Genomic DNA, 72089 nt, shown 5'->3' with positions numbered 1-72089 from the left:
TAAATATATTATTATAATAATAACTCATTAAATTTCTATATCTCTTTATGGCTTTCAAAGTTGCTTTCATAAACATCATTTTACCAAACTCTAAAACTAACCCTATGAGCCAGCTGTTGTGTTATCTTCATTTTAAGGTATTTTCTTTGCAACATCCTGTAAATATGCACTCATGATTGTCAGATTTGTCTACTGTTCAAATAAAATGATAAAAACTCTACTTATTACAATAATAATATTAACACCTACCATATATTAATTACCTCAGTTTTATCATATGTAAAATAAGGTCAATAATTCTACCTCTTTCAGAGGGTTGATAAGAAATATAATGTGTACTTAAAAAATAATATTTATATGTCTGGTTTATTTTTCAGACAGAGGCTCAAATAATGGACTGTCCATTTCAAAACCAGACTTAACAATCTTAACAAAAGATAATCAACAATCAGGGCATCTGGGTAGCTCAGTCAGGTAAATGTCTGCCTTTGGCTCAGGTCATGATCCCAGTGTCCTGGGATCAAGCCCCTGCATTGGGCTCCCTGCTCAGTGTGGGGCCTGCTTCTCCCTCTGCCTGCCACTCCCCCTGCTTAGGCTCTCAATCTCTCTCTCTCTGTCAAATAAATAAATAAAATACTAAAAAAAAAAAAAAGATAATCAACAATGAAGGTCTTAGCACCTGGCCCAGTCTTAAAGTAGTCCCACCTCTCTAGGCATCGCATATGTGAAGAAATGATTCATTTATTCAAGAAATAGTCATCAGGCACAGTTCTAGGAGCTGGAGAGACATGGTGACGAGGACATAACTCTGCCCCCATGGATCTTATACTATAGCTGGGGAAAGACAGGAAGGAAAACATGAAGGGAGAAGAGGGAGGAGAGAGAGAAGGGAAGGAAATAAAAAGTACAGATAGTGGAAACTGTGACAATAAAAATAAAACAAGACACTCTAATAAAATGATGGGGGGGTGTATGTTTGGCTTCTTTGGATTGGGAGATCAGGGATGACCTTTCTGAGGAGGTGACATTTGCATTGAAACTAGAATCATAAAGAGGAAGAACCAAGCATAAAATAATATGGCAGAAAAATGTTCAAAGCAGAGTGTACAGTAAATGCAGAGAACCAAAAGCAGGAATGGGCTTTGTTTTTAAAGGAATAGATAGGCCATAATGGCTGGGGAGCAAGTGACATGGCGTGTTACCTGAGGAGGTTGGAGGGCCTGCAGGAGAGGAAATGACAGAAGGACTTGCAGTTCATGGTAAGAAGTATGGATTTTGGGGCGCCTGGGTGGCTCAGTCATTAAGCGTCTGCCTTTGGCTCTGGTCATGATCCCGGGGTCCTGGGATCGAGCCCCACATCGGGCTCCCTGCTCCGCGGGAGGCCTGCTTCTCCCTCCCCCACTCCCCCTGCTTGTGTTCTCACTCCTGATGTGTCTCTCTCTGTCAAATCAATAAATAAAATCTTAAAAAAAGAAAGTGTGGATTTTATTCCTGGTGCAGTGGCAGCAGTAGGATAGTCAATGGGCTGTTTCTAAGTAGAGCGAACAGAAGCAATGCTTAAGACATGCATCAAATGAGAAAGCTGGGCAGCCAATAAGGCCCTAGAGCTCTATGAGAAACAGACCTACTTATTGCCCATATGACCATCTGAACTCATTTACTGAGTGCCAATTATAAGCCAAGCACTGTGAATACAAAATAACCAAGTTATGTTGAATTGCAGAAAGAGTTGGAAATGAAGAAATGATAGACTTCTGAAGAGAACACCAACGTGCAGTGGTCTTGAGAAAAGTTATAGAAGGCTCAAAACAAACAAACAAACAAACTCTACCAAATTAGTGTATACCAGGGTTTCTCAACTCTGGTCTTACTGTCATTTTGGACTAGATAATTCTCTGTTGTGGGGGGCTGTCCTGTGCATTGTAGGATGTTTAGCGGCATCCCTGGTCTCTGCCCATAGATAACAACAGCACCACACCCCTAGACATGACAACGCAAAATGCCCTCAGATATGGCCAATATCCCTCATGGGGCAAAGTTACTGCTGCTCAAGAATTCATTGGTATAACTGACAGCTTTAAACCCTATACAACCTTGAGATATATGTTCTAAGACAGGTTGGGGTATTTTAATTTCCAAGTGAAGAAACTGTAGTAAGTAGTGGGTAAAAACATTGTGAAATTGCTAGTTTCATTTACCTTTGAGGACTGACACAATTCTATGGTTATTAAGTTACAAATCTCTCTTAAGCCCATTCTATGTGCCAAGCATTGCTTTGGGACTGGATATATAAGTGGTCAGGTAGATGAAAAAATCTTCCCTTGGGGTGCCTGGGTGGCTCAGTTGGTTAAGTGACTGACTCTTGGTTTCAGCTCAGGTCATGATCTCAGGGTGGTGACATCAAGCTCCACAACAGCTCTGTGCTCAGCATGGAGTCTGCTTGGGATTCTCTCCCTTTCCCTCTCCCTCCCACTCTGCACCACTTCCCCACCCCATCCACACACACACCCCCCCCCGGGGGGCTTGGGGGAAGCTCTCTCCCTCTCTCTCTCTCTCCAATAAAAATAAATAAATAAAATCTTAAAGAAAAAATTTTTTTTCCCTTATAGACCTGATACTCTCATGAGGAAAGGGAGGGCAAACAAAGAGATAGGAATGACATTTAGAATGTTGGAAAGTGCTAAGTGCAAGAGGACAGTTAGGAAGAGGGATAGAGAATGCAAAGGTGGGACAGGGTAGAAATTTGAAATAGCAAAATCAAGAAAATCTCATCAAATTGGTGATATTTAAGTAAAGACTTAAAAGGAACAGGAAGTAAACAACACAGAAAGCAGAGGGAACATCTAGGACAAACTCCCTAAAGCAAGAGTGGGGCTGGGTTTGTTGTGGAATAACCAAAAAAAAAAAAAAAAAACAAACCAGGGTGACTGGTCAGATAGGACCAATTATGCTTCCATTAACCACTCATCTGGCTAAAATAAAGTTCTCTGATTGGCTTCATGGTCGGCTTTGAAATGGAAAATTCCTTGATATAGTTTGTTGAGGATTGGGGAACAGGGTAGGGAAGCACTGGTCCTTAGCACCTTATAACTCTTTGAAAATGTAAAGTAACCCCAGCAACTGAAGAGTAATCCCAAATATTTTACCTATAATTAGCTGCCGAGGTGTGTCTCAAATAGAGGAAATGGCCTTCACACTCTCTCTTTTCCCATTTTTTTCTTTTTGGTTTCATCTAAAATGAAAGAAAATTTTCTGATTAAAAAACAGAGAAAAGGGGGCGCCTGGGTGGCTCAGTCGTTAAGCGTCTGCCTTCGGCTCAGGTCATGATCCCAGGGTCCCGGGATCGAGCCCCGCATCAGGCTCCCTGCTCCGCGGGAAGCCTGCTTCTCCCTCTCCCATTCCCCCTGCTTGTATTCCCTCTCTCGCTGTGTCTCTCTGTGTCAAATAAATAAATAAAATCTTAAAAAAAAAAAAAACAGAGAAAAATACTGGTCCAAAGTGAATTATTTTTAGAAAAGTAACTATAGGGGCACCTGGGTGGCTCAGTCGGTTAAACGGCTGCCTTCAGCTCAGGTCATGATCTCTGGGTGCTGGGATCAAGCCCCACTTAGGGCTTCCTGCTCAGCAAGGAGTCTGCTTCTCTCTCTCTCTCCCTCGGCCTCTCTCCTTCTGCCCCTCCCCACTGCTCATTCTCTCTCTCAAATAAATAAATAAAATCTTTAAAAAGAGAGAGAGAGAAGTAAACTATAATTTGATAAGACTGAGCTATATTATTACCTGATCAAAGAAATAGGTGGGCCCAATTTCCAAAGATTTAGCTTCAGTCAAGTCTCCCATTCTGCCAAGAGACCTAAGAAAGAGAAATTAGAACTCTGAAGACAAGTTATCATGTTTGTAGGTGATATTTCAAAGCACTTCATAGTTTTAAAGTTTTATTTTCAATGAAATATAAAAAATTTTGGTGTGGGGGAATGCAACTGTTCCTTTATCTGTAGCTTCACTTCATGGGCTATCAACTCAGCATAGATGCAATCAGAAGGATCACATGCTGTGGGCAAACAAAGCAATAGCATGTCACTGCCGAGTTTCTCAACCTTGGCATCACTGACATTTTGAACCAGATAATTCTTTGTGGTCAGAAGCTACCTTGTGCCTTGTAGGATGTTTAGCAGCATCTCTGGCCTCTACTTACCAGATACCAGTAGCATACCTTCTTACCCAGTGCTGACAACAAAACATGTCTTCTGACATTGCCAAATATCTCTTGGGGATCAAAACTGCCCCCAGTTGAGAATGACTATGCCAGTGCAATGGCCAAGAAAAAAGGTTTGATGTGGAAGGAACTAGTGAAGATAAGTAACACTGCTGATGACAGGGCCATTTACAGCAATGCCACTCAAAATGTGGTCCCTGGACAAGTGGCCTCAGCATCTCCTGGGACCTTGTTAGAAATGCAAATCCTCACTCAGACTTAATGTGTACTGTGGCAGAATTTCCAGGGGTGGCATCCAAGAATCTGTGGTTGAACAAGCCCTCCAGGTGATTCTGAAAAATGCCCAGGTTTGGGAAGCACTGACCAAGAGGACACATTTTACCAAGCAGGTTGTGAAAACCACCCTCGTGACTGGAGGAGAAAGTCTGGGGCTGGCTAACCCAAAGCTAACCGGCCTACTGGATTTGCAGTGGAAAGATGGATGAGCACACAGTGGAGGACTGGGTAGCAATAACAGCATCAATGGACTGGGGATCGTTAGCTATTACTCTTATTAATAAAGAAAGTATTCAGAGGCCCAGGTTGGACTAGCCCTTTTTTAAAGAGAAGTCAGAGAATCCCTTTAAAATGAATATTGGAGGCACAGCAAAACTCCTATTTACCTAAACACCTCCATCTCACTGTCCTGCCACAGTAGCTGAGCTGAAGATTCTGCTTTGAGTAAATTCAATATCTCAAAAATCCTTGGTTAAAATGTAAAAATATAGGCATTTACATTGTAACATGTTACATACATTCATGAAAAACCTCATGTCCTGCAATATTGTGCACTAAAAATAATAGGGCTTATGGGAAAAATAGGGTAGGGCACACCACTTAAAATCTACGCTACTTTGGAACCAGAGCACAAAAAAACCCCACATGCCAATAATTGGCACCTCAGGAGAAACTTAAACAGCTCAGGCAGGCACTCACAGCCAGAAGCTGCTTCAGGGGATATTTAAAAAAAAAAAAAAAACCACACACACAAGAGTAGGGGCGCCTGGGTGGCTCAGATGGTTAAGTGTCTGCCTTTGGCTCAGGTCATGATCCCAGGATCCTGGGATCAAGCCCCACATCAGGCTCCCAGCTCAGCAGGGAGTCTGCTTCTTCCTCTCCCTCTGCCTCTCCCCCTGCTTGAGCTCTCTCTCTCTTAAATGAATAAATAAAATCTTTAAACAAAACAAAACCAAAAAACAAACAAACAAAACCTGTAAGAGTAGAAGTGCAAACTTACAGGTACTGAGATAATGTGGATGAAGTAGAGCTCCTTGCCAGTGGGGTTGCATTAAGGTGGGCACAGAAATAAGTGAAACTTAATATTGTTAAGATGGCAATACTCCCCAGATGATCTATAGATTCAGTGCAATCTCTATCAAAGTTCCAATGGTCCTTTTCACAGGATTGACATGCTAACATTTCTAAAATTCATATGGAAATTCAAGAATCTAGAATAGCCAAAATCATCTTGAAAAAAGAACAAAACTGGAGGACTCACACCTCCCAGTTTCAAAACTTAAAAAAGCTACAGTAATCAAAAGTGGTACTGGCATGAGTATAGATATATAGATCAATGAATTAGAATTGAGTCTAGAAATGAACCCTCATATTTATGGTTAATTAATTTTTGACAAGGGTGCCACACAATTTGATGAAAGAAAAAATAGTCTTTTCAATACATGGTAATGAGACAACTGGATATCTACATGCAAAAGAATAAAATCAGACCCCTACTTCACAGTGTAGAATCAATTCAAAATGGATCACAGAATGGGAAAAAATATTTGCAAATCATCTATGTAATAAGAGTCTAGTATCCAGAATATATAAAGAACTCTTAAATTCAACAATAAAAAGATAAAAGGTTACTGACTCAATTTAAAAATAGACAAAAGATTTGGACAGACATTTCTCCAAAGAATATATGCAAATGGCCAATAACACATGAAAAGATGCTCAACATCATTAGTAATTAGCTAACTGCCAATCAAAAATAAATGAGATACCACTTTATACCTATTAGGATGGCTATAATTTAAAAAAGACAATAATAAGTGATGGCAAGGATATGGAAAAATTAGAAACCTCATACATTGCGGGTAGGACTGTACAATGGGGCAGTTGCCTTTGAAAACAGTCTGGTAGTTCACTGAAATGTTAAACATAGAATTATCCCATAAGTCTCAGCAATTGTACTCCTAGATATATATCCAAGAGAAATGAAAACATTTATGTCCACATCAAAACTTGTACAGTAATGTTCATAGTAGCATTATTCACAATAGCCAAAAAATAGAAAAAACCTAAATGTCTATCAATTGATACATGAAAAATATTCTATAATTAGATAGTGGCAGTGATTATACAGGTGAAATATACAAAAACCTCAGAATTGTACCCTTAAAATGGTGAATTTTATGACATGTAAATTACCTTTTCTTTAAAAAGGAGTACCCAAGAGCCCCAGCCAGTTCCAGCTTCCACCCATAACAACCTAGAGATGTCAAATTCCAAAGATCTGGTCCTCAAAAATATCCGAGTGCCTTAAAAAGTATCAAACTTTTGTCCAACCAGCTTCTGCAATTTTCAGACCCAAAGAATATTAGAGATCTGTTGGTTCTGACTCCAAAATAACCTTATATGAGAGTTCCATTCAGAACTTCAAGACCAGCTGATTCCATTCATGCCTTTTATCTCAGTCATCCTCAGTCACTGGAAATGTAAGCTTGAAATTTCTGGATTAAGAGAGCCAACTGAGCACCAAGTCCTCTACATTCTGGAATTTGTGTAAGTTAGGATGTCTTTATTTTTAATTACCAGAAATTTAACAACACAGAAATATAATATCTTACATATTTGGAGGTAGAGTAACTAGTCTAGGGTTTTCCAATAGAGTAGCTGAATAACATCACCAAGGGCTCAGGATCATCCCATCTTTCTGTTCTATGTTTTTCAGATTTCATCCTCAAGGATCATTTTCAGACTTGAAAACCCCTAAAAGAAGAAAAGGGATTATATTTTCTTTTGTCTTTTTGTGTTTAAAACTCAGGAAATTTTTCCAGAAGTTTTCAATTGCTTATCTTTTTTTAAATTTTTATTTATTTACTATATAATTCTATTAAAAAAATTTTGAGTATAGCTGGCACACGTTACATTAGTTCTAGGTGTACAACATAGTGATTCAACATCTCTATATGTTATGCTATGCTTACCACAAGTGTAGCTACCATCTGCCACCATACAATGCTATTACAATATCATTGACTATATTCCCTATGCCATACTTTTTATTTTAAAAAAATGTTTTTTAAGATTTAATCATTAAATAATCTTTACACCCAATGTGGGGCTTGAACATACAACCCCAAAATCAAGATTTGCATGCTCCAGCAACTGAGCCAGCCAGGTGCCCCTGTACCTTTTATACCCATGACTTACTCATTCCATAACTGGAAGCCTGTAGGAGATATCTCCTACTCCTCTTCACCCACTTTGGCCATTCCTTCCAGCCTCCTTCCCTCTGGCAACCTTCAGTTTGTTCTCTTTGTTTATTCATTTGTTTTGTTTTTTAGAGTCTACATATGAGTGAAATCATATGGTATTTCTTTTTCTCAGTCTGATTTATTTCACTTAGTATTATATCTTCTAGGTCCATCCATGTTATTGCATATGGTAAGATCTCACACTTTTTATGGTTGCATGCCATTCTACTGTGTGCATGTGTGTGTGTACATATACATATATGTCAATGGACATTTAGATTGCTTCTGTATCTTGGCTATTTTAAATAATACTGTAATAAACATAAGGGTGAATATATCTTTTTGAATTAGTATTTTCATTTTCTCTGGGTAAATACCCAGTAGTGGAATTATTGGATCATATGGTATTTCTATTTGTAATTTTTTGACAAACCTCTATACTGTTTTCCACAGTGGCTGTATCAATTTACATTCCCATTGGTAGTGCAGGAGAGTTCCTTTTTCTCCACATCCTCATCAACACTTGTTATTTCTTGTGCTTTTTATTTTAGCCATTCTGATAGGTATAAGGTGACATTTCACTGTGGTCTTGATTTGCATTTGCCTGATGATTAGTCATGTTAAGCATCTTTCTATGTGTCTGTTGATCATCTGTATGTCTCCTTTGGAAAAATGTCTATGCAGGTCCTCTGCACATTTCTAAATTGGATTGATTGTTCTTTAGATGTTGAATTCTATAAGTTCTTCATATATTTTGGATATTAACCCCTTATTGAATATATCATTTGCAAATATCTTCTACCACTCAATGATTTTTCTTCATGTCTCATTGACCAAAATTGCCAACAAATGTCTTTGCTAAACAAATCACTGGGAATGATTGGAATTGTTGTGTATTAGCCTAGCCCAATCAGGATGTACCCTTGAGGATACATTCATCTGGTGAGGCACATGGTTAGGCAGAGAAGCGTGGACAACTGAACTAAGGCAGGATTAAGTTAGCAAGGGAAAAACTAAAATGAATTCTAAGGAGGCTGCCAACAGTGTCCATTACAGGCATCTAATGTCTACTGACTTTTCATCCATTCACATTAAAGCAAAACTTCCCAGTGGACAAAGCCCTCCCCACCAACACAGACATCACAGTTCTTCCACTGCATCATTGTAAAATATTAACAGGCAAGCAACACCCATCAGACATTTAAGGAAAAAGTACAACATGGAAGTGAAAGATCATAAGAATTCTACTTTCAATCATGATAGAGTAACTGATACTGGACACAAGATTTTCCACCATAATCAACTATCAAACTGGGCAAAATAAATAACTGTTTTTAGATATTCATCAGTAGGAAACATAGAACTGTTATCCCGAACCCAAGAGGAATAAATGAAGAAGCTTCATGATTACAATGGCTTTGTGCCCCCCAATGGCTTTTTGCCTGGGGGCACTTTCCACTGGGAAAGGCCAAATAAAGCATAGTGGTGTATCTGAACCATGGAGATGGAGATCAGGTATCAGTGAGAAGGAAGCTGCACAGAGAAATCTGCACAGGAAAAGACTCCACAAGACAAAGAACAACTGTTAGGAAGAGAACAACTACAGAGAAGCTATGGGCTGAACAATGATCAGAGATTGAACAGGGATGGGAGATGTTGGTGTTCCACCTAACCACAGTGGAAAGATTTAATTAACTACCCCAGAAATTTAGCAGATATCCCAGAAAGTCCAGGTTTTATGAACAGGGTTAATCTAGCAATACAATAGCCCTATTCAAGAGAAAATAATGACACAAATGTTATTTAAAATTTTCTAGTAACCTCTTGGGAAAAAAAGTAAAACTAAACAGACAACATTAATATTAATAAAATATTTTATTTTACCCAAAATATCTAAAAAGTTATCCTTTCAACATGTAACCAACATAGGAGATTATTTTTTTCCAACAAAGAAGATTTTTTTTAAAGATTTTATTTTTTAAGTAATCTCTACACCCAACGTGGGGCTCGAACTCAGAACCCAAGATCAAGAGTCACACTCTACCAATTGAGCCAGCCAGGCACCCCATCAACTTGGAAGATTATTAATGAGATAGTTTACAGTCTCTTTTTCACACTAAGTCTTTGAAATTCAGTGTTCATTTTTTATTTACAGCACACTTCAATTTGGACTAGTCACATTCCAATTATTTAATAGTCATACATGGTTAGCAGATTTCATATTAAAGAGTGGTACTCTAGGGGCACCTGGGTGGCTCAGTTGGTTAAGCGGCTGCCTTCAGCTTGGGCCATGATCTGAGCATCTTGGGATCGAGTCCCACATCAGGCTCCTTGCTTCCCCCTCTCCCTCTGCCTGCCACTCCCCCTGTTTGTACTCTCTCTCTCTGTCAAATAAATAAATAAAATCTTAAAAAAAAAAAAAAAAAGAGTGTACCCTAGAGTAAGGTACTGTAGCTCTGTCTTAAAAAAGTTTAAAAACAAACCTTGAAAGTATCACACCGAGATGCAAGTAAATTTTTCTAAAGATTTTATTTATTTGAGAGAGAGACATCGAGAGAGAGAGAAAGAGAATGAGGGGGGTTGAGGGCAGAGGGAGAAGCCTCCCTCCCTGAGCAGGGGGCCCGATGTGGGTCTTGATCCCAGGACCCTGGGATCATGACCTGAGCCCAAGGCAGATATTTAATCGACTGAGCCACCCAGGTGCCCCGAGATGCAACTAAATTAACCATTTTAATAATATTCAATACTCTATTATGAAAGAGAATAAAAGTCACTCAGAGTAGTGTCTGTAGTGGCCAGCATAAGACAACAAATTACTAGACATGAGAAGAATTGGAAAATGTGACTCTTAATGAGGAGAAAAAGTTGTAAACTCAGAAATGAGAGAGATGATGAAAATAGGGGATGAGAACCTTAAAGCAGCTATTATGTGTTTAAATATTTAAAGGAATACATAAATGTAATAAGATAACAAATACAAAATCTTTTATTTTTTTAAAGATTTTATTTATTTATTTGTCAAAGAGAGACACAGCGGGAGAGGGAACACAAGCAGGGGGAGTGGGAGAGGGAGAAGCAGGCTTCCCGCTGAGCAGGGAGCCTGATCCCAGAACCCTGGGATCATGACCTGAGCCTAAGGCAGACACTTAACGACTAAGCCACCCAGGTGCCCCAACAAATAGAAAATCTTAATAGAGAAATCGACACTATAAAAAAGGGCAAAATGGAAATTCTAGAATTGAAAAATATGATATCCGAAATGAAAAATTAACTGGATAGTTTTGACAGGAATTAGACACTGTAAAAGAAATGATAAGTGGCCTTGAACCATCCAAACTGAAGCAAAAGAGAAAAAATAAAAACAAAAAAACAAAGCCAAAGTCAACCAAACCTCAGGAACTGTAAGACAATATCAAGTTGTCTGATGCATTGTCTGGTGAGGTCCAGCTTCCTGGTTCATAGATGCCTGAATCGTCATATGTGGAAGGGACAAGGGATCTCTGTGGAGCCTCTTTTATAAGAATACTAATCCTAATCATAAGGGCTCTCTTCTCATGACCTAATCACCTCCCAGAAGCTCCACCTTCAAATACCATCACATTGGAGTTAGTTTTCAACATATGAATTTCATCATATAAACAAAAAATCTGTCGGGTCCTCCATAATTTTTCAAGTGTGAAAGTTTCCTGGGGAGACCAAAAGTTTCAGAACCTGTCTAATCCTTCTCCATATTACAACCTCATTCACAATATATTACGAGTTCAACTCAGCACCTCATTCCCAATTTATTCCCAGTTCAACTCAGCCTACTCAACCTTTAACACCAAAAATAACCCTCATCTTTTTTTTTTTTTAAAGTAGGCTCCATGCAGGGCTTGAACTCATGACCCCGAAATCAAGACCTGAGCTAAGATCAAGAGGCAGATGCTCAACCAACTAAGCCACCTAGGCACCCCAACCCTCATTCTTTAATAAACAGTGGGGAACCACTATCAGGAGAGATGGGAAGAGGGAGCCTATGAATGGTACTGTCATTTGTCTCAAGTATTTCATGTTGTTCTTATCTTTCTTTTAGGAACTCTTAATATTGATTCCTATGTATCCCTGACTAATAAACACTTGAAACTTCCATGTGGGTAATGATACTCCTGACATGTCGGCCATAGGAATATTGCTTGCAACCATATATGTTTTTCCCAAAGTCCAGCCTTAATACATGGATGCTACCAAGAGAGTATGGGGAAAGTAAAGAAGTTCTATTATTAAGTATCTAACTATTCTCTAGTTACAAAAAGAAGTAATAACATATTGAAAAATAAAAGGTAACTTAGGATGTTGTTGGACAGGACTAAAGTAGGGAAAGGATTATAGAAAAGCATGTGGCAAAAGGGCCACATTTAGGGGTGCCTGGGTGGCTCAGTCTGTTAAGCATCTGACTTGATTTTGGCTCAGGTCATTCAGGGTCGTGAGACTGAGCCCCACACTGGGCTCTGCACTGGGCATGGAGCTTGCTTAAGATTCTCTCTCTCCCTCTCCTTCTGCCCCTCCCCCTGCTGCTCTCTCTCCTCTCTCTCCCTTTCTTTAAAAAAAAAAAAAAAAAGAGCCATATTTAATTTCAAAGAAAGGCTCTCTCCAGGTGAACAAAAGAGGGTAGCACTGCAAGAGTCATTGATAAAATAGATTTGAGATAGTGCATCCCAACCTCTTGTGAGGATCCCTTTTTGGTGCTTTTTTTTTTTTTATTTTAAAGAACTTATTTATTTATTTGACAGAGAAAGACAGAACATAAGCAGGGGGAGTGGGAGAGGGAGAAGCAGGCTTCCCACCGAGCAGGGAGCCTGATGTGGGACTCAATCCCAGGACCCTGGGAATCATGACCTGAGCCGAAGGCAGACGCTTAACAACTGAGCCACCCAGGCACCCCTTGGTGCTAACAAAATTGCTCTCAAAGTTACCATTAGCCTCCTGATGGCTAAAATCAATGGCTTAGTTTGAGGCTTCATTCTACCTGATCTTTCTTCAGCAGATGATAGAACTGACCAAACTTTTGTTCTGTAAAACTTTCTTCTCTCCTTACTTCCATGTGATTATTCTCTAAAGCATTTTCTCCTTCTTGTCCTATTATTCCTCTGTAGTTTTCTTAACAGAATTTTCCACTCTCATTGTAAGCAAACAAAATCCCCAAATGTTAGTGTCCTTCTGGGTTGTGTTGTTTGGGGCCCTTTTCTCTTCTCCCTGAACTACCATATTCACAAGCCTTCTACCATACCCAAGCCCTAATAACTCACATGTCTATATCTTTGGACCCATATTTCTAACTGACTACTAGATATCTTGCCTGGATGCCCTGCAGGCATCTCAAACTTAAAATGCCCAAACCTTATCTTCCCCTCAAACTCCTACAAAACCTACTCCTCCTCCTTTATTCCCTATCTCAGGGAGTGGTACCACTATGCACCCAGGAACCGAAGCCAGAAACCTGGGTGTCATCCTCAACTCCTACCTCTCCACATTTAATAGACCATTAAGTTCTCTTACTATGTTAAAAATGTTTCTGCACTCCAACCTCTCCTCTCTAGCCCCCCAACAGCCTTCATATAAGTTCTGATCATTACTGTTATGAACAATAACATCTTAGCAAGTCTCCCCTACTATGAGGCTCTGTCATTTCCAATTCTTTCTTTAGAATAGAGGCCATCAGACAGGGATTTCACTGTTCAGAAAAGTTTATAAAATGGTTTTGATAATTGACATAGTATGACTTTTTAAAAAAAATTTTGTCAGGCCCCATAACCCAACATCATCTACTTTCACTATCATTTCATAATAATTTTAAAAGAATTTTCGACTTCAAAAAATAGAAAGTACCATACTCTCATAGAAAACAGTTCTTTGGGCGCCTGGGTGGCTCAGTCGGTTAAGCGTCTGCCTTCGGCTCAGGTCATGATCCCAGGTCCTGGGATCGAGACCCACATCGGGCTCCCTGCTCTGCATGGAGCCTGCTTCTCCCTCTCCCACTCCCCCTGCTTGTGTTCCCTCTCTCGCTGTGTCTCTCTCTGTCAAATAAATAAATAAAATCTTTAAAAAAAGAAAAAAAGAAAACAGTTCTTTAAATATATTTGACGTTTTAAATGAAACAGTGTACTGGGGTGGGGGGATGGGTTAGCCTGGTGATGGGTATTAAAGAGGGCACGTTCTGCACGGAGCACTGGGTGTTATACGCAAACAATGAATCACGGAACGCTACATCAAAAACTAATGATGTAATGTATGGTGATTAACATAACATAATAAAAAAAATTTTTACTTAAAAAAAAAAGAGAAACAGTGTACTGGATGGGAACCACTGCTCTAGAATTTAGACTGCCATCACAGTAATCTTTAGCTAGCTTGAAAATCTCTGTATTATATAAACATTTAAATTTATCCATATAATCTACATGCATATCCTTTTACTGGCTTTTAATGGCTACATAGTATTCATTGTGTTGACATGTTATTGGCATGTCTATTATAGTCTTCTATTTTAGGCATTTTTAAAAATAATAACCTTTAAACATTCCTGTCACATATCACCTCCAGGCCTTATAATAAAAACCATCCTCTTTAAGGTAACATAAAAAGCCCTTTATAATCTGGTCTCAATTTGCTCCTCAGAAAGTACTTACTCTAAACACGTCATATCTTTTCTCGCCTTTATGCCAGTTGTTCTCAACTGGGACTAATTCTCTGCCCCCTTCTACAGGGGACATTTGGCAATGTCTGTATTACTATCTGAATTTTGTTACTCCCAAAATTCACACGTTGAAGCCCTAACCCCTATGTGACTGTGTATGGAGATTTTATACATACACACACACACATAATATGGCATATACATGTATATGCCATACCATCTATACATTTTAAAGAGTTATACAGCATTTTAAAAAAAGATTTTATTTATTTATTTGAGAGACAGAGAGCACACAGTGGGGAGAAGCAGACGGAAAGGGACAAAAAGACTCCCTACTGAGCAGGGAGCCAACCCGGTGCTAAATCCCAGGACCCCAGCATCACTTAACTGATTGGGCCACTCCGGCCCCTTATAGCATTTTTTAAACCATAAAAATATGAAAAAAATATCCTTATCCTTAACATTAAGCAATCAAGCTTTCCCAATTTTTTTTTTTAATACATTTCTTGCTAACTCATTGCCAAAGGTCAGTAATACATAAGTGTGCCTTAGGATATCTAGGCCATCAAATGATCCACACGAATGTAAAATTTTCAAGAGTATGACTTACTAACAGTAATGTTAGCTAAAACTTATCACTATTTTGTAAGATACTGTGCTATCATAAGTGCTTTCTCTCCATACTGAAATTTAATTTCCATATCCTATGTGGTATTATTATTATACTCATTTTAGAAATAAGGAAACTTACTAACAGTAATGTTAGTTAACACATATAAAGAAACAGAAATTGGGAGAAATTACTTGACTTGTCCAAAGTCATACCACTAGCAAGTACTTCAAAACAAAAAATAAGGCTGGGACTAAAAATGTTGAGAATCAAGATTTTCTCAGCAAAAAATAAAATTTCTGGACATTATAATAAATGTCTTATTATATCAGGGCACCTGATGGCTTAGTCAGTAGAGCACGTGACTCTTGATCTTGGGGTTGTGAGTTCAAGCCCCACATTGGGTATAGAGATTACTTAAAAATAAAATCTTAAAAAATGTTTTATTATAATTCATTGACTTTATAATTGGAAAAGTACTTCCCTAAGGAAAACAATGTCTTTGTCTGCTTATCTAGTTAACCATCTGAGACAAAATTACTTCATGTAGTTTGCTAGAAAAAATATTCTGGCCTATCCTTGTATTTATATATTTTACTTAGATTCTTAGTTCTTTTAGATTCTTAGGTTTTCAACATTTTTCATTCCTTTGTCCTATTCAATTTCCTCTTGTAGAGAAAACCAAATGAAGAAAAATGATGAAAATAAGGAGTGTCATGGGCTATTATTTTAAGTACTTACTTAGTTACCTCAAACTCTGGAGTGTCCTGGAAAATAATCATCCAGTAAATATCCATTACCATAGTTAAGATATGTATTGTTTTTATACTACCTTAAAGTTTTTTTTTTTTAAGATTTTATTTATTTAGTTGACAGAGAGACAGTGAGAGAGGGAACACAAGCAGGGGGAGTGGGAGAAGCAGGCTTCCTGCAGAGCAGGGAGCCAGATGCGGGGGGACCCGGCAGCCGCTTAATGACTGAGCCACCCAGGCGCCCCTAAAGTTTTATTTTTTTGCCTCTTTTCAAGAAAGAAAGGGGAAGTAGAGTACAATCTCTTTGCAACAAAGAAACTGTTTTATCATTGCATTTTAGTATTTTTTTTACTGAACAAATTTTATTTTGACATTGATAATTCTGTAGATCAACCTATATCTCCAGCACCCCTTTGTGAAAACTCATTTATCAACCCTACCGTTCTGTTTCCGTCCTCCAGGACCCTGTGTCTCCTGGAAAGGGTCTGAGATAGCAGCCATAGTCCAAGTGTTCCCAGAATTTAGAGAGGAACTGGGAAGATTTACAACAAACTTTGAAGGCATTTTTGATGTGGCAGATCTTAACTTTTAAAGATGTTCAAAAACTTCTGGCAGCAACTTCGCAACTCGAAAGGTTGAGAGCTTTGATTTTTCCTGAGTTTGACAAGCCACATTTTTGCCCCTAGTCTGAAAATCTTTTAGACTATTAAAATTTCTCAGCTTTGCGATAGACTAGCTTGGAATAGAAAATAATAATGACTTATTAGCACCTTTTTTTATTCATATTTATTTGCATGTCTATTTCATTAAACGCTAAAGTTTCTTGAGGGTACAGATTTGTGCTATTCATTTTTTTTTATCTTCCATCAAGAAAAATTACTTCGAGTCTACAATCAATAAATATTTACTGATTTGAAATTTCAATTGGGAAGGCAGAATACAGAACTATTAAACTTTTGGTGCCTGATGACCTGGGTTTAGATTCTGCTATTCACTTGCTGTATGACCTGATGCAAGTTCACAAAACTCTCTAATTTCCTCAGCTCAAAAGTGGGTAAAATGAGATAATAAAGGACTTGGAGCTTTTGAAGTGCTATATATATAATGAGTATTTCCTGAGCTCAGACTATGCTCTACGGTGCTGGTAACAGAGCACAAAATACGCAGGGTTCCTGTCCTTACGGAGCTCAAGGTAGTTGGGGAGATAGACATAAAATAATTTTTCTAACAAATAGATTATTATAAATTGCTATGAAAAAAGGTTAAGAATTCAACAAGAAGTTGTAAAAGCAGAGACTGATTTAGATTGCTGAGTAAGGAGTCTCGGCGGGAGTGGCACTTAATAGAAAATTTGAAGGATGAGGAGATTCTCTATTTCCTCACCTCCTCATTCCTCAACTTCCTTGAGTCCGGCTTCCATCTCTCTACCTAAGTGGCTCTTGATAAAGTCACCAATGGCTTCCATGTTACTATATACAACTGACATTTTTCAGTCCTCTTACTTGACCTAGCAGTTCTCTGCAGTTAATCACTCCCTCGGTCTTGAGACGCGGTCTTCCCTTGCCTTCTCTACCAAGAAGCTCGTGCTGACTGCCTCTTAAGTCTCTTTTGCAGGTTCATCTCCTTAAGTGCCTGGACAGCCTCGCCGTGAACTGTAATTGTGAAAAACAACGCAGTCCTTTCGAGTCATAAAAAAGGAGTGGGTACAAGCGAACACATTTTTGGGGCCCTCTCCTCGCTTCCGGTACGCTTCATATTATCGCGAATATAAAACTTTGCGGCTCCACCAGAGACCCCCCTCTCTCTTGCGGGCTGGGCCTGGCCACAGGGCAATAACTGGCATTCAACTTGACCCAACGCCAGCATATCTGCCCAGGAAACGCCCAAGGCGCGGGACAAAAAACGAGTCACTCATGGCCCCGGCCGCGCTTCAGACTCTACAGCCTTGCGCGCATCCCGACCGCAGCCCCGCGCCCTCTCGCGCGCGACCCGCGCAGACGAGTCCTCCGACATCCCAGCATTCCCTGCGCCCGTACCATCGAGAGCAGCTTCCGGCGTCGCTGGTGTAGGTGGGTGAAGAAGGAGCGGGCCCTCGCCGCTCTGTCTCACTCTCTCGCGCGCTCTCTCGGGCAACATGGCGGGCGTGGAGGAGGCAGCGTCCTCCGGGAGCCACCTGAATGGCGACCTGGATCCAGACGACAGAGAAGAGGGAGCTGCCTCTACAGCTGAGGAAGCAGCCAAGAAAAAAAGACGGAAGAAGAAGAAGAGTAAAGGGGCTGCCACAGGTAAAGGAGTTTTATGTGTTCCCAGCCCCCGCCGGGGAGGGTCGAACGGCTGGGCCCAGGCCGGGCGGGGGTGACAGAAACTGGGGACTCGAACACTGCACTGGACTGATTCCCAGGACGGTGTGTGTCAAAACCAGGCTACAGATTTCCAGTCTCGGGAAGAGGCGGCTTTTCTTTCTGTGGCACTAGGGAGGTGTTGGGGGTGGGGTGGGGTGAAAAGGGTGCCTCAGCTTGTGAGGTAGTTCTGGGGTTGCTGGGCCTGAGCCCTTAGACGTGCTGGAACTGAGCTCCCACACAGATCGTGCAACGGACTCGAAGCTGTGCACAGGGCTCAACCCTGCCACCCTCCTCGCGGTTTGCCCTCCTCAAAAATCTGGTTCTGACCCACACTGTCACCGCTTTGCTGGAGGTACCTGGAACATATTTTCAAGGATGGGAGTGGAGTGGGCAAGTCTCAGTGCCTTGACCGCACCTCCCCCCACCTTCCCGGTTTACAGAGGGATTTTTGTTGCCGGCTGCACTTTCGAGGTGTGTGTATATGTGTGTATGCCCACGCGGTCGTGTCACTGAGTAGTAATTGCAGAATACGTGGTAGTGCTGCGAATTTTCACCTGCCTAAAGCCATAGCATCGTCAAGCTTCAGGGCTTTTTACGCCTGAATTACGCTTTTTGCAGGCAGTTCGGATAGAATATTTTATGGGTTGGAACGGAACTTCTCTAAATCCACTGGTAAGGCTGCAAGTTTACACTTGGATTACATTATGAGTTAGGAACTTAAATTTTTGAGAAGTCAGTGTTTTTTGTTGTACGTGGTCCTTCCTTTTAGGAAAACAATGTTTGTACCTGTTTTTAGAATCAGCCGCACAAAGATTGAGAGACAAATGGAGAGGCTGTAAGTGATGAAGGTGAAGTTGAGAGAGGTTGGAAAGGGTTAATATCTTTCTGAAATATTGATTAAATGGGAGTTGAAAAGGGAAAGTTGTGGGTGCTGGGACACTTTCAGAGAAAATTTAATCCCAGGACATAGGCTGGTGGCTGTTCCTGGCTTTCAGACTCTTCAGTTTGTCCTTTCAGATGCCCCTAATACATTTTTAACGGTTGTATCTCTCAATATGAATCCTCTACAGTAGCCAGAATATCACTTCAATATGTGCTCACTGGTAATACTATTTCTTTCTACACACACCTATTGCTTCTACAGTTAGATTGCATTCACTTGGGTGGAGGGGGAAGCTGGTATTGTGCTTAGCTGCTCAAGAATTTTGTTTTTTAGTAATGGAATTATCTTTTCCTATTTATTTTGATTTTACCCAGCCTAGCTTGATGACTTATTTCTCATGAAGACTTGAAGTTCCCAATGTCCCATTGAAATCCTCCTCTTACTAAGACCTTCAGCATTTATTATCTATCTTAAGTACCTGTTTGTTTAATAAAGTGTTTGTTGTAGTAGTCTAATTGTTAAATACTTTAAAAGTGAGACAACTTACGGATACGGACCACCTCACATTTTTGTTTATCCTTTAGTTGCTAGCACAGAGAAGGTGTAATGGATATTTTGTTGAATGAACAGTGCTACTTAGATGTGGGGGATTTTTGTCATTAAATAAATTCTGTTATGTTCATAATAATGTTTCTGTTTTTGTTTCACAAATAGTTATCAGGCAGGAAAGGACTTGTGTGTTCTCCAGGATCCTTAGAACATATTCTAGTTGGAAAGTATCTTTATTAGATTTGATTTATGATATATTTGATCAGCAGGGCAACAGGAACCTGATAAAGAAACAGGAGCCTCAGTTGATGAGGTAGCAAGACAATTGGAAAGGCAAGCATTGGAAGAGAAAGAAAGAGATGATGACGATGAAGGTAAATGGTAAATTTGATTTTTGTGGTTGGAAAAGGAAGAAGATATGACATTCTTTAAACAAAATCTTCTTTGTCCATATAGTTTATGGTTCTCTGGTGTTTTAATTAACATTAAAGCCTCAATGTCACAGATAAAAACGAAAAGGTATTTATTAGCAATTCTTAAAAAGTTGGTTAGGTTGAATGACCGCTCAAATTACACAGATCTCAACTTTTTAAAAATGTACTTGGTAAAATGCCAAGAGGGGTATTAAGATGAAATTGAAGGACTGCTGGAGCACCTGGGTGGCTCAGTTGGTTAAGCATCTGCCTTTGGCTAGGGTCATGATCCCAGAGTCCTGTGATCTAGCCCCACATTGCACCTGCGTCCTGCTCAGTGGAGAACCTGCTTCTCCTGCTCCCTCTGCTGCTCCCCCTGCTTGTGCTCTCTCACTCTCACTCTCTCTCAAATAAATAAAATCTTAAAAAAAAAAACAAAAAGAAATTGAAGGACTGTTTATTTAACATTTATTGAACGACTAATATATACAAGGCACTGTCCTAGGATACTTTCACATGCATTCTCATTTTACCGTCACAAAACCTAGCAAAGTAGGTGCTCTTCTCAGGAAATGATAGTTATGTCATTTGCCCAATGTGACACAACTAGTATGTGTAGAGTGGAGCCAAAGTTTCAAACCGAGAACCTGATTTGAAGTCTGTTCCTTTTACTCTGTACAAAAGCTCCTTCTATTCTCAAGGAGTATATTGGAGTCCTTCTATATAACAGAGTCTTACTCTATTCCCTGACCCTAGCTGCTTGTAGTATGTTGGTCCTATAAGATTTCTTAAAGATAGTAAATCTTGAAATTCTGGAAATTGATGCTGTCAGTAAGACAGTGGAGGGAATATTTGCTATTCTATAGTCCCTTTTGGTAGAAGGGGTGATGGGCTTTCCCATTCTCAATTGTCTACTATTGCAGCCTACTGCTCTTCCTTAACCACTGCCAACTTGGGCTTGTGTCTTCTAGTCCTTAGCAAAAAATACCTGCTGTACTTTGTCATGTTAGGATAATGCAGAGTAGTTGTTTCTCCTTTAGAAACATAAGCGCTCTGCCTTCAAGGAGCTTAGAGTCAAAATTTGGTGGAAAAAGTGCCAGGGTTCAAGAGAATAGTTAGCTTTTCCTTAAGCAAACATTTTGTCCATTTTACCTTGGTTTGTGCTTCAAATTATGAACATATTTTGAGCTCTTAGCAAGAAAGGGGCTTGTAAACTCAAGCTTATATAATAGATTGCTGTGGACCTACTGTGTAGAGTATCACAGTTTTAATCTTGAAGAGTGTTCTTTGTTCCATTGCTCTTCTATGAAGTTGTATGAATCTCTTGACATTGAAGGAGAAAATTTGTCAGATTGGAAATCATCAATGTTTTAAAGATGATTGTAGGACTGTTGGTTTTCTCCAATTGAGTTATTTTCCTAATTTCCATCAAAAATCAGTATCAATCAGTACATACTAATCTGTTATGAGAGTTCTTTGAGAAGATGGAAGGTTAGTATTTCAGAATCTTTGTTCTAAAGGAAAACTGGTGGTGGGGTAGAGGGACAAAACAAAGGGAGGAAAAGATACACCAGTACCGGGACACCTGGGTGGCGCAGTCGTTAAGCGTCTGCCTTCGACTCAGGTCATGATCCCAGGGTTCTGGGATCGAGTCCCACATCAGGCTCCTTGCTCAGTGAGGAGCCTGCTTCTACCTCTCCTTCTGCTGCTCCCCCTGCTTGTGCTCTCTCTCTCTCTGACAAATAAAAATCTTAAAAAAAAAGATATACCAGTACCTGCAATAAAGTTTATTGAAATTTGGAGGTGGAATTGCGGGCTGAGTGCTGAAGGAAGGTTCTTTGGAAGGAATGGGACTGGAATAAAACCAAACAGAAGAGACCACTTTGGGGTAGGACAATGCCGAGAATGTATTCCAAGTGTAGTGAATAGTGCATACTGGCCATATGATATGATTTGTTGAAGGAACCTTGGAGCATTTTTAAAAGAAAGTTGTAGGGGTGCCTGGCTAGCTCAGTTGGTAGAGCGTATGACTCTTGATCTCGGGGTCAGGAATTCAAACCTCACATTAGGCATAGAGTTTACTTAAAAAAGAAAATGTTAAAAAGAGAGAAGACTGTTATAAAATATAATTTAGTCCTCATATATATGCAGGGTTGTTAGAAAAGAGGAAACATTCAGGAAAAGCTTGGAGATCATTTTGGAGGGCACTTAACAGCCCAAGTATGTGGTAATGATTATTTAAATTGGTGGGGGGCACCTGGGTGGCTTGGTTGAGCTTCCAACTCTTTTTTTTTTTTTTTTTTTTAAAGATTTTATTTATTTATTTGAGACAGAGAATGAGAGAGAGAGAGCACATGAGATGGGGGAGGGTCAGAGGGAGAAGCAGACTCCCTGCCGAGCAGGGAGCCTGATGCGGGACTCGATCCCGGGACTCCAGGATCATGACCTGAGCCGAAGGCAGCCGCTTAACCAACTGAGCCACCCAGGCACCCCGAGCTTCCAACTCTTGATTTCAGCTCAGGTAATGATCTTAGAGTCCTGAGATTGAGCCCCATGTCAGGCTTTGCTTCCCCTATCCCCCTCCACCCCCATGCATGCCTGCAAGCTCTCTCTCTCTCTCTCAAATAAATATCTTTAAATAGGTGGGCTTAAATGAGGATGGAAGGGAAGGATCTAATGGAATAGTGGTTGTGGAAGCAGAATTCAAGGACTTAAAAGACTTTAAATCAGGGGAGAAGGAAGGAGAGGCATAGGTAGACCCTAGTGATTTGAATTTTGTGACAGAATATTGGTGCTGTTCACTGAAATTGTGAAGTAGAGAGGGAGAGTGGGTTAAGAGATTGGGGGAGGGAGTGTAGCAAAGAAGAAGGTATTGAGTTAATTGTAGATGTGTTTAATTTGAAACTGGAGTATGAAAAGTTAATCCTGTGGGCATTTAGCATTGTGCTAGAAGTAATTTGATAAAGTTTTAAGTCAAATTTATTAATGTATAGATTGCCCAGGACTATATTCACTATTTTCAAAAACAGACTTTATGTCTTAGAACAGTTTTACTTAGGTTCACAGCAAAATTAAGCAGAAGGTATAGAGATTTCCCATGTAGTCCCTACCACCACACATGCATAGCCTCTCCCATAATCAACATCCCCCACTGGAGTGGTGCATTTGTGACAATGGATGAACCTACATTGACACATCATTATTATGCCAAGTCCATCGTTTATATTAGGTTTACTCATGATATTGTACATTCTATATATTCACCCTTTATAAGTATATAGTTTGGTGAGTTGATGAACGTATGCATTTGTGTAACCACAACCAGGATAAAAACCATTTTCATTTAACATTTCCATCTCCACAAAAAAGTTCCCTTTTACCCTTTTGTAGTCCATTCTCTTGCTCCACACCCTGATCCCACACAACCATTGATATATTTTCTGTTACGTAGCTTTTTCTACAATATCATATAAATGAAATTATTATAGTGTGCAGCTTTTTTTGGCTTATTTGCCTTAGCGTGATACTTTTGAGAGTCATCCAGCTGCATATGTATCAGTAATTGATTACATTTTATTGCTGAGTAGTATTCCAAATTTGTTTACCTATTTAGTAATTGATGGATATTCAGGTTGTTTCTAGTTTTTGTGTTATGAATAAAAACAACATTTGCATACAAGTCTTTGTGTGGGCATAAGTTTTCATTTCTCCTGGGTGAGTACCTAGGAGTAGTGTTGCTGGTCATATGGGAAGTGTATGTTTAATCTTACAAGAAACTATCAAACTGTTTTTCAGAGTAGCTGTATCATTTTGCTTTCCCGTCAGCACTGGTTGAGAGTTCCAGGTCCTTTGTATCTCTTAAGCACTTGGTATTGTTAATTTTTAAATTAGCTTTTCTAACAGGTGTGCAGTGGGATGTCATTGTGGTTTTAATTTGCATTTCCCTAATGACTGATGATGTTGAACATCTTTTCATGTTTTTGCCTTTTATATTTCTTTGGTGAAATGTTTGTTCATATCTTTTGTCCATTTTTCAGTTGGGCTATTTGTGGTCATACTGAGTTGTAGTGGTTCTTTATTCTTGATATAAGTTCTTTATCTGATATATGTTTTACCAGTATTTTCTTTCATGCTGGTATTGTTTGCAGCAGCAAAGATTTTAATTTTGATGAAGTTCCATTTATTTTATTTCTTCATGGGTCATGTTTTTTGCGTGTTATCCAAAAAGTTAAATAATTGCTGTCTGACAGCAAAGATTTCTTTGCTGTCTGTAGGGTCATGAAGATTTTTTCTTATATTCTCTTCAAGAAGTTTTATATATCCATTTAGAGTTAATTTTTGTATATAGTGCAAGGTAAGAACTGAGATTCCTTTTTTTTCTTGCATATAGATGTCCAATTTTCATTCAGCAAATATTACTTGATTTGGATATAGGGCTAATACAGAAATAGATACGAACAGCCTCTGCCTGTTAAGAATATCCTGATGCTGTGAAAGAAAGACTTATAAAAACATAAATTGTGGCACGGTATAATGCATGGGAGTATAAGCATATATAGTTTGTATTTGGATCCAGGCTTTACTACTAACTTGCACAAGAGTTCAATAAACAGCAGCTATTATCCTATACTGAATACAGACCTTGAACACTGGATAAAGTAACTAGCCTCAGAAGGATGATTGAGTATCAAAGGAAGAGCTTCATTTTCTCTCATTTAAAAGATGAAGAGACCGTGGGAGAGAGAGGCTAAATAATTTGCCCAAGGTCACACAGCTGGCAGGATTTTTAGTATGTATTTGAAACTGGTTAGGGGCGCCTGGGTGGCTCAGTTGGTTAAGCAACTGCCTTTGGCTCAGGTCATGACTAGGGTCCTGGAGTGGAGTCCGCATCGGGCTCCCTGCTCAATGGGGAGTCTGCTTCTGCCTCTGCCTGCTGCTCTCCCTGCTTGTGTTCTCTCTCTCTCTGACAAATAAAATCTTAAGAAAATAAGTAAATAAAACTTGTTATACATTTCTTTCAAGATTTTATTTACTTATTTTAGAGAGAGCGCTTGTGCTCCTGTGCACAAGGGCAGGGCAGGGGCGCAGAGGGAGAGGGAGAAGCAGACTGCCTGCCGAGCAGGGAGCCCTATGTGGGGCTCAGTCCCAGGACCCTGGGATCATGACCTGAGCCGAAGGCAGACGCTTAACCGACTGAGCCACCCAGGCGCCCCTAAAACTGGTTATACATCCTGAAGCATTTGTTTTAGGTTGGATCTAGTGTATGTAGCAGTATGCTAGGCATTGAATGTTCTTCCAGAGTAAAGACTGTTTGCTATTCTGCCCCTATTACCTGTCACTTAAGAACTCAGCAACATTGATTGAATGAATGAAGGTTACTATTAAAATTGTAGTGCAGAATATGTGAATTAGATTATATGACACATGAGGAAATTGAAAGTTGTGTTTTGGGCTTTTGAATCTAGAAACCAATAATGAGTAAGTCAGTCATATTTGTGTGTTTCCACTGTGTTCCTGTGTTTCCTGTACCCAATTCATAAGACTGAACATAAATTGCAATTTTGTGGGCATCTGGCTGGCTCAATTGATAGAGCATGCAACTCTTGATATCAGGGTTGTGAGTTCAAGCCCCACATTGGGTGCAGAGGTTACTTAAAAATAAAAATGAAAATCTTAAAAAAAAAAAATGAGGGGTGCCTGGGTAGCACAGTGGGTTGAGTGTCTGACTCTTGATTTTTGGCTCAGGAAATGATCTCAGGGTTGTGAGATCAAGCCCCGTGTTGGGCTCTGTGCTGAATGTGGAGCTTGTTTGGGATTCTCTCTCTCCCTCTCTCTTTCTCCCTCCCTCCCTCCCTTTCTTCCTTCCTCTTGCTCTCAAAAAAATAATAATAAAAAAAATTGCAATTTCGTAAGTAAAAAATTATCAAATATTGGCAGTTTCCTATCATTCAGTCCATTAAAGCCCTATATCATGTTACCTCCCTCTTTTTTTTTTTTTTTTTTTAAGATTTTATTTATTTATTTGACAGAGACACAGCGAGAGAGGGAACACAAGCAGGGGGAGTGGGAGAGGGAGAAGCAGCCTTCCCGCTGAGCAGCGAGCCTGATGCAGGGCTCAATCCCAGGACCCTGGGATCATGACCTGAGCCGAAGGCAGACGCTTAATGACTGAGCCACCCAGGCGCCCCATGTTACCTCCCTCTTTGCTCAACTGCTGTTTCCTGTTTCTCATTTAGGTGAAAAAAAGTAGGATAAAATAAACTAAAAGAATATTCATTTGTTGAATAGAGTGAATATTTATCACATGCTTAGTCCTGTGTCTTAATTTAGGAAATGGTATGTAATCTTTAAGGAGCTCACAGACAAGTAGGGGTCATTGTAAGCCCCTAATCATTTTGTAAAAATTAAAAAAGGTTGTAATTTGGTGTGATAATTAGAATATAGTGGTGAGAAGATTTCTTTTATGGCTCCTGCTTATCAATCTGGGAGTAAAAAAGGAGGAGCTCTTTGATTAGAAAATGTAAACAGTCATTTGACATTGTTTTATGGGTGTGGATTTCATGATCTAAAATTACTGATGCTAGCCATGAGTTACTGCCACTATGTGAAACATTTAAAAGACTGTATGGTGAACATACTATTAAACTGTCAACTTTTAATTGTCTGCCACAGCTTCCTATTCATCCCTATTTCATAGCAGTGTGATTTGTGGGTAGGTTGGTGTGCTTCATGATTGTTGAAATTTATTGAGCAGTGTTTTTAGAAATTCAGACCCTTCAGTCTATTTTTGATCCTTTTTTAAAAAATGTTTTAAGTCACTATTTATTTAGCCTTGGCCATAATAGCATTCTTTATCTTTTCTCCAAGTTCAAGAGTATGGTATGGACTTCATAAAAGATTGTTATAAAAACTGACAGGCAGGGTTGCCTGGGTGGCTTAGTCACCTAAGCATCTGACTTCGGCTCAGGTCATGGTCTCAGGGTCCTGGGATCGATCCCCACGTCTGGCTCCATGGGCTCAGCGGGGAGTTTGCTTGTCCTTCACCCTCTACCCCTCACCTCACTCATGCTCTCTCTGTCTCTTGCTCAAATAAATAAATAGAATCTCTTTTAAAAAAAAGTGACAGGCAGATACTGGCTATTTTGGGTACTCTTTTGTCAACTTTGGCTTGAACTTATGACCCTGAGATCAAGACCTGAGCTGAGATCAAGAGTTGGACACTTAACCGACTGAGTCACCCAGGTGCCCCTTGCAAACTATTTTTTGAAACAGTTCTTAATCCCCATTTTTGGGCATCAGGTTCTTTTGAGAATCTGAGAACTGTGAACCTAGGAAAAGCATATATGCCCTCTGATTTTTGCATATAATTTGATCCAGAAGGAGAACTCTTCTTCTCTAATAATAACTATGCAGGAAAAGATATTTTAAAATATGACACCCCAAATACTCCTCCCTGATTAGTAATCAGGCAACATATTCTTGGTCTGGTTCTGCCATTTACTAGTTGGGATTTTCTTGGGCATGTCCCTTAAACATTCCTTGTTTTACCTCATAAAATTGCTTTGAGGATCACATGAGATCATGAAATGCAAGTGTTGAACCACAAAGCATACGTAAGCAAACTAGTATTATTTTAGGTAAAGTCACACAGTCATTATTATTGGTATTAAACTAACACTCGTTCTTTTTCCTAGCTTTTGAAAAAGTGGTAACACATTTTTTATTCTTAAGAATATCTTATTCAACAATTCTTTTATTAGAGTAAGTCAAAGTAAAGGTTCCTTAGTGCTTTTGTTTACACAAGTCAAATTCTGATACATTAGCAATATTCAGAATTCTTTTCTAAGAATATTGGGTCAGTTTTATTATATCCTATTTAAGATGCTTTGTGTGTGTGTGTGTGTGTACTTGTCTGCTTGTGCTTGCTTTGTTCCTCTGCTTATGAGGTTTAAATAAATATGTACTTGAAATGCCCTTTTCCTAGATGGAGATGGGGATGGAGATGGAGCAACTGGAAAGAAGAAGAAAAAGAAGAAGAAGAAGAGAGGACGTTAGTGTTTTAAGTTGATCTTACTTGACAAAAAGTGTTTATTAACCAGCAGGTTTGAAGAGTATGTTTGAAGTTGCGTGAGATAAATTTAGGCTTACTAGAGGTGGAATTTAGTGAAACCTACAACTGTTTTTTCATTTAACAATCTGTTGGTATTTTCTTTACTTATTATTGAGCTAAGGGATGTTAATAATAAGTTGGTTGCATTTTACTGCAATTTAGGAATGAATTTGTAATTTAAAACTTGAATAATACAAGTAACAGTTCTGTCAGGGATGAGTAAAGTGGTACCACTGTGCGTAACAGGATAAACATAGTTTGCAGTTCACCTGCCAGCTTTGAAATTATGAGATTCTTGATAAATATTTAATGAGGAGTACCCTTATTTAAAATCTGTGCATATGGTTAAATTTTATTAATAACATTGTACTTTCATATTTACTTAAAATATGATCCTGCTTTTGTTTTGTTTCTATAAATGGCAAACCAAACCTCTTCAGCGACCTGAAATTCTATTAGGGGGACCAGGGGGAGATTGTATAGTATTGGGGAATAAAGGTTGGGTTGAGAATCAGAGCAAGTTCCAATCTTGGATGCCCTTTGGGCTGTAGGGACCACCGAGTATCTGGTTATACCTTCCTTTAAATCTTTCAGGCTAAAATTTTATGAATCGGAATAGTGGAGGCTTGGTTCATTTTTATCTCTATGTTAAGAGAAATATTCTTAAATATTTTTTAAGAAAGCTTTTGGCTCTACCAGCAATTTTCCTGATGTGTCTCCAGATGAGGATGGGATAGCCTTTTTTTTCTATTCAGGCATCTATTTTTAGATCCTTCTAGTCATAGGATGTCAGTTCTGTCCCTAGCATAGTCTGTATTTAATGAGCACAGGTTACCTGTGTTCTAGGAATCTTCCAGGGATTGTGATGTCATATTCCTTCCATTCAAAAATTGTTAGAAATGTCCTCGAGACATGGTGTTACCCGAGAATGGCTTGAGAGAGAACTATTTCTCCCAATACTCTTAAATTACTCCCTAATAAAGGTAGATAAGCAGGGAGGAATGTTAAGGGACTATTTTGTATTTGTCCTTGGTAAAATTCTTCCACTGACAGATGTTTTAGTGTGATACCATCATCTTTTATTGTGCTTCCTCTGAGGATGTTGTTGAACTTACTGTTCATTATATTTCTTTATGAGTACTCTCAAGAGACAGTCTTTTGTCTGGTCTTGGTATCAAGAATAATTGTGCTTTTCCTGAGTACTTTATATGCTTATCTCATAAACGTGACCAATGCAAATAATCTAGCCTTTTTTTTTTTTTTTTTTAATATTGGCTACTAGAGGGCTTAGAGCCCAAACTGGTTTTGTATTGGCAGTATTTCAGGTTCTATTTTATGTTCTTTCCATGTTTTGATTTTTGTTCTCTAATTTACTGTCTCTTATTTGTGTATTTTAGATACCCTTGTAGACTGTCGTAAATCACTTCTGGAATAAGCTAAATAATGTAATTATGGACCGTTCACTGCCCTCATTTTCCTCATCTATAAAGTGAGAGAATTATAAGTGATAGTTAATGGTAACTGCCGTACAGATTGTTATAATTATGCATAGTTTTAGATAATAACTTGGACATAGTACATTATAATTTTCAAAGGTTATCCAAGATTTCATCTGGTTCTTCATTTTGTAGATGAGGAAACTGAGGTTTGGCACATCTAGCCATTTGTCCAAGTCACAGTTAATAAGTGATTAAGGCTAGACTTCAGCTCTCATATTTTAATTACAAAATTTTTCTCTAATCTTTTGAGTCTTTTATTTTGTCTTAATAATTTATGGACAATATAAAAGGCATCTTTATCAGAATTGTAGATGAGATAAAGCTGAGGGTGACACGATAATACTTCGGTTGATAAAACTCAAGATTTCAAAAGATCAGGAAAACTGAGAAATAGGCTAGTATTAACAAGCTGAAATTTAGTAGACATATATGTTAATACAGGGTGATAGGATCTAAGGATTTTAAATGCTAGTATAATGTAAGCCAAAAAGCAGGGAGTTGTAACTATTTAATAGCTTAGGATTTTTAGAATCAGTAGTATAGTCTTAAACTAATTATACCTTATTTGGACTATTATTACAAGTCAATTCTAATACCACCTTAAAAGGAACACTGACAAATTCAAGGTTGGCAAATAAGGGTGAAAGTGTTAAGAACCATATCCTTTAAAGTGGTTTCTCATCATAGGAAGGAATCAGTAGAAATGAAAAGTAAAATTTGTGTAAAGCAAAATTAGATGACCTCTAAGATCTTTTTTGATTTTAAATTCTAATGTTCCCTCTTAGGAAGAACCTTAAAACAGTGTTTCCCAAGTTGATTTGCCCATAGAACACTTTTAAACATTATGTAAAGACAGAAAAATGTTTGATACTCATAAGATACTGAGTGTTTGAATTAAAAGAAGGAACCAAAACATGGTTCCATAGATAAATGATTTGGCTCAATAAATGGTTATACTTTTATTTATATAGTTCTTTTTTTTCCCCCATTGCAGAACAAAGAGAGCAAAATAGGTGTTAAAATTAAAGACACACAAATCCATAAGACCACGTTATAATCAAAAGGAAACCACATATTTCACCTCAGTAGTTGAAATGCTGCAGATATGTATCGAATGTCCTGTATTGCTGCATAAATTAATACACTCCACTTTCTGGCATTTTTTGGAAATAGCGTTCATTACTAAAAGGCAGTTCTTCATATAATAAGAATTCTATAACTAGTTCTTATATACTTAAAAAAAATTTTAGAAGACAAATCTCCAGATATTTTTAAAAATCATCTTGGAACACTAGTGTCTTTTAGAATATAGTTTGGGAAATAATGTCCTTAAAACGTATGCTAAGGACTATAACTTTTTAAAAGTATCTGGAAATTTGTAAATGGCTACCTAAATTCTTTTAGCACTGGGTGTGTATACTCTTAACTTTTATACCTAATATACCCTTGAAATAAGTTTTTCACTTATTTTATTAATACATAATAGCTTTATATTTTTACCTCATTGCTATAGGGTTTCTTTCATACTTTCTTGTTGCCTCTTTGATTTTTATTTGTGAAAACCAGCCTCTATATGCTGTTCCATTTCTGGTATAGTAAATAAAGACAAAAATATTAGAAATGTGCTTTCTGCCAAGGCATATACTGTTTAAATACATAATAGAATTCTGAGGAGTTGAATATTTCTGTTCCAAGCAACAGTAAATTGGAGAGGAGGTGGCCAGCATGGTGAAATATCTTCTGTTTTTAACTACAAGGCTGTGATAGCAAGGAGGTTCCTTAAAATTAGGACATATAACAACCATTAGGAACTGAGAAAAACTGTAATGATAACTGCTTAATTTTATTTTTAACTACAGAAGTTAATGCTTTATTTGTATCTCACAGCAAAAGTTCAAACAGACCCTCCCTCAGTTCCAATATGTGACCTGTATCCTAACGGTGTATTTCCCAAAGGACAAGAATGCGAGTACCCACCCACACAAGATGGGTAAGAATCATAAAATAACTTCCAGTTTGACTTTGAAAGTTGTAGCTTAGCAATAAAGCGGATTTGATTTTTCTCAGAACTTGGCTCCACTACCTTAATAAAAGCTTGTGAATTTGTTACAGAAAATACAGTAGAAGCCCTCTTATCCAAAATGATTGGGACCAGTAATAGTTCAGTTAATCAAAAAAGCATGTTAAAGTGGGGATCACAAAACATAAAAATCTTTATTGATAAAAATTAACTTAAACATTTGTTTTTCATCAGTCTCAGTATTTGAACATGGATTTGTATTGTACTCCACTTTTTTCTTCCCATAATCTATATCCATAATGCATTGTCTATAAATGTAATCCATTTTGAGCTTCCGTGAAGAATAAAAGCTAATTAATCTGAGGGCTGATACCTGGATGTTTACATTTTTTTCCTGAAACCATTTGCAGTTCTTACCTACACTTAATTTGACAGAAATATTTTTTGATGACTTGCCTTTATTGAGACTTTTCTGAGTAGTCAGTTTCATTGGAAAAATTCTTTTTATGTACTATATAACTAAATTACATAATTATACTAACAAGTACAGATGACTTACACTGGTTTGCAGACAAATCACCTGATTGTTGGAAGACAAATCACCTGATTCTGAAAGGATACATTTCAGCTGGTCAGCAGACACTCAGTGGCATTATGCTGACTGGTTAAGAACACGGAAGCTGGGATTCACTTGAACACTTATTAGCTTTGTGACTTGGGCAAGTAATTTATCATGTCTTTGCTTTCATTTCTTCATCTATAAAATGAGCACTTCATAGGGTTGTGAGGAATAATATATGTAAAGCACTTAGGAGAGTAACAGACACATGGTAAGCATTAAGTGTTAGCTGCTGCTGTTATTATTATTCAGAACAGGAACCTGTCAGCCCGTCATATTCAGCATACAATGGGCATTGGTTAGTATATTTTACAGAGAGACTCAAGAGCATCAGTTAATCCAGTGGTTGCAATAGTTGGTTAAGAAAGCTTCTACTGTAGCCTTGTTTCATTGAATTGTAGACATCATTGTTTTTCTTTAAACTTCAGGAAAGAACATGATGTTATATTTTAATCCCCCTCCTTCATTCCCCGTACTTTCAGAGAATAAGTATAAAGTTCTGAAATTTTATGTCATGAGCATGTTTTCTTTGAATTTGAATTCATCAGTCACTATCCCTCTCTTAAAGCATCTATTTTTGAAATGTCACAGACAAGTAATTTCCCATTAATTAACTTAAATTTTCATAGTACATATAATCACATTTATTTTTAAATACAATATTTTATTTATTTATTTATTTATTTTGCTTGTTTCCTCTTCCTTCCCTTCCTTCCAGACCCATGTAACCACCTAGCAGGAGCCTTCCATATTTTTATACACTCATATTTGTGTACATCTTGTGTCTGTTTATGTAATGGGACTCTTGGTCTTGTTTTCCAAAATGGAATCCTAGGCACACTTTCCTCACCTTTTCTCCTTCAGGACTATCTCTTGGAAGGCCCTCCAAGTCAGTCAGAATAGCAGTTATTCTTTTGAATGGCTTCATAATATTCCATAGTGTGAATATGCCATACATTATTCCACTGTTTTCTAATTGATGAGCCTTCATTTTGTCTGTTTTGCCATATTACAAACCATTCTGTAATGAACATTTCTATGAATATACATATACATATATATTTTATATATATATATATACACACACACACACACGTGTGTGTATTATCTCCTTATGTTATGGCAGTTTTATTATGGGATAGTTTTCCAGGAGTGGAGTTGCTGAATCAAAGAATATATTAATACTTTAGCTTATGATTCCCAAACTGCTAATGATTTTGAGCACTTTTTGATTGTTGACTTTGTTCTTTTGTTCTTCCAAAAGTTTTAAAATTTTGTATACAGTGTATGTCTATGTTTTATATTTCTGGGTTCCTAGCAGTCTCTTAGATTTTTTTTCAAACTCTTACTCTGTGTTTTATTACATCTTTAGTTAGTCTGGAATTTTTTTTGTATAGGATTGGGAGTGCTAATTTTATTTTCTTTCAAATGGATAGCCAGTTGTGCTAGAATTGTTTATTAAATAATTCATTCTACTGAATTGAATGCCCACCTTTGCCATATACTATATTCTCATATAATGGAACTATATTTTCATAATCAACCAATTTCTATTATTCTACTGATCTACTTGTGTATTCCTATGCTAGTACTATTTGGATCTGATTATCAGCAACTTTATAATATATATTGATAGTTTGATAAGGCAAGTCTTTCTCTGCCACACGCACCAAGCACAGTTCTTTTTTATACTTAGCTATTCTCGGTCACATAGTCTTAACACACATACCCACAGAAAAATGCTTTCTTTAGAATTCTGATCAGAATTTATGTATTGGTTTCAGAAAATTGACAGGTGTGTCACATTGTCTTACCCATTGTCATAGTTTGTTTTCCCACTTACTCTGATTTATTTTCAGGTAGATCCTGTTCCTTTTTTGTTAAATTTATTTTTAAGTATTTTATGGTTTTGTTACTGATGTAAACAAGATGTTTTTATACCTGTTTCCATTTCTATATGTGTATTGCTAAAGTGGAAGAGAGCCATTGATTTCCTATACTTATTAATAGATTGTTAATATTTTTAACCATGTGAATGTGGTGGAACACTTGAAGTAATGTTTAATACAAGAAAAATTGAGATTTTTATAAACGTTAAAGACTACCTTTCCCTCCTTACTATCATTTTCTATTGCAAATTAAACATTATGGAGGTAGAATAACTTCTGCTTTTGAAACAATAGAGGAAGATATTAATTATATGTTATAATAGTTTTTGGAGTAATACTTAAATATTGAAAAGCAGTGTTGGGGGCACCTGGGTGGCTCAGTCATTAAGTGTCTGCCTTTGGCTCAGGTCATGATCCTAGGTCCTGGGATCGAGCCCCGTATCAGGCTCCCTGCTCCAAGGGAAGCCTGCTTCTCCCTCTCCCACTCCCCCTGCTTGTGTTCCCTCTCTCGCTGTCTCTCTCTGTCAAATAAATAAAATCTTTAAAAAAAAAAAGAAAAGAAAGGCAATGTTGTATGCCATGGAGAAATAAAAAAAAATTATTGTGATTATGTTTGCTCTTTAGTAAGTTTTGATATTTTTGACATTCATATAATCAGTTTTGATTATTTGCAAATAGATCAGAATCAGTATTCTTAATACTTGGTAAAGTATTAAATATAGTTTTGTATCTGCCTTCATTTTGTTTTTGGTTTTCATTTAAATTCCAGTTAACATACAGTTTCAGGTGTACAACATAGTGCAAGTGCACTCCTTGATCCCCATCACCTGTTTCACCCATCCCCCACACCTCCTCCCCTCTGGTAACCATCAATTTGTTCTCTATAGTTAAGAGTCTGTTTCTTGGTTTGCCTCTCTCTCTCTTTTTTTTTCCCTTCATTGTTTTTTTTTAATAAACTTACTAAAAATTATATGAATTATCACAACTTACCTGTGTAACGACCACTCAGGTTGAGTACAATATTTTATTTAACTTTTTATTTTTGAAATAATTCCATATTAAGAGAATAGTACAAAGAACTCCTACGTACTTTTCATTTCAGGTTCTCTTTAACATTTGCCTCATCTATCGTTCTCTCTCCCAATGGAATATGACAATTATACTGTATAATATACCAGTAAGATTACATTTTCTCCTTGCAAGATAGAAAGAAGGTAAATGTGGAAAATAATATATTGGTGAATCTGTATACATACTACTTTTTCTGAATTAACTTGAGAGAAGTTTGTGTATTTTTTAAAAGATTTTATTTCTTAGAGCACGAGTAGGGGCAGGGGCAAAGAGAGAGGGAAAGGGAGAAGCAGACTCCCCACTGAGCACAGGACCAGCCTGCCTAGATCACAACCTGAGCCAAAGTCAGAAGCTTTTAACCGACTCAGCCACCCAGGCACCCCAGTAGTTTGTGTTTTTTGGATGGAATACTAGACAAGTAGGTAATTCATGGTTTACCTCACATCTGGAGGCACATGATGTCAGATTTTATCACTAAGATAAGTATTATCCAGTTTCTCTAGTTTGTCATTACTGTTTTTCCCTCTTGTAATTAGTAATTTTCCTTTTTAAAAATATTGACATTCTGTGCGCATTTCCTGTGTCATTAAAAATTTTTTAAACCAATTTTGAATGATTATAATGCTATTCTGTTTTATACTTAGCATAATTTTATTAGTGATTTCCCTATTTTTGAATATTTCCCTAGTTTTTTAGATTTTTACTATTAGAAAAAATTCTGTGATGAACATCTTAGTATTAATCAGGTCTGATTTTTCTCTTATTCTGTATCTCTAGAAGTAGAATCAAGAATTATTTTGAAATTCTTGATATCTATTTCTAAATTTAGGAGGCAGTTGTTTGGGACAGTTGTTCTATAAGCAATACATATCCATTATAGAAGAGGTAGGAAATACAGATAAGCAAAAAGAAAAATCTTCTAAATTCTGCCAATGAATTTTAAAACCACTATTGACATGCTGTTTCTTCCTCTGTTGCCTCTGTATACAGATGTGTATTATAAATACCTGGGAATGTTTTTCAAGATAGAACTATACTACAAACAGCTTTGTAACCCATTTCTAAATTTGTTTTCATGTTAGTAAAGAAATCAACAGTATTTTTATATGTCTCTATATATGTATGTGTTTTCTATTGTTTTTTTTTTTTTTGCTAGACCATTTAAAAATAAGTCTTTTTTTTTTTTTTTTTTTTTTAAGTTAATTCTCCAATCCCAACATGGAGCTTGAACTCATGACCCCAAGATCAAGAGTTGCATGTTCTACCAACAGAGCCAGCCAGGTGCCCCAAGTCTCTTTTGAGTCCTCACTTCTAAAAACTTCAAGCATCTGGTGGCCTGGGTAGCTCAGTTGTTAGGTGTCCGACTCTTGATCTCAGCTCAGGTCTTTTTTTTTTTTTTTTAATTAAGATTTATTTAATTATTTCAGAAGGAGGGGTAGGGACATAGGGAGAGGGAGAAGGAAAGAAGCAGACTCCCCTCTGGGAGCGGAGCCTGTCGAGGATGGATCTCACAACCCTGAGATCATGACCTGAGCCAAAATCAAGAGTTGGAAGCTTAACCGACTGAGTTGCCCACGTGCCCCTCAGCTCAAGTCTTGATCTCAGGGTCATGAGTTTGAGCCCCGAGTTCGGCTTCATGCTGGGCGTGGAGCCTACTTAAGAAAATAAACTTTAAGCATCTCCCAAGAATTAGATATTCTTGTGTAAATTATCACGTTTACATAAATTAACAGTAATTTTCCAGTATCATGTAAATACCTAGTTCATATTTAGAATTTTATTGTTTTCCTTGTGGTGTCATTAAACTTTTCTCTATTCCTTTATTTTCTGTGAACTGGAATTAGTTGTAAAGGGTTACATTAGATTTAGATAAAGCACTTTGGCAGGAACATATAAGTGATACTATGTTCATATTGTGTCATAGTCTGTTGCATCAGATGTAAAGTCAGGTTTTCTATGACTAGTTTTACTGTATTTGATCACTTGGTTAATGTGGTCACAGCCCACTGTTTCTTTTTTAAAGGTACTTTTTTCTTTTTTGCAGTTTCCAAGTAATCTGTGGGGGTAGTTTGGTACCATTGGAATATCCTTTTCTTCAACAACTTTTTACTTAATTATTTTAGTATCTATTCATGCATTATCAGTTATTTCATTGGGGACTGCAAAATGGTGAATTTCTAATTCTGTTGTTCCTTCTACATTTATTAGCTGACCTAAAAGAAGAATTTTCCTTTATCAGCTGGGTATCAATTAACTTTATCAGTTAACTATGGTTTCTTATAGGCAGAGTTAAAACATGCTTTTTTTGCCCCTTTTAAGTACCAGTTTTCAGAGGAAGGAATTGGTGTCATGTCTGTGTGTGTTCTTAATTATTTCTGGGGTAAAGACATGCCTTTTTATTTTTTTATTTTTAGTTTTTATAAAGACATGCATTTTTAAATGGTTTTTTATAAATGTGGCCTATAGTGCTTTAAAGATACAAATATAACTAGCTTTTAAGTTATCTATGCGATGAGTTCAGAAATGTTTATGACTGTTTGAAATTAATAGTTGGATTCCTTTGTATCTTTTGGTTTTACTTATATTTTATGCTTTTAATCTAGTAAAAATGATGAAAAACTGAAAAGACTCAAATATGAAAGAGGTGTGAATTTATATACTCTGTAAACACTTCTATAAAGATTCTCTTTCAAGCAGTTATTCTGATAGTTTTGTTGCAGACATAATAAAATTTAAAAGCATTTCTAACCCACCTCTGTCAGTTGGATGAATTAATTGCCCTTTCAGATAATTATTATGAGCTCAGAATGTTTTTTTTTCATCTTACTAATTTCTCTGTTTTTGCTAAACAGACTGAACATCAAAATATTAAATTTAGGAAAGGGGAGAGGCTCCTTCATAATATTTTTTGTAAATAGTACAAGCTTGGAATTATGATTTTAGATGCTTGAATATTACTCTAATGACTTTCAATTTGAACTTAAGACTTAGAAAAATAATTTCTTTAATCCATTTTCTGATTGGTAACTCTTACCAATAATGAAGAACATGCCATAACCTTTCAAAGAATTCACTGCTTCTAAGAATCAGCTATGCAGCTTCAGAAGTGTAAGATCATGTGAGGCTTGTTGATTTCAGGATTGGGGCTCTTTATTGTACTATATTCTGATTCTAAAATGTAGTCAAATAGCATTTGGAACTTAATTATACTTAACATTTTAACCTATAAGAAGTGGATTTGAAGAATTGAGAAGAAATGGGAATTGATAATGACCAATTTCATTTTCATGGCTGATATCCATCAGTTATAGTCTGTCATCTTACCATTCTAGAGAAAACGTTTGAGGATATTTTTGCTTTTCACGAAAATGTCTGGCTTTTGAGACAGGGCTGTGCATATAGGTATGGCTGTAGTATATGTGCCAGAGTTATGGCCCACGTAAGAGACGGAGAATTGTGATATGTTTAGTTTAAAAATTGATCTGAGACCTTACCCAGTACTCTTATGTCTGAAAATGATTTGTTCTTAGAATATTCGGATTCTTGGTTCCCAGGGAAGATTTTTGGATTCATGGGAGAGGAAGGACTGGAGTTACATCTGGAGGTCAGGAGATTGTGGCTTGTCTATCCCATCATGGAGTAAGCAACTATAAGTGTACTGCAGCTGAAAAAGGTTGAGCCACATGTTGAGAATATACTTTTAAAGGATCTTAACCTGTTACCTTCTAGTCTGAGGATGTTCATTTGAATACTTTTATTAGAAATTGCCTCTTGAGTCTTCACTGTTCTGATAAAAGTAGTTCATACACATTTAAATGTTTGTGGAGTTTAAAACTGACCTTAACAGATGGTGCTGCAATACTTCAGTTTTCTGATAACATCAGTATACAGATCCAAAATACATTTCCAAAGAAAATAAGTCAGAGAAGCCTCTGTGATGCTTAACTATCCCTAAATTGACATAGGACAGCTCCTTTGGATCTTGGTAGTAAATTAGAAGTGTTAGTTGTTGGCACCCAGGTAACTGCTGCAGTAGGAAGTAATCATAATGAACCTGACAGTGACACAGAAAAACTCACAGCATTTGGGAGCATTAACTTAGGGGCATAGTGTAGAGCAGTTGTATAAACTTTTTCTTTAAAGAGCCATATAGTAAATATATCAGGCCTTGGGTGTTACTCAGTTCTGCCTTTGTAGCATGCAAGTAGCTATAGACAGTATGTAAACAAATGGACATAACTATATTGCAGTAGAATTTTATTTACAAAACAGGTGCTAGGCTGGATTTGCCTGTAGGCCATATTTTGAGATAAATAGTAATTCCTTGAAGGCATGACTTTTATAATTGAATATAATTTATATGTCGGTGATCACTGAGTTTGTGAGCTGTATATTCAATATTGCTTAGTGTGTGAAAGTTACAACAGTTTTTTGAAAGATTTTCATTTGAAAACAGTTATTGCTTTTGAAATATACTGCTTAAAGGGGGTCAGTGGATCTCCTCATTCCCAGATACTGAATAAAAATGTTTGTTACTCCTGGAAGTTTTGAAATATGAGCCATATCCTTCAAGGAAGATCACTTCATAGATAGATTAGATTAGATAGATATATAGATATATATACATACACATACATACAGTTAGAAAAATCCTACAAAAACAAATTTATGTTTTGAGGGAGGTGTATGTAGATTTCCAGGTCAAGTTTTTACATTAGTACTTACCCTGTGTATGAAGTTAAATGCCAATTTTTGGTATGGTCTTTTGAAGTCTCTTAGACTGTAACCTTGAGTGGAACCTTTTTCTCCCACTCCTTGGTTTCTAGGACTCTCTTCTGTCTTCTTATTTTTTCTTTTTGTGTTTTTTTTGTGTGTGTGGCAGAGTTTTAGTCTCTCTGACTATGAATGAAATCTCACTTGAGGATTATTTTTTGAGTCTTAAGGTTTAACTTGATTTGGCTTGATTGTGTGACTACTTGTACTTCAGAAATTTTGCTGACATTTAATAAAAGAAACTGAATGTGTAACATTTTTATCTAAAATGTCTTATATTAGTATATTTGTATCTCTCCGCTTTTATGCTTATCAGCTGTTTCTTAAATGACTAATACTGTGGTGTACATACTATAAAGGCGAACAGCTGCTTGGAGAACTACGAGTGAAGAAAAGAAAGCGTTAGATCAAGCTAGTGAAGAGATTTGGAATGATTTTCGAGAAGCTGCGGAAGCACATCGACAAGTTAGAAAATATGTTATGAGCTGGATCAAGCCTGGGATGACAATGATAGAAATCTGGTAAAAGGAATATGTTTTTTGTAAGAACATGATAAAAAAGTTGGGTTTTTTTCTTTTTTTTTTTTTTTAGTGCTAACTCCAATTGTATTGTTTGGCTTTCAATACTACTTTGCTAAGTAAGACCTGAAGTGAAGCTTCTAGAAATATCTCTGGGTTCTTGTACTGTAGATGTACTGAGGAAATTGTAAGAGGACATTTGTACCTCAACCACCCTATTTTGTACTCATGTACACTTATATGTGCAAATGCACACAATACTGTGATTCTTCTATTCTGTTTGAAAATCTGTTATTTTGCTGTCTAACAATTCATATTAAATTAGAATTATTGGTCATGAAACATAGTTACAATGCAGTGAAGAAACCAATAAAAGTAATTATTTCTCTAGTTTTCCCTTTGAGAAGTAATTAGCTGTAAAAGGCAACAGTTCTCTAATTCAGACAGTTTTTAAAATGTGCAACATTGAGCAAATAAAACATAATCAACATTTAAATTGAAGTCAAGAATCTCATTTCCTAGGAAACTAAGCTAAAAGTGGATCATGTGGTTTTGTTTCTTCAGATTTCTAGCAGAATTAAATTCTTTTATCTTTTAGGGAGGAGCTACTATTTTCATAGCATCAGAGAACTGTTACTTACTCACATCCAGGAAGTGCTCAGATCACTCCCAGAAAGTAATTTAAGAGTTTTTAGTAAACTCTCTGGACCTGATGACCAGTAAGGTATATAAGGATAAAAATGTATTTTTTTTAATAGTGAAAAGTTGGAAGACTGCTCACGAAAGCTAATTAAAGAGAATGGATTAAATGCAGGCCTGGCATTTCCTACCGGATGTTCTCTGAATAACTGTGCTGCCCATTATACTCCAAATGCTGGTGACACAACAGTATTACAGTATGATGACATCTGTAAGATAGACTTTGGAACACATATAAGTGGTGAGTTCTTGGAAATAAGCCCCCCCCCCCAACAAAAAAAAAAAAGTCTTCTCTCTGTTGGATGGGGCTGCAGGTACTTGAATTCCCCAATTTTCTTCTTTATGCCTCACTTTTCAGTAAGGCTGTGTTGAGGCAGATTTTGAGATTTACTTTTAAGCATCCTGCTAAATGGAGTATAATGCAAACTGTGGTAGTTGAGGTTTATTATTCTTTTTATCAAAGTGTGAAGAATTTAATCATACATTTCTTCATGTTGTTCTTTCAGACATTTATCCGTATAACAACAACAAACATTTACTTAGATCCTTTAAGTTTATCAACCTTTATATACTTGCTGGCTTTTTTAAATTCTCTCCCAACCCTTCTTAGGTTAGTACCTTTTTTATCTCACTTCAGGTGAGAAAATAAAGCTCAGATTAAGTACTTACCTGAGGATTTGCTAAATTGGAGAAGCTGGACTGACAATTAGTGTCTGTGGACCTATACATTTTCTCTGCCCACATTGTGATTCTTTAGTACCCCGGGTTTTTCTCTTTGATTTGTTTCTGTTTATAATTTTGCTTATCCATCTGAGTTAGTACTGAATTGGTACTATCTTGAAGTAATATATACTAACACTGGAAATAGTCTTTTTATTCTGAAACCTTTATGTAACTTATATTTTTTTCCACTTTTGATTGTGAATGCTGTCTGGGTACTTGGGACTGTTGCCTTCATTTGACCCATCATTTTATTTTCCTTTTAATTAGCAAGGTTAATAGAGTAGATGCTGTGAAGTAGACAAATTGACTAGCTGATAAGTCAACTTAAGAATTTTCTCTTTCAGGTAGGATTATTGACTGTGCTTTTACTGTTACTTTTAATCCCAAATATGATACATTATTAAAAGCTGTAAAAGATGCCACTAACACTGGAATAAAGGTATGTGAACTAGAAGCACAATTTCATTCAACATATTTTGAACATCTTATAGCCTGTTTAAGGTCTTTGGATTATGTAAGACCAGTCTACTGCCCTTAGGGTTTTAAGTGGGTAATTCTAGTACAATGTACCAAAGACTTTAAAGAGGAAGTTATAATGTGCAAAGCAGTTTACTTAATTGTCCTTTATTTTAAAATACTAATAAATTGCTATAAAATTCTGCATTTTGAGTAACAAAGTATACATCATTTTGTTTTTAGTGTGCTGGAATTGATGTTCGTCTGTGTGATGTTGGCGAGGCCATACAAGAAGTTATGGAATCCTATGAGGTTGAAATAGATGGGAAGACATATCAAGGTATGTTTTTTAAAAAAAAAAACTATCTTATTTTGAAATGCATGTGACCTCTTGCAGAATTAATTTTGCAAAATAGTGTTGAGTGCTTTCTTTGGGTCAGCTGCTTTATCTTTATCTCCTGGGAATATAAAGAGGGAAAATGGGGGTGGGGGAGGGGACAATGAATGACCTCCTCATATTAGGAAAACTGTGGTCACTAGGTGGGAACTATTGCGAAGCTACTGTGGTAGCTGATGGGACACCCAGGGATTTATCCCAGATTGACCAAAATGCAGACTTGGTTTTCTGTGACGATTCAGACTGAGGCTCAGAGACAAACCAGAGGCTCTTTGCATTGATGACCAACCCCCCCCCCCCGCCCCCTGCTTTTTTTGAATTGAATTCAGAATTTAGAGTCCGGTTAATTTCTTGTGTGTCTTTCCTTTAATCTTTATTCCCTTTGCCTCTTAGTCTTTCCTAGCTACTGCCTTAGGTACGTAGTCCCAGAGTCAGACCTATGCTTTCTGCTGCTTTCCTATCATTACAGCCTTCTCCAGCTCTCAGGGTCTGACCACTATCCCCCTTCCTAATCTGCTCACTGTTTTCTGTAACTGCTATTCTAATAACTTTCTCACAGAATATTTCTTACATTTCCTTTAATCAAATCCTGTCTCTTCTTTATATTCCTCTTTGCAGAGACACTCTTGCTTCCTTGCCCTCAGTAAATTCACATCATTTAGCATTTTTTGCATAACTTTGCTGATAGTGATAGAGTATTATGTTTCTACCAACTACAAAAGGGGTTCTTCCTCTGTGACCCGATGGTGTCTGTCCTTGTTGCTCTCTCTCAGATCCTGTGAACACCAGCACAAATCAAAATACTCTTAAGGCTGCTCACACTTGGATGGGAGGTATTATGGGATAATGAAGAAAACATACTATAGGGTCAGATGGGTCTATCTTTGAACTTAGATAAACCCTGTAAACAGAACCCAAGTTTCTTTGACTATAGTAAGATTAATGATACCATGTTTCTTTGTTTTTCTGTTTTTTAAGAAAAGTAAATTTTATGACAGTGCCTGGAATTTATTAGTATTCAACAAATTTGTCATTTCCTGTCCCCAGATTTGGGATTGGTGCCACAACAAACAAAGCTTATTCAAGTCCCTCTCAAATCAGCTTTCCCTCCTATCTTTTCCTAATTCTGCAGCTTTGGTTGGCTTCCGCTCTGCCTTTCAAGGTATATTGACAGTTTGACTTAATGTTTAGTCACCACATAACAATGCCAACCTGAAATACTGGAATCAGTATCTGCCTTCTTACTCTTTCCCTTAAGCCAGTGCAACATTTTAGGTTCTGTTGTTTCAGCACCCCTTTTTTGATACCAGTTATTGTGTTGATCAAGGTTCTTAGTGGAGGGTGGCATAATTAATTAATTTTTACTACTTTGAGCAGAAAGTGCATAGACAAATCATGATGTTGGGAAGATGAAAAAATGGATGAAAAGCTGTACTCCCAGCAGCACTTTCCAAAACCACGTAAAAGAACTGAGCCATCAAGGGAGTGATTTTATTTACCTTGATCAGGAAGCTGCAGACTGGAAAGTTAACTTTATAGTTACTGGTCCCAGAATTAGCCTGCTGCTGTCACAACCTGTATAATATACAGATGGATACTCCTGTGCCCTGCTTCTGTGTAACTTGGTTGTATGTTAGGTTAGTATAGCTAAGCAATTTTTTTATGTAAATGTGTTTTTGATTGGCCTGTGGGGTAAGTTTGCCAGGTCTTGGAGAAATGATGATGCTTGCTGAATTTTAAAGTAAATTTAGCTTATCATTTGTATAAGAAGGAGAATTTTTTTGAAGAGCTAATTGGGAGTTTTATTTTCCAGTGCCACTCCCTAAATGTCATTGTTTCATTGTTGTAGAGTTGAAAAAAACCTTGCTACCTAATTCTGCCCTGAAAGAAAGGTAGCTTGTACTGAGAATTCTAGCCCTGTAAAGCTAGATTTTTTTAAAAATCTTTTTTTATTGTGGAATTATGTTGTGTGTGAAGAGACACAACATAAAAATTCAATTAAGCGAAATAGAATATTGCCAGCATTCCAAAAGCCCTTCAGTTCTGTATACCCTTTTGAATTACAGCAGCCTTCCTCTAGCAAACCACTGTCTGGAGTGCTAAAGTATTTTCATTTGCTTTTCTTAATGTCTTTATTACCTAATTATGCATCTGTAAATAATAGTATAATTGTGCTTAATTTTGATATGTATAATAAAACAGTATGTATATAATTGTGCCTTCTTCTGTTCTTTTTTCTTTAGGTTTTATTTCAGTTGTTCACTGTATTCCCAACTTTTTGTTTTTATTGTTGTGTAGTGTTCCATTGTGTGAATATACCACAGTTCGTTCTGTCATTGGTCTCAGGACCTTGGAATTGTTTAGATTTTCCTTATTAACACACTTGAGCTGTGCTATAATTATAAAATTTAGTTTTATAATCCTGTCATTTGGACAAAGAATCCTCATTTTCACATTACCTTTTGGACCATAACTATATTTTTTGTTTGTAATCACAACGTACATGGCATTTTATAACTTTTATTAACAATACCTCCTTAATCGAGTCCCGCATCGGGCTCCCTGCTCGGCAGGGAGCCTGCTTCTCCCTCTGACCCTCCCCCCTCTCAAGTGCTCTCTGTCTCTCTCATTCTCTCTGTCTCAAATAAATAAATAAAATCTTTAAAAAAAAAAAAAAATACCTCCTTAGATGCATCCCCATTGTATCCTCATAACATAGTTTGTTCTTTTCCCATCATCTCACCTTCCTCCCTTCTAGTTTTTAATCAGTAACACTGTAGTAAACATCTTTTCATATTCCACTAGTTTTCCAGTTTGTATGTAACTATGTCAGTGTGAGGTTATTTAGTAGAGCCATGTCTTATTTTTAAGTCAATGCTTAAACTCTGTGCCAGAAAGCCAAGAGATGTTTGTGCTCCTGAAGACCTTGAATAAACTATCTTTTCCTATTATGCCAGTGAAACCAATCCGTAACCTAAATGGACATTCAATCGGGCCATATAGAATACATGCTGGGAAAACAGTGCCCATTGTGAAAGGAGGAGAGGCAACAAGAATGGAGGTATGTGTGCCATTAACAGTGTTTTTTTATGAAGCATTTTTATTTTTTTTTCCAAACTAAAGTTGGTGATAGTTGAGTATGTAGTATGTTGAGCAAAATTAACTTGCCATCTATACTCCGATAGGAATTGGTCTGTGTGAATGTGCAGATCATGTCTGGTTAGACTATGGCTCAGTTAGCTGTGGAAGTTGGGTATGCCAAAGGATTGTTTTTTCACCACTTACTAAGCATCTCTTAGGTGCCAGTCTCTTTAGTAGTCCCTGAGGATGCATTAGTGAACAAAATAAAATTCCCTGCCCATGTAAAGGCTGCATTTTTTTTTTTCTTAAGTAGGCTCCATGCCCAGTGTGGAGCCCGACGTGGGGCTTGAACTCAACAACCCTGAGATCAAGACCTGAGCTGAGATCAAGAGTCGGACACTTAACCGACTGAGTCACCTAGGCACCCCATAAAGGCTACATTCTAATAGGACACAGAAAGACCAAACAGTGCTAAGGAGATAAAGCAGGGAAGGGTGAATAATGACTGCCAGGGGTTATTTCATGTTTCTTACATGAAGTAAATAATACCTCAGGCTGCAGTTAACAAATGGCAATTTTAATTAGTTCTGGATTTTTCTTCTCTCCCCCTGGCCCTTACATATTCTTTAGGAAGGAGAAGTATATGCCATTGAAACCTTTGGAAGCACAGGAAAAGGCGTTGTTCATGATGATATGGAATGTTCACACTATATGAAAAATTTTGATGTTGGACATGTGCCAATCAGGTGAGAGACCATTATTTTTATAGAAGTTTCTTTTCCCAGTTAGCAGCATTTTAAAAAATTTGACAGACATCCACAGTGGTACATTCATAAATGTACAGTTCTATAGCCTACCAGTAAGTTTTGTGGATTTTTATAATACAGCAAAGAAATTGCCCTGTTAAAAATCTTAACTGAGATAAAAATGATACAGGCAAGTATTCTCTTAAGATCCAGTTTCCAGTAACAATTTGAGAGGTGATTATTTTGCTGGCATTTCTACGTGGTGGTTTTTAACATTTTCCTATTGGTAAACTTCCTATTTTTACCCTTTTTTCCCCCTTAAACTTTTTGGAAAAGATGGTTGAAAGATGGATTTATACCTCCTTGTGTGCAGGTCTTTCAGCTTGATGCACAAAAAAGGAAATTCCCACCATAGTACTCTTGATGAGTCTCTACTGGGAATTTAACAAACACGTGTGCGTAAACACATAAATATGATAAGATAGCCTTCAGCTGGTCTCCCATTCAGCTGCCATGTATAATTAGGTATGGGCTGTTATACATTCTGACTTCTGAATGTTGAAAGAGGCAACAAAAAGGTTTTTGAATTACTGAGTGAAGCCACGTCTACTGTATAAGTTTTCCTTAACGGGGAAAATGAGTGGGTAACTTTTTAGCTACCTGTTAATTTTGGATTTTCTCCTCTTAGGCTTCCAAGAACAAAACACTTGTTGAATGTCATCAATGAAAACTTTGGCACCCTTGCCTTCTGCCGCCGATGGCTGGATCGCTTGGGAGAAAGTAAATACTTGATGGCTTTGAAGAATCTGTGTGACTTGGGCATTGTAGATCCGTATCCACCATTATGTGACATTAAAGGATCATATACAGCGCAGTTTGAACATACCATACTGTTGCGTCCAACGTGTAAAGAAGTTGTCAGCAGAGGAGATGACTATTAAACTTAGTCCAAAGCCGCCTCGACATCTTTTATTTTCTAAGCTTTGTTGGAATACATTATACCAGAAGTAATTTGCAACATGTTGTCTGTTTAACAGTGGACCTATGTAATGCTTTTATCCATGTTTAAAAAGGAAGGAGTTTGATCAAAGGCAAACCATCTAATGTAATTAGCCAAGGAAGAAGCTTTCAGGACTTTGAAATGTTAACTGTTTTTCCCATCTAGGAAATGCTATAAAGCTCAAATTAGTTAGGAATGACTTCTACATTTTTTGTTTTGAACACCTAAGAGATGCTTTTCAGATATTTATATTGCCATATTCTTAATTGAATGCTTTGAATGACTACATCCAATTCTGCACCTATACCCTCTGGTATTGCTTTTTAACCTTCCTGGAATCCATTTTCTAAAAAATAAAGACATTTTCAGATCTGAGAGCTATATTTCAATGTCTGTGGTTATAATTCTGCACAGGAATTAGCTAAACATAAATAGCTAAGCATGTAGGGAAATGTAGAGCCTTGTATCTTGATTGTAGACCTCTACACTGAAACTTTTCTTCTGACATAGCGGCTAAAACAAGATCTATACATGCATTAACTGGGAGAATCTTCATAAATTAATATAGAGCTTTAGGAATAGTTTGCCTTTATTTTCTTTTTAGAACCATATTAATCTGTCTTTCATTTTTTCCCCCTGACATTGGAAAGATCTATTAATTGAAACATGACCTAGTAGGAATATGTACCAGCTTGAAACCTTGATTAGTAAAATCTCAACATTTAGATCCTTTGTCCAGTGGTAGTACTTATCAGGAAATGTACTCAGCTTACTCAATAAACCAAAAGGGCATTTAAAACTAGAAATACTACAACAGGGAAACTTCTGTACTTTTAGATCGCGCTCTAGTTAGAAAAGTTTGATGGACTTATTAGGCTTTTTCATTAGTAAGCCAAATTATTTTAACACCCTGCCCCTTGACTGGCTTGAATTCAAAACTATGGTGGCATTTCAGGGAGTGAGGTTACAGTAACACTCATTATGGCAGCTAAGTGCGTAAGTTGAATGTAAGATGCCGAATACTTGTTTGAACTGAGTCCCACTACAGATTCTTGAACAGATTGCTTGAATTCTTTGTAACTGATTTGTTGGGAATGTTCCAACATAATTTTAAAATTGTTTATGTACCAAGGTAAAGCCTTAATTTGTATATGCTTTAGCACAATAGGATTCACTGCCTCTGGGATGCTGTTTAGTTTGTATTTTAACATTTTTCTCATAGGAAGAAAAACCGGACTTCTGTACTTAGATCACTTACTATACATTAAAAACCTGCTCTTTCAGCATTAGAACTATAAATGAATGTTATCTTGTGGGATAAACAATCTAGTTTTTAGCTGTGAGCCATGTTTATTATGGTGCTAATGTTCAAGAGCTACTTTTGGATTATTTTCTCCATTTTCTGTGATGTGCTTAGTGGCAGAGCTCACCAGTTCATGCTTGGACATGTTATAGGTCTTGGGCCCTCCAGCTAGTTCTTTTGGGGTTCTGAGTCCATACGTTTTTGATGTGTTTTGGTGGGAGATAGAATCTTGATTCTAAGCTCAAGAGTTTTACAATTGACCTTATGAGTGAAGAATTTTGGAGCTTTGTAAGACCGCTTTAGCAGTAGTGATTTCAAACCAGTTATGCGTTCCAAGCTCCCCCGCTCAGGTAACTGTTGCGAGCGGTAGCATCACTGCAAGCCCCTGGAGTAGCTGGAAGGAATATGATCTTGTAAATAGGAAAGCTGTCACTTAAAAAAATTGTATTGTTTACCTACTAGCCATGTATCTCTTGAAATCATTTTGTCATGTTTACAATGATGTACCTTATTGGTAACAAATTATTAGTTTGATGTTTAACAAATAGTGCCTTTAGTAAATTATTTTACAACCAAAACATGTTGTTTTTTGTTAGATCAACTTAGTTGAATATAGACGTCTACACTGAGATATACAATAAGAAATCTAAGTTTCTGTTCATTGGCTACATTTTAGTTTTGTTGTAAATTTAATAGACTTAATTTTTTTATATCAGTTTTAGGTTTGCAGCAAAATTGAGCATAGAGTTCCCATATAACCCCTTGACCTCATACACACAGCCTTCCCCATACGTTTGGTTCTGAGGGATTAAAGTAAAAGGCTAAGTCACTTTCTTTCATATATTTTTATATTGAAGTTAAGTACTGAAACAAGCAATTATACCATTACAAACAGCAAAGCTTCCAGAGTGGTTTTTTGTTCTTTTAGATTTTATTTGATAGAGATACAAGCGAGAGAGGGAACACAAGCAGGGGGAGCGGGAGAGGGAGAAGCAGGCTTCCCGCTGAGCAGGGAGCCTGATGCGGGGCTCGATCCCAGGACCCTGGGATCATGACCTGAGCTGAAGGCAGACCGCTTAACTGACTGAGCCACCCAGGTGCCCCCAGAGTGGTTTTTAAAATATCTCCCTAAAATTAGGTACAAAAGTGTATAGCAGTTAACCCAAGGATAAAGTAATCCTTGAAATTAAAAGAGGCTAGACGCTAGTATCTTGACCACATAAATCTTTAATGAGGTATAATTACGTTAACAGTTGAGGTAACAACTTGCATAGGTACTTAAATGAACAATTTTAAACTTCAGCCATTTAATACTCAAGCTGTATTTTTGGCATAAATGATTTGTCTGTTCAGAGATAAATTCTCATTGCACTTCATGATCAGCTGCCCCAATGACTTGCTGTCTGAAATTTTAAGTAAAATTTGCTAATAGGGGTCCTTTTCAAGCTTATACTTAATAGATGATCACTAGCAGAGAACAGCATTCTACAGGATATTATCTTTCATTAAGATTTCAACCTGCAAGAAAACCCACTTAAAAAAGGAAAAAATGATCTTCCAGTGGTTAACACTGAGCTAAGATGTTAAATAGCTGATCTATAGAGGTTAGTAATTAGCAGCAGTAGGATTTTGAAGAGATCTAGTAAGATTATTAAGGAAGAGCAAAGAGTATTTCATACTATATTTTTTAATAAAAGGTAAGTTTAGATAATTTTTAATTAAAAAAGTAAGGCCCCAGTGTTTGAATATCTGAGGTTCCTAGTCTTCACATAATTGGAGCAAAAGTAATCCAACCCTTTAGTTATTTAGAAATATGAGATGCTGAACATGTTGCCCAGTTGCCAATTTTGAACAATTATCTTCTCCGTCCTATGCAATTTTTTTCTCTTCAAGAAGACATTTTTTTCCTTTAAAAATCTCAAGATACGATACGGTACAAAGCTTTTAAGAGATCTAATGTTAAACATATAAAATGAACTTACTCAAGTTAAACTGTACTTGTATATCATAATATACTGCTGAATTCAGATTTTTTGTAAGACTGCTTATTGGAATCTAGACAAACCTGTTTGCTGCCAAACAAATCATCATCATAAGTCCCAGCCATCATTGTTTTCATGTCCACACTACTGAAGTAATTTAAATATACTATAAAGCTGTAATTTTCATTTGTATAAAGTTGGACTATGCCAAATAAAGAACAATTATTAAAACTTAATAAATTTTTGGAAAAATGGAAGTTCCATTAACCAAAATAATGTCTATTCTGAGCCCTGTAATACACAAAGTCTCAGGAATATCAATTAGTCTGATTGATGAGTATTTAGGTAATACCTTGATATTTCACAATGAATGTAGGGTTGAACTCCCTTCAAGGGGCAAAGGTAACTTCAGTATACAAATGGCCTGAAATAATTTTTTTTTTTTTGGTATGACTATTAGTGAAGAAAGTATCTAATTTTCCATCTAAAAAGAATTTGTATAAAAAATGCCTACAAAAGATAAATAAATGTATAAAATGATGCCACCTGAACTTCAGTAAAAGATTGCACAAATTCATGATCTGAGCCAATTAAGACATCAAAATAAAAAAGAGGTAATGCCAGTCTGAAGTAAACACTATAAGTTTAAAACTCCCAAGTACTTGAAAAAAGTTTAGTTACCCGCTGTCATTGATATTCATGCTAATCTTGTCTCTGTGAAAGTTTTGTTGTAGATACAAAATGTATAAACAGTGCACTGATTCCTAAGTAAAAAATTAAAACAATGAAGCTCCAAATTGTAAGCCCTTTTAAAAAGTATATATAAAATCACAAGAAGAAAGCCCCACTGTCTTTGGATCAGCTAAGGATTTCATTAGAAGAGGTATCAGCTTCTTCATTGGGATGTTGGCTACCAGACAGGAGCTCTGGAGGCAAGAGTTTAGAATGTCCATTCTCAGTAACTCGCTGGGTATAAAACAAGATATAAGCTTGGGCCTTGCATACTTCGTCCATAGTGCACATGCTTAGCTTGGAGTCATTGCAGTGTACCCAGAACCCTAGAGTGAAGCACAGAAATACTTTACCTGAAGGTTTATAAAAGAATTTTAGAAGTTTCTAATATAAATTAATATGGATTTAAAGGCATTAGTTTCAGTGAGAGTTACATTTCTTTGAAGGGAAAATAACTATCTAGCCATTTCATTTCTATTGATGAGAAATACAGCTTGGGCAGTATATTATTCTGGAATCATCTACCTTTATTCTAGAAGTAATCTGAAGTTAAAAAATCTGAGTAGTTCACTTGACACTATCTTTAATTCTAGGTATAATCTGACCAGTTAATGCTTTTGCTGCTAATCATATGTAGAGCAAACAGTGTACAACTCACTCTTGGTAGTTTATTGTTAAATTAATGGGCTTCATGGATTATGTGGTTCTTTCCATACCTCTTTTCTGGGTGAGGTGGAATGGTATGCATGGGGAGGCTCAGTCTTCGTTCAGTAGTAGTTAAAGGAAGGGGAAATAAAAAGTGAAACCTAAATCAATTTTGCTACCTATGAAGATTGTCCTTGAGGGTCCATGGAGGCAGTAAGTGAAAGTGAGTTTTATTAAAACCTGAACTCAGAGTTTGTTCTAAATATCTGTGATCCCCAGTTCATTAAATGCTCTGTTCTCTAACAAAATTAACTAGATGAAACCACTAAACAGAGGACCTGCCCTTAGAAATGTGCTTGTAAGGTAGCAATCTGACTTTTAATCAATGTGATCATCCTTACTATCCTATACCTACAGCCTTTGAAAGTCACAACTACTACAATCCTGCAGAAAATATCCCATTTTCTTCACAAACCTTTGTTTTTTTATGAACCGTAGTATTCGTAAAAAAAAAAAAAAAAAAAAAAAGGATCAAGTGGCTTCCCTTAGGATGATTTAGTGGCCAATTCAGAAATTGTAAAGCCTAAATACCAGGTTCCAAGTCTGACCCAAGATAAAATACTTTTCCCCATCTATACCTCCTTCAGAATTATAGCAGTAGGCAGTGTAGTGTCCTGAGCCAAATCCTTTCCCATGGTGCATTACTACAGCAGATAAATCATAGATAAAACATTCTGGTCTGAGGGATTTCAGGGATTCCCTGCAGCAATAAGGCTCCATGTTTAAGATTTCTTCAAAGCCAACATGAACACCAATTTTCTCTCGGTTATTACGTCCTGACCACCTGTGAACAAACCAGGGTAAAATGATCAAAAAAAGTCAAGGGAATATACCATGTACTAGGTTCAGACAGTCATAATAAAAGGCCTCAGTATAGAATACAAAGTATCATATGTAAAATAATACAAATATAAAATCCTTTCAATGCTGAAGCTGGCTATAAATGGAAAAATTTAGGTTTATTAAACAGGTCTGGTCAGGTTTTAAAATATTTGTCTTCTGTAGTTAGAAGATTATATAGGAAGTAAATTAACTTTCAGCAAAGGAAATTATGGCCCTATAGCAGTGTCCCCCTTCTCATAGATTAATTCAAGGTACCAAAGGGTTTTAATTCTCTATTGCCTTGTCACACCATGAGGAATCTAGAATCACACCCCAGAATCTAGAATTTGTTCTTGGGAGACATAACCTAGACCTTTCTTGGCCAGATGTACGGGAAAGCAGGACAAAAGAAGGCACCTCTAATTCTTCAGAACACTTTAGAGCTCTTCTGACTAAGAAAAAAACAGGAACTGTAACCCTTCCCTGTAAGTCACCACAACACTCATTAGGGACAGAACTCAATGCCTCTGTACTGTCATTTTCTCAGTCTGTCGGTCATGCTTCCTGGTACTGGACCAAAGCTTGGCAAGCAATGTTTTTATCATACGCATAGTATGAGCTGGTGCTACAGGGGAAAATAATGTCTTGTTCAAGAGACTGTAATGCAGCTTGGTTTACGGTGGTACAGAGACAACAGACAGACACAGATGAAAAGAGGATAGCATTGACTTTAAATGTCACAATGGACCAAATGGACTTCACAGATATACTCAGAACATCAATCCCAAAGCAACAGAATACACATTCTTCTCTAGTGCACATGGAACATTCTCCAGAATAGATCACATCCTAGGTCACAAATCAGGTCTCAACCGGTACCAAAAGATTGGGATCATTCCCTGCATATTTTCAGACCACAATGCTTTGAAACTAGAACTCAATCACAAGAGGAAAGTCGGAAAGAACTCAAATACAATACATGGAGGCTAAAGAGCATCCTACTAAAGAATGAATGGGTCAACCAGGAAATTAAAGAATTAAAAAAATTCATGGAAACAAATGAAAATGAAAACACAACTGTTCAAAATCTTTGGGATGCAGCAAAGGCGGTCCTAAGAGGAAAATATGTAGCAATACAAGCCTTTCTCAAGAAACAATAAAGGTCACAAATACACAACCTAACCCTACACCTAAAGGAGCTGGAGAAAGAACAGCAAATACAGCCTAAAGCCAGCAGAAGATAAATAATAAAGATCAGAGCAGAAATCAATGAAATAGAAACCAAAAGAACAGTAGAACAAATCAACAAAACTAGGAACTGGTTCCTTGAAAGAATTAATAAGATTGATAAACCCCTGGCCAGACTTATCAAAAATAAAAGAGAAATGACCCAAATAAATAAAATCATGAATGAAAGTGGAGAGATCACAACCAACACCAAAGAAATACAAACAATTATAAGAACATATTATGAGCAACTATATGCCAGCAAATTAGATAACCTGGAAGAAATGGATGCATTCCTAGAGATGTATAAACTACCAAAACTGAACCAGGAAGACAGAAAACTTGAACAGACCTATAGCTATACCCACTAAGGAAATTGAAGCAATAATCAAAAATCTCCCAACAAACAAGAGCCCAGGGCCAGATGGCTTCCCAGGGGAATTCTACCAAACATTTAAAGAATTAATACCTATTCTTCTGAAACTGTTCCAAAAAATAGAAATAGAAGGAAAACTTCCAGACTCATTTTATGAGGCCAGCATTACCTTGATCCCAAAATCAGACAAAGACCCCATCAAAAAGGAGAAATACAGACCAATATCCCTGATGAACATGGATGCAAAAATTCTCACCAAAATACTAGCCAATTGGATCCAACAGTACATTAAAAGAATTATTCACCACGACCAAGTGGGATTTATTGCTGGGCTGCAAGCTTGGTTCAACATCCACAAATCAATCAATGTGATACAATACATTAATAAAAGAAAGAACAAGAACCATATGATCCTCTCAATAGATGCAGAAAAAGCATTTGACAAAGTACAGCATTCTTTCTTGATTAAAACTCTTCACAGTGTAGGGATAGAGGGTACATACCTCAATATCATAAAAGCCAGCTATGAAAAACCCACAGCGAATATCATTCTTAATGGGGAAAAACTGAGAGGTTTCCCCCTAAGGTCAGGAACATGGCAGGGATGTCCACTATCACCACTGCTATTCAACATAGTACTAGAAGTCCTAGTCTCAGCAATCAGACAACAAAAAGAAATAAAAGGCATCCAAATCGGCAAAGAAGAAGTCAAACTCTCACTCTTTGCAGATGATATGATACTTTATGTGGAAAACCCAAAAGACTACACCCCAAAACTGCTAGAACTCATACAGGAATTCAGTGAAGTGGCAGGATGTAAAATCAATGCATAGAAATCAGTTGCATTTATATATACCAACAACAAGAAGAAAGAAAAATTAAGGAATCAATCCCATTTACAACTGCACCCCAAAACATAAGATACCTAGGAATAAATCTAACCAAGGAGATGTAAGATCTGTACTCAGAAAACTATAAAATACTCATGAAAGAAATTGAGGAAGACACAAAGAAATGGAAAAACGTTCCATGTTCATGGATTAGAAGAACAAATATTGTGAAAATGTCTATGCTACCTAGAACAATCGATACATTTAATGCAATCCCTATCAAAATACCATCAACTTTTTTCAAAGAAATAGAACAAATAATCCTAAAATTTGTATGGAACCAGAAAAGACCCCGAATAGCCAGAGGAATGTTGAAAAAGAAAAGCAAAGCTGGTAGCATCACAATTCCAGACTTCAAGCTCTATTACAAAGCTATCAAGACAGTATGGTACTGGCACAAAAACAGACACACAGATCAATGGAACAGAATAGAGAGCCCAGAAATGGACCCTCAACTCTATGGTCAACTAATCTTCGACAAAGGAGGAAAGAATGTCCAATGGAAAAAAGACAGTCTCTTCAACAAATGGTTTTGGGAAAATTGGATAGCCACATGCAGAAGAATGAAATTAGGACCATTTCCTTACACCACACACAAAAATAGACTCCAAATGGTTGAAAGACCTAAATGTGAGACAGGAGTCCATCAAAATCCTAGAGGAGAACACAGGCAGCAACCTCTTCGACCTCAGCCACAGCAACTTCTTCCTAGAAACATCACCAAAGGCAAGGGAAGCAAGGGCAAAAATGAACTATTAGGATTTCATCAAGATAAAAAGCTTTTGCAAAGCAAAGGAAACAGTCAACAAAACCAAAAGACAACCGACAGAATGGGAGAAGATATTTGCAAATGACATCTCCGATAAAGGGCTAGTATCCAAAATCTATAAAGAACTTATCAAACTCAACAACCAAAGAACAAATAACCCAATCAAGAAATGGGCAGAAGACATGAACAGACATTTCTTCAAAGACGATATCCAAATGGCCAACAGACACATGAAAAAGTGCTCAACATCGCTTGGCATGAGGGAAATCAAGATCAAAACCTCAGTAAGATACCACCTCATACCAGTCAGAATGGCTAAAATTAACAAGTCAGGAAACGACAGATGTTGGCGGGGATGCGGAGAAAGGGGAACCCTCCTACACTGTTGGTGGGAATGCAAGCTGGTGCAGCCACTCTGGAAAACAGTATGGAGGTTCCTCAAAAAGTTGAAAATAGAGCTATCGTACGATCCAGCAATTGCACTACTGGGTTTTTACCCCAAAGATACAAATGTAGGGATCCGAAAGGGTACGTGCACCCCGATGTTTATAGCAGCAATGTCCACAATAGCCAAACTGTGGAAAGAGCCAAGATGTCCATCAACAGAAGAATGGATAAAGAAGATGTGGTATATATACACAATGGAATAGTATGCAGCCATCAAAAAATGAAATCTTGCCATTTGCAAGGACATGGATGGAACTGGAGGGTATTATGCTAAGCGAAATAAGTCAATCAGAGAAAGACATGTATCATATGATCTCACTGATATGAGGAATTCTTAATCTCAGGAAACAAACGGAGGGTTGCTGGAGTGGTGGGGGGTGGGAGGGATGGGGTGGCTGGTGATAGACATTGGGGAGGGTATGTGCTATGGTGAGTGCTGTGAATTGTGTAAGACTGTTGAATCACAGACCTGTACCTCTGAAACAAATAATACATTATACGTTAAAAAAAAAGAGAGAGAGAAGATAGCAGGAAGGGAAAAATGAAGTGGGGGGAAATCGGAGGGGGAGACGAACCATGAGAGATGATGGACTCTGAGAAACAAACAGGTTTCTAGAGGGGAGGGGGGTGGGGGGATGGGTTAGCCTGGTGATGGGTATTAAGGAGGGCACGTACAGAATGGAGCACTGGGTGTTATATGCAAACAATGAATCATGGAACACTACATCAAAAACTAATGATGTAACGTATGGTGATTAACATAACATAAAAAAATAAAATTTAAAAAAAAGAGTGGGTGGCTTAACCCACTGAGCCATCCAGGCGCCCCTGACTTTTCCCATTTTTAACTGTTTATTCTTAGTCTTGTAGGTTTATCCTCATCTACCTAAACATTAAATATGTGTTCCTTGATCAGAACAGAGCTTTCATGATAGGAGAAGATGATGTGGAGAGAGTAAGTGAAATCACTAAGTCATGTGCATTTCCAGAGCCCTGAGAGTTCCTTCCACGGCCAACTTCTTGGCGGGCAACCTGTACAGTCATTTAGGACTCCATGCTTGGTTTAATGCTCTGATGTCAGTGTCTTGAAATTCTTCACAATGTCATCTTTGAATGTGGGTTTCGTCAGAGTCGACGGGACAACGGAGCATGTGCACGAGCAGAGGCGAGACCCCAGAGACAGTATGTGTGAGCCGTAGTGGTCCCGGCTCCCGGCGCTCAACAGCATGCACAGAGCAGCAGCGGACCCTGCGGGCAGGCAGCAGCCTGGGACAGCACAGAGCCTCAGGGAGCGGGGAGCGGGGCCAGGCTGGGGCCTGCGCAGAATGGAGGTTGTGACGGCAGCAGGCATGCATGGAAAAGTGAAGTGACTTCTCTAACTTCAGAGTCAGCCTCTTGACTCCCAACCTCTCACCTCCCTGCTGCTTTCCTGGTCTCCATGACCTCATCCTGGTGACCTGACATGTTCAGTGATTTTATATGATTCGTGACATGGTGTGTTCAGTGATCGTATGTGAGAACCTCTTATTAACCTACTTTAAAGTGTAAAAGAATAGGGCGCCTGGGTGGCTCAGTCGGTTAAGCGTCTGCCTTCGGCTCAAGTCATGATCCGAAGGGTCCTGGGATCCAGCCCCATATTTGGCTCTGTGCTCAGAAGGGAGCCTGCTTCTCCCTCTCCCTCTGCCTGCCTGTCTGCCTACTTGGGATCTCTCTCTGTCAAAAAAATAAATAAAATAAAAATCTTAAAAAAAAAATAGGATAGCATTAAAGTACTAAAACATGATGTTATGATAAATAATAGTAAGTAGAGAAGGAGAAAGGAAGATAAGCAAAAATATGTGAAAATGCTATTAGTACAATATAAAATTGTATGGAGCTAAAGGTGAGACTTGCAAATTAAATTATCTTTTGGAGTAGGAGTCATACCCCAAAACTTCTCCCATGAAATGTATAAGAGATCCTATGCTCAATGCACCTGTAACTAGTCAACATGGAAGACCAAGCATTTAAAAAATAGGACTTGCTTAACAAAAGTTCCTATAATTCCTATCACTCAAAAGATACTTATAGTTTACCATAAAATTCAAACCTTACATTATTTAATGCTAAATAAACACTTATAAGCCATCTAAATGGACAATACTCATTCCTGTTGATTAAATTGGGTACCCAGTTTTTTTCTACTGATGTAAATACAGTAAAATGATAACAAGATAATACTATACCCTAAGTTCACAGTGGTTTGCTTCAAAGAGAAGGGAGAGCATTGGACTAGGAGGCACACAAGGGGAATGTCTAAGGTACTAGAAATGTTCCATTTCTTATGCTTTTTCAGAGGTTCCTGTATGCCCCTCCCCTATCGCATTTTCCCTTTTATCTTTTATATATCCTATATATTTTATACACTGGCAAATACAATAGTGCTTTTTGAACAGATAAAGAAAAAGGAGAAAGACAAATGTGGTAAAGGCAGCATAAACAAAATCTCTCAATCAGAAATAAATATGTCCTGAAGGGTCAAAAATGTTTTGGGCAATAGATGGAAAGGGATAGAGTCAAATAGGTTTAACTAAAAGGAGAGCTTCAAATACCAGATTAAAGCAGCAGTTAGGAAGAACAGGAAGTTCTTCAACAGTTTATAGTAGCCAATTCAGTACAAATTTAAGTAGCAAAAATTTAAGTCCTTTCAGTTCTGTCTTTACAGAATCTCATTTATGCTCTTACTTCTCCATGCTCCCTGGCCCTTCTTACCTGGCCGTGGAATACAATATTAACCTCCTAACTAATCTTCTTGTTTCTATTACCCTTGATTTTATGCACAATGACAGGTCTCACCTGATTTCACTAAATCTTTTGTATACCCTTCCCCGTTCCTCCTCTATACCTTTGTTCATGTTGCTCCCTTAGGCTAAAGTGCTCCTCCTGCATATGCCCCATTCATTCACTTAGTAAATATTTTTGGGCAACTACTGTGCACAGAGCTCAGTTCTGGGCCTTGAGATACAGGAATGAAATAGACAAGGCCCCTGTCATTACTGAGCTTCTGTTCCACTGCCAGAGGTAGAGAAATAAGTAAATAAACTACTAATTGCAGATAGTGGGTTTTGCCATTTAAGCAAAAATAGGGTAATGTGATAAGGAGAGTTGGGTGGTGCTACTTTTAAATAGGATGGTCAGGGAAGTCTGCTCTAAAGAATGGACATATGAACTGAGACTTGAATGATATAAAGACCCCTATGCCATTAGAGAGACTTTGGAAACATTTAGACATCAGCTAACTCCCTCTTCCAAATCTCTGATAAATCAATCTGTATATAACTTGTGATACTTAGTATTTTTCTTTTTTCTTTTTTTTAATTTTAACTAGGCTCTACGCCCAACATGGGGCTTGAACGCTCAACCCTGAGATTATGAGTCGCATGCTCTACCAGTCGACTGAGCCAGTCAGGTTCCCCGTTAGTATTTCTATTTCACCACTATTTCTGTGCATGCCTGACTATAATCTTGAGGAAAGGATCCTACTTTATATTCCCCAAAGAATATAGAACAACATTTTGTATTTAACAGCACTCACATGTTATTTGTTGACTATACCTTTAACAGCTTCCATAAGTAACTGAAATAACGGACTAAAATTAACAGTGAATATCTCTGGGAAGTGGGGCTGAGAGGAAAGAGGTACTTTTACTTTGGACTTTTACTTTACCTTCTGTGAAGTTTGCATTTAAAAAAAACATGTATTATTTTAATTATTTAAAAAAAAAACTTTAAGGGGCGCCCAAGTGGCTCAGTCAGTTAAGCTTCTGCCTTGGGCTCAGGTCATGATCCTAGGGTTCTGGGATCAAGCCCGCATCGGGCTCCCTGATCAGCAGGGGAGCCTGCTTCATCCTCTCCCTCTGCCCCTGTTCATGTGTGTTCTCTCTCTCGCTCAAATAAATAAAATCTTAAAACACACACACACACACACAAAAACTGTAAACAAGCCAAAACCCATTATGTATGAAAAACACGGTCTCCATAGTTTTCAAATCATAGCACATAAAGTAACTTAAGAATACGCTCTAAGGTTAACATGATTATTGCAAGGTATGAAACCATATGCTTTGCTTAACCAATAGTTTTGCAAACTAATTCTCCTGACTAAATATATTTCTGAACACTAGAGGGTTTTTTTGTTAACTGCTCTGAATTGAACTGCTATACCTTAGATATTTTCTAAGAATGAGGCAATTGGGTTAAATACTCTTAAGTTATAAATTTAAAACTTTTATTTAACTCTATAAGCAGAAGCTTACAAGAATAATATCACAGACCAAAATGTGAAGGGACTAGTCATCAGCAATGCATTCTACAAGGGAGGCTAATCAGAAGCTTAGTTACTGAAAATGGTGTCTATTGGTCAAGGCTAGAGATGACAGAATTTTTTTTGTCTTTAAAAAAACACAGAAGTAGATAGATGTTAAGTCATCTACTAGCCAAATATATACTATTAAAATCTGATTCAGGGGCGCCTGGGTGACTCAGTTGGTTAAGCGTCTGCCTTCGGCTCTGGTCATGATCCCAGGGTCCTGGGATCGAGCCCTGCATCGGGCTCCTTGCTCAGTGGAGAGCCTGCCTCTCCCTCTCCCTCTGCCTGCCTCTCTGCCTGCTTGTGCTGTCAAATAAATAAAATCTTAAAAAAGAATAAAATGAAATAAAATCTGATTCATCATGTGTGTTAAGTTTTGAAGCATGGGAAGCACAAGGAATGATTAACTTAGAAGTGTGTATTTGGAGGGGCGACTGGTTGGCTCAGTCAGTAGAGCATGAGACTCTTGATCTTGGGGTTGTAAGTTCAAGCCCCACATTGAGTATAGAGATTATTTAAAAATAAAAAATCTTTAAAACAAACAAGAAAACAAAGGAAATGTGTAGTCGGAATACTACTACTACTACTACTAACCTGAATCGTTTGAGATGTAGTCTGAGAACCTGAGGTAGGTGGCAAATCATAAGCTGTTTTTGTGCTTCTGTGAGTACAACTGATTTGGAAGAAAACCTTCTACGCTTTGCTGTGATATCAAAGACAGAATGAGAATCAAATTTAAAGATACAAGGAAATGCTGAGTAAACTTTAAATACTTTAGACATGTATTATTAAACATCTTCTCTGTTACAGGTATTGTACTGTGCTAGAGACATGGCCTTGCTCTCAAAAAACTTATAAGCACACAATTTAAGAGCTAGTCAGGCAGACAGACATGTAAACAATTAAGTCCCTGATTTAATATACTCCTACAAATAAGGCAAAAGAATGATCTAGTAGGCGCCTGGGTGGCTCAGTCATTAAGCGTCTGCTTTCGGCTCAGGTCATGGTCCCAGGGTCCTGGGATCGAGCCCCCCATCGGGCTCCCTGCTCCGCGGGAAGCCTGCTTCTCCCTCTCCCACTCCCGCTGCTTGTGTTCCCTCTCTCGCTGCGTCTCTCTCTCTAATACATAAATAAAATCTTTAAAAAATAAAAAATAAACATGGATTTGACTACGCCAATTAATAGGAAAAGTTAAAAATTCCCCTAAACATACTTTAATATACTCTTCCCAAATTCTTAATTTAAAAAAGTATCATAGTCAGTCCATTTACTGAGGCTAATTGAAATTCCAGGGGGGCGGGTCCTTAATAGCTCAGAATACCCTTCCCCACTTCCTGACAAAGCAGTCGTCTTCCAGCTCTGAGCCTGAGGCCTCCCCCTCAGTGTCTTGCTTTTGCTATTTTAGTACCAGATCTTAAACAAGTGGCACTTAGGATTCTTTTTGTTGTCTCCTCTGCTTCTCTAGGGGTCCACCCATGAATTGTGCCCTGAAGCTTCTGGCTGCGCCACCCTACCAGTTTGCTCTGGACACCCAGGAGCTGTCCTTCAACTTACACAGCAGCTCTGACTCCAGCCACGGCAGCAGCTGCTTCTCGTGGAGGAGGTGAAACCCTGTGAGGCTGTCCTGTAAGCTGTCTCCATTTGCCGTGGGTAGCCTGTCCTCCGGGTCTCTGCCCCTGAGATCCAGGTATCTGGTGCTGCTGAATGTCCTGGACCTACTTTTGGATCATCTTCCTGAATATATGGCCAGTATAGCTAGATAAGTGATATCAACTCCCTGACTTATAATTTTAAACATCTGCCTTTATGTATTAAATTACAGCAGCTCTTTTAGGACTTTATTTGGTAGACCCAGTAAACACACACAAACATGTTATAAAACCATATTCTGCATTCATTCATGTTATCTTTCTATTCCCAGATTTGGTGGATGAAAGCATCTAGGACCATTCACATTTATTTCCAAGAAAAAAAATTTCACCATTCGAGTTTGATAAAGTTTATTTTTTTCAAACCTTATAAATCCTAGGCTACTTAACACAGAGTTCCTATTAGATAGCACTCAGAAAATGTTAATATAAGTCATTCTAAAAAAAACATCAACTGATGTAACATTTCTTCAATACTGAAACATCCAATATTTCTTTTATATTACCTTCGAAGTTTAAAACCCTAAGATCATTTTTTAAACATGGAAATTAGAGAGAATACCTGAAAATATATAGCATAAACACTAAGATACCACATGCACATTGATAGAGAAGATAAAGACTCCTGAAAAAGACACAGCAGATTTGTCATGATGATTTTATATACAATTTCCCTGGAGGATGATGCTTTCCTTTAATTGAAATGAGTGTCTCATCCCCCAGTGCTGGGTTCCTGCGTTCACCTCTAGTAGAGTGTTTCTCGTAATAGATCTTAATCATCTGTTTCTTCCATTAGGTATGTGAGCACCTTGAAAGTGTTTTACTTCTATCCATAGCAATTAGAACAATGACTAATATAGAAGAGATAGTCATTAGAAGGTTTTTTACTAACTCTGTTTTTACGAAGCCAATCTCCATAGCAGTAATTCAGCTATATATTTCCTATCATATAGGTACACTTATATACATATATTATCTATATGTCAGTGTTTTTTTTTTTTTTTTTTTTAAAGATTTTATTTATTTATTTGAGAGAGAATGAGAGAGAGCACATGAGAGGGGGGAGGGTCAGAGGGAGAAGCAGACTCCCTGCCGAGCAGGGAGCCCGATGCGGGACTCGATCCCGGGACTCCAGGATCATGACCTGAGCCGAAGGCAGTTGCTTAACCAACTGAGCCACCCAGGCGCCCTGTCAGTGTTTTGATATGTAGCAAAAAGACTCATAAAGCAAACATTTTATTTAGTACTAAATAACATGCTTTCCTTTTACTATTCCCCATCGCTACTTTATTCTGCCTCACATATTAAGTTCAAATTTCTTATTTTATGAATCCTTTCTCTCCACAACTGACTATGGGGTCAAAAAAATTTTGATGTCATCAATAAGGCAAAACAAACACATAGCTCACAAATGCCAATTATAAAGTAGAAATATCTATCCCAGTTTCTTTTGATGAGCTAACAAAGTTTATTTCCATAACTGCTACTTTAGGAATTTCTTTCAGCTTCCTCTCATTTGTGTTTCTCCTCGCTAATCTTAGAAAAGCAAAGAGAATATACAGTCTCTACTTACAGTTACAGTGGTCACATACGTAGATTTTTCCTTCTAAAGCTTCAGTTTCTGTAAATTTGGCCAGCATTTCAGTAACCAGACATGGCTGGGAAGCAGTATCTTTTCCACTGCATTGGTATCTTTCTGGAAATTCCAGTGATAAGTCCCAGAAAGGTTCTATGGTATTTGATTTGTTGTCACATGCAAGACATGTAACCTGCAAATAAAAATATTTGTTTCTCAGATTACAATCCTGTCAAAACATTTACTCCCTTCACTATAGAGGTCACTGCCAGTAAATTAGATTTTCTTCTGAAAATGCGCCGTCAGAATTCTGAGTAATCTGCTTTATATTATTTTCAGAGATTTTTTTTTCATTATTATAATTTTTCCTTTCGATGACTGTCAGTAAACCCACTATGTACTGGTGGGCTTTAACCAATAAGCATTCAAAAAAGTCCAAGGGTATTAGTCAAATCTGAATGTAGGCAAACAAACAAACTGTGGAATCATTTAATTAGGTATACATTGTGTGTGTGTGTGTGTGTGTGTGACAGAGAGAGACGGTGGGTGGGGGGAGAAAGAGAGATTTATATGCATTTAATGTGTTTAGAATATTAAACTTGTTCTTTGCCCTTTTTCCTAACTTACTTTCACTAATTTTCTCTCCCCAAATCCCTGTAACTTCTTAACCAGGATACAAATAAAATACTATTTGTATATTTTTAAATATAGATTTTGAAGCCCTAGCAACTGATAATTTCAAAAGGCAATACATTTAACATAAATGATGTCACACTCACTTAAAGCAAATGTCACTACATTAAAATCCTCACCAAATACAGGAACCACAAAGAGTATAGGGCAGTTCTAACAAGTGAAGCACTCAGCACGACTTAATGCCAACAAACACTTCACAAAACTGAAGACAGACTCTATAGATCTAATAATCCCTACATGATAGATTACTAAACTCTTTTATAAAGAACATTCTTGGTGTTTGTTTGGAGACTCATTAGGGCAGGGTTTAACCTTTTGAGAACAGTTTCTTGAATAAAAAAAGAAAGAAGCCATTCTAGGAACCAACCATCTGAATCTCCAGTTTTCTAAGAGTTTATTACGTGTCTGAAAGGAAGAGAGAAAAAAGCTGGCATAATAATTTTTATTAATTTCAAAAGTCATCCATAAAGGAAAAAATAAGCACATAGGCACCCTTGCACTACTCAAAATATAAAATAGTAACTTTCTGGGAAGAAATTTGTAGCCAAGGATCAAAAGTCCTACTTTGACAAAGTAATTTCTAGGACTCTGCCTTAGCGAAATCATTAGAAGAAAATGTACTGTGACATTATAATAACAGAAAAATTGGAAACAGTTTACAAGTCAACAATACAGGAATGGGTAAACAAATTATGGAATATACATATAATGGACATTGACATGCTGTAAAAAAATGATCAAGTATTTCAATGACTATGAAAAATCTTTATATTAATAATGAAAAAAATGAAAAAAGCAGGTAAATTCATCATGACTGAACAAGTAGGAGAAAATATGTGCAGAAGAGGGGCTCTTGGATGGCTCAGTCGGTTAAATGTCTGTCTTCAGCTTAGGTCATGATCCCAGTGTCCTGAGATCAAGCCCTCTGTTGGGCTCCCTGCTCTGTGGGGAGCCTGCTTCTCCTTCTCCCTCTGCTGCTCCTCTTGCTTATGCTCTCTTTCTCTCTCAAATACATAAATAAAATCTGTTTTAAAAATGTGCAGAGGAAAGGGGTGTGCAGGTGGCTTAGTCAGTTAAAGTGTCTGACTCTTGATCAGATCTTGATCAGGTCTTGATCTCAGGGTCAATGAGTTCAAGCCTTGTGTTGGGCTCCACATGGAGCTTACTTAAAAATAAAACAAACAAACAAACAAATAAATAAATAAAACCCAAAGCTTTAAATAAAAATAAAAATAAAATTTTTAATGTACAGAAGAAAAAAAAACTAGAAGAAAGTATACCAAAATGTTAATAGTTTTATGTGTGGGTTGTTGGGTTATGGGATAAGGGGATGATTTTTCTTTTACTGCATAGATTTACTGTATCATACAGGTTTTCTATGACTATATATTACTTCTATTTATAATAGTGCATTTTAAAACTTTTTTTTAAAGTAAGCTCTAGGCTCAACATAGGGCTTGAACTCACCACCCCAAGGATCAAGAGCTGCATGCTCTACTGACTACAAACTCCTATTAATGGTGCATTTTAAACTTTTGCATAAAAGTGGTGGAAAAATAAAATTGCATGCAACACAAAAAACAACTCTTACTTGCTAAATGGCACAGTGTAAAATCTTTACATTTCTGAAACATTAAGTGGAATAAACGTCAAAGAGAAACCCTAAGAATTACATTTGAATACTTAAACTACAGGGGTGCTTGGCTGGCTCCCTCGGTAGAGCATGCAACTCTAGATTTAAGGGTTCTGAGTTTCAGCCCCACGTTGGGCACAGAGCTTTAAAAAAAATTTAAAAATACACATTTAAGCTACATTCCAGAAAAGTATGCTATAAAGACAAAAGATGGTATCATTATTGTGAAAGTTGCACTGAGGAACAGAGGCAGGCCTACAAGGGGAAAGAAATGACCTAACAGCCCAACTGCCTAAAACAAAAAAATTTTAAAGCTCTATGCGATGGAAAAGTAGAGAGCCTTATGTCTAGTAGTAGTTTACCAATAAGTCCACTCGTTACAGAGAGCTATTAATTAGATGGGAGATTCTGGTTTCGTGATTCCTTTTCACAACAAGGGAAACTTTTATAGCTATAATTAAAATAAAGGAAACCATTCAGGATTATTCTCAATGAAATCATATTTACTTACTTTAAAATTTCCCTACCTACTTGCCCCCTTTGGTTTTATAGAAAGTCTTCCAGGGCTACTTCTTGGTTCCTGAAATTATTCAGATCCATTCTCAGGGCAGCAGCATCTTCAAATCTATTCCCTGTGGGGTTAAACCCTCTCTTCTCAATCCCTCGGAGAATGAATTTAATATTATCAACCTAAGAAGCTGTTTCCTGATTCCCTCTCCCCACAAAAAAATCATTGCTACCATAGATGAAAAACTGCTTCCAGTGATTCATGAAGGAAACTTGTAAATCAGTGAAACACTGTAAATCAGTGAGCTGACTTCTGCAAAAGCAATCTATTTTGATGCAAAAACAGTACTAGCTCTAGCTCTAACACACTAGAAATACAGAGAAAATGCATTTTTTTAGGCTTCATTTTATGAATTCCCCAAGAGGAAAATAAGATTTTAAAAAACCCATACCTGACTAAGAAGTTGTCCATGAAAAATATTATTCACAACATTCAGAACCTGTTTGATAAGTTTCCTTTGAGAAGTGGGGATAAGAGCTGGTAATCTAGTACCAGTTGTCTCTAGTTCATGTTGTATTTTATCCAAAAGTTCACAAAGAAATTCCTGAGCATCCTGTTGGGCATAACCACGAAAAGCTGGAATTAGTCTCCACACGGAGTGTAGCATACCAAATGGTGAGACCAAGGCCCACTTTCCAGACCACATGACTTGGAACAAAGTATGCAATTCATGACAGAGAGAAATGTATTGTGAACTCGGCTCCCTTGGCTGAATAAGCTCCATCTTTCTACTCTTTGACGCTCCACCGCTTAGTCCTAATGATAAACTTGGATGTCTGGAGGGAGCGCTGCCTGTATCCTTTTCTTGGCATTCATTCATTTGATACACTGTATCTGTGATTGGTAGATGCTTATAAGGTGATCTTGTCTTATCACTAGCTGTCACAGCCAGCCATCGGTTCAGATCAAGTTTTAAAAAACATTGCCGAAAAATAAGTAAATGACTCAACACTTGAAGAACAGAATTCATATAGCAAGTATTTCCCAAATTTCTCAATCCTGTTACACCAGGGGTTACTATTAGGCTTCGTTTACCTGAGGAGTCACTGGCTTTTTTTAATCTTACATCTCCTGAGGTAGATACTACTTTATCTTTTGCTGGTGATGCTGGGGTTTGTAGTGGAACTTGAACAGGAACTATTTCTACTGTGGTAGATTGAGCTAGACCTTGCAAACGTAAACTCTTTCTTGGATGAATAGTTTCCAGTTCCACTTTAACTTGATACTCTAATTCTTGTTGTCTTTTCTTTACTTCTCTTTTTGCTATTTGTTCCTGAAATTGTTCCTCTTGCCTTTTTCTTCCAATGGGTGATTGTTCAAACCAAGTTCGAAAGATTTTACTCATTAATATCCTTCTCCTGTGCCAAAGAGCAGTATACATTTGATCTTCATTTTGAAGCAGAGATTGGGTGCCATCATATAAGTAGTAAGTATCATCGCTCGTACCCATAGACCGCAAAACCCTTCCACTACGAGTGGTGCACTGATAATTTTGACTTTTGATTGCACTTAACATACTTCGTAGTAACTTCAGGTCTCCAGTTGCATTATCATTAAGAACATAATCATCACAAAGGTAACAAAAAACATACATCTCATTCACCTCCAGTGCGACAGGATGACTGCTTTCTTGAAAGTGCCTGAGTGCATGTTCTTCAATATATCTTCCACAGGCAACATGAGAACAGCTAAGGCAAGCCCAAATCGACTCAGTTGTATTGCAGTCCACACAATGCCACTTCTGAGGGTTGAGGATGGAATGGTCTTGAGCAAGCCGCAACTGCCCAATGTGTTTGCACTTATCCATTGTTAACATTTATTTAGTCTAGCTGAGAAACACATAATCCAAACAAGTCTCTGTTCACGATACCTGAAGCATCTGAAAACTAAGCAGAACAATACTATTTTTTAATAAAAGAGCCAATATTTTTATAAGGTATTTTACCAAGAATTATTTTATTTACTTATTTTTAAAGATTTGATTTGTTCATTATTCATTTGAGAGAGAGAGAGAAGGGGGTGCCTGGGTGGTTCAGTCCAGTAAGCATTTGCCTTTGGCAAATCCTGGGGTCCTGGGATCAAGTACCTCCTAGGGCTCCCTGCTTGGCAGGGAATCTGCTTCTCCCTTTGCCGCTCGCCCCACTCGTGAGTGTGCAAAAATAAATGAACAAAATCTTTTTAAAAAAGAGACAGACAGAGAGAGAGCACAAGTGGAGGGGAGAGACAGAGGGAGAAGCAGACTCCCCACTGGGCAAGGGGGCCTGATCCCAGGACCTGGAGATCATGACCAGAGCCAAAGGCAGAGGCTTAACCATCTGAGCCCTTCAAGAATAATTTTATAAACTTGCTTCCTTTCCTCCCAATTTCTGGGCCGCCTGTCATAATACCATATGCAGTTCTCACTTTTCCCTTGCTCTGGAGGTCTCTAATCTCTCATCTGCCTTGCTCTGAAAGAACTCACACTTCCTTTACTTTCTTTAAAAACTTTAAAAGAAATTATTTTTTTAAATTTTCTGCCACCATCTACTGATAAAGAATGGGTAATGACCCCTTTTCAATGAACTAGAATAAGATCCATCCTTTTACCCAACAGTCGAGGGCAGTTGACAAAACTACATTCCGTTTCTTAAAAATTGGGGCTGGCAAGACTCAAATATATCTCACAAATACCTACATTCTGAGAGCCCTATCTACATAGTTATTAAAGCATAACCATAGTTAAAAGCATGAGGTCTGAAACAAAAACTTAGAGGTAAGAATTCTACCTCTGCTACATACTGTTTATATGTCTGATTTGAGCAAATATTTTAACTTCTCTAAAATTCTTCTGTAAAACAGGAAAAAAATCATACCAACTTCAATGAAGAATTGAGATAATATATTTGTTTAACACATAGTAAACACCCAATAAATGGTAGCTATAGTGAACAAGTCTTAATAGTCTATCCTATTTATTTAAATAAATCACAGTATTCTACTTAATTACCATTTTTTTTTAAAGATTTTTTTTATTTGACAGAGAGAGATACAGCGAGAGAGGGAACACAAGCAGGGGGAGTGGGAGAGGGAGAAGCAGGCTTCCGGCCGAGCAGGGAGCCTGATGCGGGGCTCGATCCCAGGACCCTGGGACCATGACCTGAGCCGAAGGCAGACGCTTAATGACTGAGCCACCCAGGCACCCCTACTTAATTACCATTTTAAATTTAGCTTTCCACTACTAAATCAATAATGACCTTCAATTCATGGCTCTATAACATACTTCGAATTTGATAGACTTGACAGTTTACCTATGGGAGGGAGAAAGACAGAAGAGGAGAATACTTTTGTGTTTGAATAGCCTCTCAGGAATGTGCAAGGATATAAGCAATGAGAAAAAAGGAAAAATATGAACTGGATGGCAATATAATGAACTTTTACATTCTGGTGGGTCTACACACTATCTGAAATTATAAGCTTATTCTAAAAACAAAAACAAAACCCCACCCAACAAAACAATCAACAAAACCTGTATGGTTTTGACCCAGAAACATGTTCCTTTATTATAATAGAGTCAAGAATACTTCTGCTACAACTATCTAAAAATAGGGGCACCTGGCTGGCTCAGTGGGTGGAGTATGAGACTCTGATCCCTGGGGTGTGAATTTGAGGCCCATGCTGGGTTAAGAGATTACTTAAAAATAAAATCTTTAAAAATAGATAAATAAAAATAAAAATAGTAATCTAGTTAAAAAGTAGGGATCACAAAACACTTTATTGGGTGCCTGGGTACCTTAATCGGTTAAGCATCTGCCTTCAGCTCAGGTCGTGATCCCTGGGTCCTGAGATTGAGCCCCATGTCAGGCTCCCTGCTCAGCGGGGAGACTGCTTCTCCTTCTCCCTCTGCCCCTTCCCCCACTCATGCTTGTGGATGCGCTCTCTCTCACTCTCTCAAATAAATAAAACCTTTTTTAAAAAAAGTTTTCCTCATTGATTTAACACAAATCGAACACAAATTTCAGGTCACAGGTTGGGGGACCTAGTTACAAAACACTCAGAACATTTTATGTAGCATGATCAATGCTTTGAATTTTTTAGGGCAACAAGACAATATGAATTTCAATGGTACTTGCAAGTGCCACCTCCAGGGCCCTAAGTAAACTGTGAAGGTGAAGCTGATTTTTGGTTCCTTCCCACCTCTTTTTTTGTACAGTCTCCTAGCAATAGAGAGCCCCTCTCCCTCCACTTCTTAACTTTTTCAGATGTAGGCTGTATCCTGAATATGGACTTAAGGCTGACGAGTCCTAACCCTCACATGTGCACATATTTCAAGCACACATTTTAAGTTTACTTCTCTTTCTCCAAAATTTCCTGAGGTCCAAAATCTGTTCAAATACAGTATTTTATTAGAACTGCTAGCATTCAACAATAGTTGTTAATGGCAAAATTAAGACCTCAGTGATTAATATGCTCCATTATCCTAAATCCTTCCAGGTTCTGAAGCTAAATAGCTCATTCTTGACTCCTCTTTCTCTTTCCCCACATCAATCCTTCAGGAAAAATGGTTGGCTTTATCTCCAAAATATATCTAGAAACGGACTACGTATTACCTCCACTGCTTTTACACTGGTCCAAGCCCAATCAAGTTCACCGGGATTACTGTAATAAGGCTCCTTAAATAGTCTCCCTGCTTTGATTCTTGCTGCCACCAAAAGTTCACACAGCAACAACACACTCTGTCTTTAAACCCAGACCACCAGGGCCCAGACCTGACACTTTAGAGGGTCCCATTATGTGGAGTCAGCAGAGTCAAGGGGATGTGGTCACCTG

General features: G+C 37.5%; 2 protein-coding genes across 4 annotated transcripts; one reads left to right on the top strand and one right to left on the bottom strand.

Annotated features, from left to right (window-relative positions):
- The first annotated feature begins 17718 nt into the window (after positions 1-17718).
- On the top strand, positions 17719-47943 carry METAP2 (methionyl aminopeptidase 2). Of its 3 annotated transcripts, XM_034987814.1 has the most exons (12): positions 17833-18057; positions 18733-18786; positions 19816-19920; positions 27944-28009; positions 31456-31558; positions 40300-40461; positions 41217-41398; positions 42225-42319; positions 42580-42676; positions 45691-45794; positions 46445-46560; positions 47249-47943. In XM_034987814.1, the coding sequence occupies exons 1-12, from the start codon at positions 17907-17909 to the stop codon at positions 47499-47501; spliced, it is 1488 nt and encodes a 495-aa protein (XP_034843705.1). In that variant the 5' UTR covers positions 17833-17906; the 3' UTR covers positions 47502-47943. The 3 variants fall into 3 exon arrangements, with proteins under 3 accessions (XP_034843706.1, XP_034843705.1, XP_034843707.1); XM_034987815.1 differs by lacking the exon at positions 18733-18786 and having other exon boundaries at positions 17719-18057; positions 19813-19920; positions 47249-47657; XM_034987816.1 differs by lacking the exon at positions 18733-18786 and having other exon boundaries at positions 17834-18057; positions 47249-47657.
- A 2955-nt stretch (positions 47944-50898) lies between these two features.
- Positions 50899-69157, bottom strand: USP44 (ubiquitin specific peptidase 44). The gene is made up of 5 exons (XM_034987817.1): positions 67675-69157; positions 64384-64579; positions 61756-61864; positions 52861-53066; positions 50899-51903 (listed from the first exon to the last, which is right to left on the bottom strand). Exons 1-5 carry the CDS (start codon positions 69097-69099, stop codon positions 51704-51706), a joined length of 2136 nt encoding a protein of 711 aa, XP_034843708.1. The 5' UTR covers positions 69100-69157; the 3' UTR covers positions 50899-51703.
- Positions 69158-72089: the final 2932 nt, after the last annotated feature.

The sequence above is a fragment of the Mirounga leonina genome, unplaced genomic scaffold (assembly GCF_011800145.1).
Source record: "Mirounga leonina isolate KUSES-001 unplaced genomic scaffold, KU_Mleo_1.0 Mir_418, whole genome shotgun sequence".
In the NCBI taxonomy this organism is placed as follows: domain Eukaryota; kingdom Metazoa; phylum Chordata; class Mammalia; order Carnivora; family Phocidae; genus Mirounga; species Mirounga leonina.
This window is presented reverse-complemented; position numbering and strand designations above follow the sequence as displayed.

Bases quoted from the DNA above. Each gene is read 5' to 3' on its own strand.
- METAP2 (XM_034987814.1), top strand. From the start codon at position 17,907: ATGGCGGGCGTGGAGGAGGCAGCGTCCTCCGGGAGCCACCTGAATGGC. The intron at 18,058-18,732 runs GTAAAGGAGTTT...CGCTTTTTGCAG, and splicing joins GAGTAAAGGGGCTGCCACAG to GCAGTTCGGATAGAATATTT. The intron at 19,921-27,943 runs GTAAATGGTAAA...CCCTTTTCCTAG, and splicing joins AAGAGATGATGACGATGAAG to ATGGAGATGGGGATGGAGAT.
- USP44 (XM_034987817.1), bottom strand. From the start codon at position 69,099: ATGTTAACAATGGATAAGTGCAAACACATTGGGCAGTTGCGGCTTGCT. The intron at 64,580-67,674 runs GTATGGGTTTTT...TTTTATTTGCAG, and splicing joins ATGGACAACTTCTTAGTCAG to GTTACATGTCTTGCATGTGA. The intron at 61,865-64,383 runs GTAAGTAGAGAC...TTGATATCACAG, and splicing joins CGTATGTGACCACTGTAACT to CAAAGCGTAGAAGGTTTTCT.